This window comes from Phragmites australis, chromosome 4, assembly GCF_958298935.1.
Source record: "Phragmites australis chromosome 4, lpPhrAust1.1, whole genome shotgun sequence".
Classification (NCBI taxonomy): Eukaryota; Viridiplantae; Streptophyta; class Magnoliopsida; order Poales; family Poaceae; genus Phragmites; species Phragmites australis.
Genome location: NC_084924.1, coordinates 26,776,731 through 26,848,819, shown reverse-complemented (window position 1 = coordinate 26,848,819; position 72,089 = coordinate 26,776,731). Strand labels below are relative to the sequence as shown.

The following is a 72,089-nucleotide window of genomic DNA, read 5'->3' as shown; positions in this document are numbered from 1 at the left end:
TTCTATTGACTATGTTGTCATTAATCACCAAAATCACATACATGCCTTAAGAGGGCCATGATTGCTACAATCTCCCCCTTTTTGGTGATTGATGATAACACAACCAAAGTAAGAGGCAAATACTTAAAATATACCAATTGAAAACCAAAAACCAAATGTAAATGGCACAAGGCCTTACCTACTTGCTTGGATGCATGGTAAGAACAAACAATGATAGCAGTTGTAAAGGAAAGATCCTATCTTTGTTATACCTTGTTCTTACCTTCATTTTGTCCCTCTTTTGTTATGGCCGCCATGGAGAAAATTATCCCCCTATCGCCACTATATCCCTTGATCGACCCATGCAAGAGCTTTCATTTTGTCCCCCTTTTGTCAACATTAGTGTCCCTAGATATTTTGCTTCCTTGCTTGTTCTTCCCTTAGGTATGCCATCTTGCTATGGTCGCTAAAATTTCCATGACTGCTACAATCTCCCCCTTGTTCGTACCTTCATTTTGTCCTCCTTTTGTTGTGTCCGTCATGGAGATAATTCTCCCCCTATCGCCACTATCTCCCTTGATCAACCCATGCAAGAGATTTCATTTTGTCCCCATTTGGTCAACCTTGGCATCCCTACACATTTTACTTCCTCGCTTGTTCTTCCCTTAGGCATGTCATCTTACTTTGGTTGCTAAAATTCTCCCCTTTTGTCAACAATCTCAAAAAGGTTACAAACACATGTTGATTTCAAGGAAAAATGTTAGAGCAAATGGAAGAGAGTTTCATAAATCATGATCTAATAAGATGATACTACTTATAGGAATGGATATAGATCACAAGTCATGAAATTCACATAATATGGTCTAAAATCCCCATATGTGTGTGCGTATGATTAGACCCACTTGTGATGAACCACTTATAGGTATGTGACGATACTTGCACACTAAACAATATATCAAGATAGGAAGTTTAAGCCATATTATGCATAGCGGTAGCTTAAATATACAAATGATTTGACAATGATACCAATTGAAACCTTTAAACGTTGCATAGGTCTGGGGCCTTGTAGATTATTCTATTAAACTACAAAAGATACGACTTGCAACACATGTTAGTGTTGAATACTTGTGAGAGATATGCACTTGTCATTGATAACAATGGAGAATTTATCCTATAGATTGGACTCATGGCACATAAATAAAAGACTTCAAAACAAGTGCTATGAAAAGAACCTACAACTAATAAACTATGTAGGTTACTCATAGGTTAGAGAGAATACAAGCAACCTACAATATGAAAGACTTATACTAGGCATTACAAAGAAATAAAATATGCACATGCAATCCTAGACAAGGCAAATGTACTAAATGCAAAACAAAATATATGAACAAAAATCTAGTTATCATTACCTCTTAACATTTAGATAGGAGATTTGGGTATATGATGATCAATGTCTTCATCAATGCGGCCAATCTTGTATATTTGACTTCTTTGCTTCAACGTTTACTTCATCTTAAGAGTGAAGTCTCCAAATCCCCTGAGCTGACCTATGGACTTCAAGTCTTCTTTGGAACCCAAACCGATTGGGCCCCCAACATTTTGGTGATGGCTTTCTTGGGCACTCAAATGGGTTGGTTCCACCTTCAATTTTTTCTCCCAACCATGTGTGCAACCACTTTGCCATTGTCCTTCTTCTTGAGTTTGTAGTGGTTGCTCTTGGTCTTGATCTTGTAGTTGGGCTTGGTGTAGAAGTTGAAGGTCTTGTTTGAGAGGTTCATCATCATCTTCTTCTCCTTGGTCTCCTTCTTGACTTTCTTGTATTGGAATGACTTGTGGCCTTCTTGATGACACTTGAAACATGTCACGGTGGACCCCTCCGAATGCTTGTTCATCATGTTGTCACGATTATCTCGAGGAGGTTGGACATGATTCTTGCCCTTTAATCTTGCTAAGTCCTTCTTGAGCTTCTCCACTTCTTGCTTGAGCTCATCATTTTCTTGTGCAATGAGGTTATTACAAGAGTCTACAATAACATTCTCAACACATGTCTCATTGCAAAGGGGTGAGCTAGATAGATCAATCAAATCATCACAAGAAGTAGAAGCATCTACCTTAGGATTAAAATCAAAGAGAGAGAGATAAATTACTTCAAAGGGACCTTGGGATGAGATTCAATGCCCTCAAGTTTTACCTTAAGCTCTTCATGCTCCTTATTTAGCAATTCAAATTTTCTCAACAATTGTTCATAATTGGAAACAAAAGAAGCATGAATATCTTTAAGAGCATTGAATTTCTTAAGTTTGTTAGCGTGTTTCTTTAAGGCCCTTTGTTGCTCATTGATTAATTCAAGAAGTTTTTCTTGAGAGGGTGAATCCTCATTGGATTTATCATCACTTACATCGTTTTCTATACGTTTGGACATAAGGCACTTGTGTGATGATGACTTGAGTGATGACGACCTGTGTGAGGATGACCTTGAGAAAGAGTTTCTCTTAGAGGAGTGGATGGTGAAGCTCTCATCACTTAAGTTTAAATCTTCATCTTCACTAACCCATCTTCCTATACTTCCAAATGATTTGCCTCTTCCCCTTGTCTCCCTCTTGTTCTTGGTCTTCTTCTCCTTCTTAATATGATCAATTGTGTTGATCAAGTTTTTCATGGAGATTAGATGATCAATCTTAGTGTTGATCCTCTTGAGGTCCTTCTCCAATCTTGAGATGGGCTTGGCGATCTTGGGATCCACTTCTTATTCACTTGAGATGCTTTTCTCATCTTTTTTCATCACTCTCTTCATCTTCATCACCATCATCTTCACTTAAGCTTGACTCTTGCTCTTGCCTTATCATCTTATCTTTCACGTGCGGGTAAGGAGCTTTCTTGCTTATGAGAGCAAAGTTCTTGGCAACGGATGAGGATGAGCCTTCAACCTTCATGTTCATGGTCATCTCATGGGCGATGATCTTGCCAAGAACTTGGCTTGGAGTCATCTTGATAATATTGTTGTTGTCGTAGATAATGGAGACTATCAACTTGTACTTTGTAAGAAGAGCTTGGAGTATTCTTCTCACCACTTGAGCATCTCTAATTGGCGTTAAACCTAGCTCATTGATCTCTTTTACAAGAATGTTCAAACGTGAGTACATTTTATTAGCACTTTCATGTGAAAGTTGTTTAATGTCATTGAGCTGAGAGACTAGCACATGATATTTCTCATTTCACACATCCTTTGTACCTTCATGTATTTCAATGAGGCTAGTCCAAATATTATGAGCATTGGTGAGAAAATATACTTTATTACATGCATCAATTCTTACAGATGATAAAAGGATACTCTTTCCTAAAGCATCGAATTGTTTCTCCTTTTTTGTGACATGTTGTTTCATCCCTTCTTCGGTGACTCTCCAAACATCTAAACCTTTGGATTGCAAATAACAAGTCATTAGAATTTTTCAATGGGGAAATGAGTGCCGCCAAAATATAGAGTACTATCATATCCATCCCTATCTCGGACGTCACAACTCACTAGGCGGTGAAGCCTAACCGATTAGCACTATCGATGAAGCCTAACTCCATCTGACAAGATATCGGCTAGAGTCCATCTTGAGTTCAGCCAGATTGGCACAACAGTGCGATGTTGGTATGGAATGAGGCCCAGGAGAAGCCAGCTGGGGGTGGAAGGAGCTGATGACGAGCGGACAAAGACATGCGACGCGGAGAACTGGACTAGTGTACGGCCTTTGGCCCACTCGCGCACGCGGAGAGAGAGTTAGAGGGAGGGGAGAGGAGTGGGCCAACTGGGCTCGGGGCAATGGTCTGCACAAGAAAGATAAAGGAGAGGGAAGGGAGTGCAGGCCGGGCCAGATGAGAAAAGAAGAAAGAGAGAGAGACGAGAGGCTGGGCTGAGACGATGGATTCAGCGAGAGAGAGAGAGAGAGAGAGAGAGAGAGAGAGAGAGAGAGAGAGAGAGAGATGGAGATTTCTCCTTTTCCTTATTTATTTCTTTGATTATTATTTACTTATATAACCTTTATTAATTTCCACAAATCAACCAATCATAATAGCAAACAATTGGCAAACAAATTTAGGAAATTTTTAATATTGTAAGTTACTATTTGATTGATTTATTTATTTTTACATAAATTATTTCTAGGATAACCCCCTGAACTATTCCTGGTGTCCAGATTACTCCCCTAAACTATTCCTGGTGTCCAGATAACCCCTGAACTATTCCTGGTGCCCAAATTACTCCCCTGAACTATTCTTGGTGTCCAGATAACCCCCTGGACTTTAAAACCATTTATTTAACCCCCCCCCTAAAATTTAAATACCAGATCACATAACCCCATGGAGTGTTTTGCGACAGCGGTTTTGATGATGTGGCTGCCATGTCACCTGTTCTTGCCATGTGGCTACCAGGTTATCTCTCTCTCTCTCTCTCTCTCTCTATCTCTCTCTCTCTCTCCCTCTCTCTCTCTCCAGCCAAAGGAGAGGGCTCGGCGGTGGCATGACAGAGCGCGCCATGATGGAGCACAGCATGACGGAGGGTTGTGCGCACAGCGCGGGATGGTGGCGCAGCGACGCGGCATTATCTCGGCTAGCGTAGGTGTCCACAGCGATAGAAGGGAGACCAGAGAGGGGAAGCGATGCCAGAGAGGAAGGAGGCCAGTCGAGACGGCTCGGCAGCATAGGTCGGGTCAGCGCACGCAAGCATCACCTGCTGCCTGGGCAGTGCAGAGGGACGACGTGGAATAGCTGGGTGCGCAGGCGAGCATTGGAGCACGGCAGTGGGGGGGTTCGGTCGTAGGTGTGGCCGAGATAGGAAGGGAGTGGGAGCTCGAGAAGCTATGCGTGGAGTTGTAGCGCACGATGGTGAACTCACACAGAAGCTCGACAGCCGGTGGCACGACCGGAACCTGGCTGGCGGCAAGCCGAATGGCGTGGCGGCACTCGGTTGTGGTGGAAGTCAAGGCTAGCGACGGGCCAGAGCCAAGGGAGCTTGTGCTCTAGCTTCTTGGGGTCATGGTGAAACTCTTCACAGTTTTGGATGAGGAAGGTGGTGGGCGAGCTCGGCTTGCTTCTGCTATTGCTCTGGCCCAATGGGGGAAAATGGTAGCTGAGAGAGAGGGAGCAGAGGGAGCCGAGGGCGAGGGGATAAGGCGAAGCGGGCAGTGGAGATGTGGACGGGGTGGGGCTCCTCTGCGTAAGAGGGCGAGCCTGATCTCGTCGGCGGCGCAGAGCAGCATCGGCGAGAGAGGAGTAGAGAGAGATGAGAAGAGAGAGGATCCGAGAGAGAGGAGCGGCGAAAGAGACGACCCAATCAGTAAAACCACCACCACGTTAGCAAAACCGATGTTACAAACCACTCCAGTGGGTTATGTGATCCATGTTCGGGGGTTTAAATAAACGGTTTTAAAGTTCAGGGGGTTGTTTGAACACTAGGAATAGTTCAAGGGAGTAATATGGACCTTTTCCTTTAGTTTATAAGACTAGAATCTAAGGTGCAAAACTTTGTTGCAGTAGACTAGAAACACTAGAAAAGTCAGGAACATGTTTAGATATAATTTGTTGAGGGTTTAATTATTTGTTGAGCCAAATAGTTTTTAGAAACCCTAATTCACTCCCTCTTATAACATATCTATCCTTACACCACTCCATTTCCTCCTCTGCATCTTGCATGTTGTTGGCAATCATGCTAGCCAATCTATTCATTACACGTGCCTTGTTTCCAATCCTATTGTTCTTTACCATTGCCTCTTAACAATGTTCCAGTTTCTCCCACTCTCATAGAAAATTTGATTTCAGTTCATGCTTTCACCAAGGACACTTATGCTAGCGCTCAGCTTAGTCTCCACACCAATCACAAGCAAATAACAAACAGACCAGATCGCCACAGAAATTTCTTTGCAAGGGCTCGTGCATGCCATAGGCTCTCAAATTGAAATAGTTGGAGCAAACCTACAAATTAGGGCCCTTGTTTTTCGATCTCATTCATTTTGTTTTGTTTTGTTTAAAACTATGTTCTAAATGTGATGCATAAAATTCAGACCATGTTGGAGACAAATACCACATTGTCCCAAATATTTAGCATAGTAGTGTGCATGTGCAAGGATATCACATAATACTTCATTATGGGAAGCCTTTTAGCCAAAGTCATTTGCTCTTGCAAAGCAGTAGTAGTATCTGAGCAAAAATATTGGTGATATCTCGGTTGTTGAGCATAAACTTGCAAGGTCCCTTCGAAAATATTAGTCATAGTTTGAAAATATTCTGCCCTGCATCTCTTTGCTGGTCCCTTTGGCAAACAATGAATTGTATGGTGTTTGAGAATAAACTTGCTTCTGAACCTGTGGTGGTACGACAAAATAGATGCTTATTATGTTCATTCAGAAATACGGGATTTTGTTGCAGCCCAGAAGATCGTGTGCGTGAAGATGGAGGAGCTCCGAGGGCTGCTAGACATTTTTTTAGAAACACCCGTATAGCTCATAGACGTACGCAGACACTCACACCATTACATGCACACACTCACATAATGCCTACTGAAGACCGAAGATATGGAGCTTAGAGACTAACCAAGTCACCAAAGGCGTCTTGCTATCGACGGGTATGTTGCCTACCGCATAAACAAAATTCCACCTACCACTGAAAGGAGGACTGCTGGACGCTAGTCCAAGTAGACTGTCACACCCGTTCCTCCTCTCTGATCATCATCTCTCTCTCTTTATCTTTGACCTCTCTCTCTGCCATGTGGACCTTGCCTCTCACCTTCTTCCTCCCATCTCATGACGTCCCCTTTCCTTGTATAGCCCCCCTCCCACGGTTTGAACCGTCATCCCCGAACTCAAGTTATGGAAGGGAATCCCAATAGATGGAAACCGACGCCGTGTTGAAGACCGCAATCAAGGTAGGACCTATTGGAAGGTGGACGGGAGAAAAGGAAACCGAAGCCCTAATAGCCACCGCCACATTAAGACCCGACCCACCAAATCGAATCCTCCCCTCCCAACGATAAAATTCGCGATTGACCCTCGGTTGAGCTCCTCTTTGCATCACCGCACCCGCACCCAAGCACCTCGTCGCCCAAGCGCCACCGCTTCGAGCTTTTATCGCCGCCGAAGTCCAACATTGGAGCTCACCATCACTGCACTTTCCCGAGCTGTTCTGCCGCTGATGAGGCGTCAAACAGGTTTGCCTGCTGCAGCTCGTGCTTCCCTACCACTCATCATCGTTGTCCAGCCACCGTAGTGACGATCTGAGCTCCTCCTGCCATCCTCCGTCGTTGAAGAGCCACCACTGTTCTCCCTGACGCACAATACCTCATCAATCGTGCTCACCAGCAACATCTTGTCGTGCTCCACTGTAGCAAACATGACCCTCTTGGGCATGTATGTGATTTTGGTGATAATGACAACATAGTCAATAGGACTAACATGTTCGTCAAGTATATGCTTTAGTAGGTCTCACGGATGCAACAAAAGAGAAGTCATCGAAACCGGAACAATGAGTGTTATGAGTTGGACTTGTCCCATGAATTTTTATGTCATCAAATGGGATGGATTTCTGTACAATCTTGTAGAGCTCTTCACAAGCTTTCCATAGAGTCCAAGTTCATCAAAATCAAAGTTCGGAGCGGAAAATTATGCCCAAAATACGAATTACTAGTCGGCTAAAAATATGCACGTCGAATAATCTGGTATTCACAAAAAAAAAAAATACTCCGGCATTCAAAAAAAATTGCAGCAAAGTCTAATACACGCCGGATGTTCCGGCGTTCACAAATGAACATGCCAGACCATTTTTTGCAGAAAAGTTGCAAATGGCTCGGTTGGCATCGTATGCATGCCAGATGTTCCGGCGTTCATATGAGGACATCACGTTGGACCTTCCGGCATTCATAATGAGTTTGAGTGGGTTTCCAACAGCTAGTTCATAGATGATATACACACCGGATGGTCCGGTGAGTACAATATGTTTACACCAGATCATCTGACGTTTACAAAAAATTTGAGTCGTTGGAGCAACGACTAGTTCGCAGGTTTGAGGATATAAATACCCCCACCACTCAATCATTTGAAGGTGTTGGAGTCCAGATAAGCTCAAATATACTGAGAAGACATCCAAGCCACCAAAGTGCTTAAAGTGATCATCCAAGGTAATTAAGTACATGATTAGAGAGTGATTAGTGCTAATAGGCCTAGAGAGAGTTGTGTCTAGGTATTGCTTCATAGAGAGGGGATCAAGGAGTGATCCTAGCTTGTACCAAGTGGTACGTCGACACCTTCACTACTACAGAACCAGCTATAAGTAGCGCCTCATCACTGCTAGTTATACAAGAAAACCGATAGTGAAAGTGTATCACTGCCAGTTCTTAACCTCCCGTGCTCGAATCATGGTAAAATTGCTAACAACCGACACTGATACGGACTATCAATGCCGGTTTGTAATAAAAACCGGCACTGATGCCTAGCCTAGACACAAAATTTCAATGGAATACGATTTTGGCTCACCCCTCTCGCGTCCGCTCGGATCGGTCTCTACCTTATCCTCACACGCATGCGCTCAGTCTCTCCCCTCACGTGCTCAGTCTCTCCCCCATCTCTCCCTCTTCTCTCTGACCACCCTCCCGATCCAAATCTCCCCGTGTCCGTTGGGTTCCAGAGCCGGGGATGCCAAGGCCTTGGAGATCCTATCCCCAGACCACGCCTCCTACACCCGTCTCCTGGTGTCGCGTCCAGCGGGATCCAAATCCAGGACCTTGTCCACGCTAAAGCGCGTAGCGTCGCCGTCATCGGCATCCCACCAATCGGCTTCGTCCTCTCACAGCACACCTTAACAGGCGGCCTCGAGCTTAGATGCTCTCGATCTGGCCCCTCGCCGACACAATCGACCTGATTGTTGCCCAGGTTAGTTGATCATCTTGATCTGCTCAAGTTCTGGCTCTCCATGCGCAACTTGTGCCCTCGAGCACCTCTCTCTCCGGAGTTGATGGGTGTGATTTTGTTCGGTGTGGGGTTTTGCAGGGATCTTCGCATCGCCGGCGGCGCTCATGTTCAACTGCGTCAACAAGGATGGCGGAAGGATCCATGGTGGAGTGGTGTGATTGAATCGATTCATTGGGCTAATGTTGAATCAGTTTGTGTGATGTTGAATCATTTTTTGTGATGTTCAATCAGTTTGTGTGATTAAATCTATTCATTATGTGATGTTGAATCAGGCAACGACGATGGGAGCGGCATCTGAGCCGGCTCAGATTCCGCTCCCGCCACCGCCAATTCTCTTTTTTTTATTATCTGGAAATGGTAATAGTGTCAAGTGGGCAACCAGCACTGATAGTCTCCGACTACCAGTGCCACTTATAGAGTGCTGGTTCTAAAACCAGCACTGATGAGGTTTTGGAACAGGCACTGATGAGGTGTATTGGTGTATTGCTTGGAGTCTTGGTGACTCGCAGACATCTTGGGCTTTGATGGCTCAAGCATGTTAATCCTCCAACTTCGTGCGGAGCGGCGATAAGACTCTTGTACAGGGACACGGAGACCCTTGCCATGTAGGCTCAAGCTCCGAAGTGAAGACAGCGGTAAGTGACTGGAAGAGATGCTTGTGGTGAGGTCTTACCTTGGTGGCTTGGTGGCTCTACCCACTTGAGGCCTTGGTGGCTCAAGGGTCATGACCGGGTGCCGTCTAGGAGCTATAGCTTAGGTGACGTTTATGCCATCGATACCACGGGATAAAATTCCTTGTGCTGAGTTTGCTCTCTCTACCATATTTACTTTTCGCATTTACTTCTTACAATCTATCATTGCATATTTACCTTCATAGAATAGTTTGATAGGATTGGCTATAGGTTGCAAACCTTTCAACGGTAGAGTAGACACACTAGATAAACCTAGAGCACATTTAGATAGAAATTGATATATGTTTATCTTGTGAAGTTTTTGGAGTTGAATAGTTTTTAAGTTTCCTAATTCACCCACCCTCTTAGGACATCACCAATCCCTTCAATTGGTATAAGAGTCTCGTGCTCTTGATAGGTTTAACCACCTAGAGTTGTGACGCCTGGAGTTGGGATGGATATCAGTAGGGCTCCACTTTTTGATGCACTAACTTCCCCCGTTGAAAAACTCTAATGATTTATCATTTGCAAGCTCAAGATTTAGTTCTTTGGAGGGTTACCGAAGATGGGATGAGATAGCATCTCATCAAACAAGGAGAGGCAATTCGATGCTATGACGAAGAGTATCCTTTTATCATTTTTATGCACTGATGCTTTTAATCGTGTTTATTCTCTCACCAATGCACATGATATTTGGACTAATCTCATTAAAATACATGAAGGATGTGTGCAATGAAAAATAGCATGTGCCAATCTCTAAGCTCACTAGTATAAAACAACTTGCCCATAAAAGTGCTAATGACATGTACTCACGTTTGAATATTCTTGTCAATGAGATAAATAGGCTAGGTTTGACACAAATTGGAGACGATTAAGTGGTGAGAAGGATACTTCAAGCTCTTCTTCTAAAGTACAAGTTGATAGTCTCCATCATCTACAACAAGAATGACATCAAGAAGATGACTCCAAGCCAAGTAATCGGTAAGATCAACGCCCATGAGATGACAATAAACATGGGGGGTGGAAGCTTCTTCCTCATCCGATACTAAAAACATTGCGCTCACAAGCAAGCAAGCACCATGCTCACACATGAAAGCGAAGATGATACAAGAGCAAGAGTAAAGCTCCAGCTAAAATGATGGTGGTGAAAATGAAGAGAGCGATGAAGAAGATGAGCAAAGATCCTCAAGTAATGAAGAGATTGATCCTAAGGTTGACAAGCTCATCTCACAAGTGGAGAAGAATATCAAGAGGATTTATGCCAAGATTGATCATCGAATCTCCATAAAAGACTTGGTCAACACAATTGATCATATCAAGAAGGAGAAGAAGATCAAGAACAAAAGGGAGACAAGGGAAAGAGGCAAAGCATTTGTAAGCATAGAAAGATGGCTGAGTGAAGATGAAGATTCAAGATCAAGTGATGAGAGCTTCACCATCCACTCCTCCAAGGGAAGCGCTTCCTCAAAGTCATCATCACGTAAGGGCCTTATGGCCAAAGGTATGGAAAGCGATGTAAGTGATGATGAGTTCGATGAGGATTCACGCTCTCAAGAAGAACTTCTTGAATTGATCAATGAGCAACAAAGGGTCTTAAAGAAACAATCGAAAGAACTTAAGAAATTCAATTCCCTTAATGATATTCATGCTACCTTTGTGTCTAAATATAAATAATTATTAAGAAATTCAATTCCCTTAATGATATTCATGCTACCTTTGTGTCTAAATATAAATAATTATTGAGAAAATTCAAATTGATAAACAAGGAGCATGAAGAGCTTAAGGCAAAATTTGAGTGCATTGAATCTCAACCTAAGGCCCCTTTGAAGCAATCTACCTCTCTCTTTAATTTCAATCCTAAGGTAGATGCTTCCACTTCTTGTGATGAGTTAATCAATTTATCTAGCTCACCCCTTTGCAATGAGACATATGTTGAAAATATTATTGTAGAATCATCTAATGATCTCATTACACAAGAAAATGATGAGCTCAAGCAAGAACCAGAGAGGCTCAAAAAGGACTTGGCAAGATTAAATGGCAAGGGACATGTCCAACCTACTCAAGATAACCGTGATACCATAGTGAAGAAGCTTGCGAAGGGGTCAACCGTGACACAAGAAAATGATGAGCTCAAGCAAGAACCAGAGAAGACTTGGCGTACAAGATGAAGTGAAAGTTCAACCAAAGAAACCAAGTATATAAGATTGGGCACATTGATGAGGACCTAGATCATCATATACCCAAATCCTCTATCCAAAGGTAAAATAGGTAATGGTAGCTAGATTTTTTTCATGAATTTTGTTTTGCATCTAGTACCTTTGCTGTGTCTAGGATTGCATATGCATATTTCAATTTATTGCAATGCTTTGTGTAAGTTTTTCTTATGGTAAGTTGTTTGTGTTTCTCTCTAATCTATGAGCAACCTATATGGTTTATTAGTTGTAGGTTCTTTACATATCATATTTTTTCAATTGATATTCTTTATATGCCATGAGTCAAATCTATAAGATAAATTTCTCATTATTATCAATGACAAGTGCATATCTCTCACAGGTATTCAACATTTGTATACACTCATTTAGTGGGAGTATATCTTATTGGTTATGATTTTGAGACTAACATGTGTTGCAAGTGATATCTTTTATAGTCTCATGGAGTAATCTACAAGTCTCCGGAGGTATGCAATACTTATTTGTAAATTGGTATCATTAACAACTCAATTGTTCATTTAAGCTACCTCCATACATAATATGGCTTAAACTTCCTATCTTATTATATTGTCTAGTTATGCATATATTTCTCTCTTATCATATATATGCACATATATAGGAAAGTTTAAATTATATTATGTGAGTTTCATGAATTGTGATCCATATTGTTTCATTTCAATTGATATCCAGATTGCTACAAGTGGTACCATCTTGTTGGATCATGGTTTATGAAGCTCTCTCCCATGTGTTCTAATATTTTCCCTTGAGTGCAACATGTGTTTATAGTTTATTTGAATATTGTTGATAAAAGGGGAGAATTTTTTTTAACCAAAGTAAGATGCAAGTTGCAAGATGACATGTCTAGGGGAGAATAAGTAAGGAAGCAACAGGCCTAGGGATGCCAAGGCACTACTACAGAAAACCTTATCACTACCGGCTCTAAAGTGGCCATCACTGCCAATTTTAAAGTCGGCAGTGGCAACGGATAGTGATGGTCGGCGGCCTAGACACCGGCAGTAAAAGGGTTATCACTGTCGACTGAAAACTTCAGCCAGTAGTAATAGTCGGTTATCATCCCACTACATAAGCACCTGTGATAACTAAAAAACTAAAGTACTTGTTTTTCTGCCCCCGATTGATTTTTTGGGCCAGAAAAACTAATAAATAAATAAATTTTGCACCCGAGGAACCCCCATGCCAGCGCAAGTCACAAGTCACGCGAAATACGCGTGCATTCGGTTCGTAGCACTCGAACCTGAGACCTCTCAGCTCGCGCGATACATCCTTACCATCCCACTACATAAGTATATGTGATAATAGTAGCATATGTAATCCTTTGATCTCTTCTGTCTGAAACTTTAAACGATTATTTAGATATCTAAATGACTTCAAATGAAAAGGTTTTCAACTACAAAGTTGTAGATCTCGTCGAGGGCTACAATTGTCATATAAATTTTGTCCTCATCTGACTTTGTATGAAAAAATTATGAATTTTTAAAGATAAGCTATCATCCATTATCGCTGCCGGCTTGTGTTACGAACCGGCAGTGATACCCCCATCACTACCGGTTCATAACACAAGTCGGCAGTGATACCCGACAAGGCACTATTCACCCAACCAGTCACTACTCACCCGTTATCACTGCCGGTGCTTCTTATGAGCCGGCAGTGATACCCATTATCACTGTCGGCTCATAATACGAGTTGGCAGTGATACTTAACGAACTATCACTGTCAGTTCATAAGCCACATTCGCTGATTCTTCCTTCGTGACTTTTGAACCGGTAGTGATGCCTCATCACTGCCGACCCATTAGCAACCAGCAGTGATGGGCTGGCATATACGCCTGGCTTTCTAGTAGTGAGGGTGACAAAGGAAGAACTCTTGCATGGGTAGATCAAGGGAGATAGTGGCGATGGAGAAAGGAGGGGCCACAACAAAAGGTGGACTAAGTGGTAATAACATGCATCCAAGGAAAGTGGTAAGGCTATATGCATTTTAAAATTAATATCATTTATTAATGACAACATAGTCAATGGGACTAACATGTTTGGCAAGTATATGCTTTAGTAGGTCTCACGGATGCAACAAAAGAGAAGTCACCAAAGCCGGGACAATGGAAGGAATGAATTGGACTTGTCCCATGAATTTTTAGGTGATCAAATGGGATGTATTTATGTAAAATCTTGTAGATCTCTTCACAAGCTTTATATAGAGTCTGAGTTCATCAAAATTGGAGTTCGGAGTGAAAAGTTATGCTCAAAATATGAATTGCTAGTCGGCTAAAAATATGCACACTGGATATTCCGATGTTCACAAAGAAAATACTCCGGCGTTCACAAAGAATTGTAGCGAAGTCTAATACGCACCGGATGTTCCGGCATTCACAAAATGAACACGCCAGACCATTTTTTACAGAGAGGTTGCAAATGGCTCAGTTGGCATCGTATGCATGCCAAATGTTCCGATATTCATATGAGGACATCACGCTGGACCTTCCGGTGTTCATAATAAGTCTGAGTGGGTTTCCAACGGCTAGTTCATAGATGATATACACCCCAGATTGTCCAGTGAGTACAATTTGTTTACACCGGATCATCCGACGTTTACGAAAAATTTGAGCTGTTGGAGCAATGACTAGTTCACGGGGTTGAGGCTATAAATACCCTCCCACTCGATCATTTAAAGGTGCTGGAGTCCAGAGAATCTTACATACACTTAAGAAGGCATCTAAGCCACCAAAGTACTTAAAGTGATCATCTAAAAAAATTAAGCATATGATTAGAGAGTGATTAGTGCTAATAGGCATAGAGAGAGTTGTGTTTAGGTGTTACTGCCTAGAGAGGGAATCAAAGAGTAATCCTAGCTTGCACCAAGTGGTACTTTGGCACCTTAGAGTCTTGGTGACTCGCCGGCACCTTAGGTCTTGGTGGCTCAAGCTTGTTGATTCTCTGACTTGGTGTGGAGCGGCGGCAAAGCTCTTGTATGAGGACGTTGAGACCCTTGCCTTGTTGGCTCAAGCTCCGAAGTAAAGACGACGGTAAGTGACTGGAAGAGAGGCTTGTGGTGAGGCCATACCTTGGTGGCTTGGTGGCTCTACCTACTTGAGACCTTGGTGGCTCTACCCACTTGAAGCCTTGATGGCTCAAGGGTCATGACCGGGTGCCGTCCGGGAGCTATAGGTGGCTGCTCCAACGTGGACTAGGTGTGGCGTTTATGCTATCGATAGCACGGGATAAAAATTCATTGTGCCAAGTTTGCTCTCTCTACCATCTTTACATTTTCGCATTTACTTCTTGCAATCTATCCTTACATATTTACCTTTCTAGAGTAGTTTGCTAGGATTGACTATAGGTTGCAAACCTTTCAACGGTAGAGTAGACACACTAGATAAACCTAGAGCATATTTAGAGAGAAATTGATATAGGTTTATCTTGTGAAATTTTGGAGCAGAATAGTTTTTAAGTGTCCTAATTCACCCCCTCTTAGGACGTCACTGATCCCTTCATCCGCCATTCATCGTCGCCTCCCGAGCATCGCTGCCATTCCAAGCTATCTCTGACAATCTTCTACCGCCCTCGAGCTCGCTGTTGACTTGTTCTCGCTCGAGCCGAGGTAGCACCTCTATCCACCGTCCAATCGTGTCTATAGGGGTAGGATTAGATTAGATAGCGTACCTATTCGTTTTGCGATCTCGGCCATCCGTTTGTTATCGCGCGGCTTTGATTTAAATAGGTTTAGTCCGCGTCATCATTGCCTAGTTAGCAGCCACGTAGGCATAGTTGTCCGACGTGGTGTCTAGTTAGTGCAAACCGAGCCTAGTCAATGTCCCGGTCAGCTCGATGATGTCATCGTTTCGCAATAAAATCTTTTCCTTTAGAAAAATAATTTGCAAAAATAGATTAATTCTAAAAAATAGGTTTTCTATTTAGAAAAAATTCCATAAATTAGTAAATGTTTTAAAATGTTTTTAGTTCTATTTAATTTTTGTAATTAGTTTTTATTGTTAGAATAAAAGTTTTTATTTAGGAAAATAGTTTTTGAAAATCTAGATTAATTCAAATAATGTTTTAAAACTGTTTTCATAGCTAAAATAAATGCTTTCAATATATTTTGTTGCATATAAAATTATTTTTAATTCTAGAAAAATATAAATAAATTTATAAATTGTTTGAACTAGTTGTATATTGAAAACTAATTATAGAAAATCGTAAATAAATATTTAGGCCTTTTAAAAATTAGGTTTTATCCAGAAAAATAGTTTTCATCATTTTTAGCTATTTAAAAATTTGTTAACCGTAGTTTTCATATTGTGGCTGCGGTTTGGATGGTTCTTACACCTAAATATTTCTAAAATCGTGCTCTAGCTTGTTCTAGCATTTGTTTAGTGTGTTAGCTTTGTCGAATGTGTGTTCTTAGTGTTGCTTGTGTTATTTACGTGTAGAGGAGTTTGTCCCAGAGATGTTCAACAACAGCCAAGATCAAGACTTTGGTGATTTGGAGCAGCACTTGGGAGTCCTTGAACATCTTGCGTCTACTTTTATAAAGTTTTGTTTTACAAATTGCATGCGGGCCAAATGTGATATCCTATGGTAGGGTTTACTAATTTTCTCCAACATTCCTTGTAGCCGTAGTATGGTTATCATGTTTTGGGTAGATTGTGTTTAGTGTTGCTTACTCATGGGTAGCATAGGCAAATGGTGATTTTTGATTGATAATGTGAATCATGATAATAACTTTTGTAAAAATGTGAATCATGGGTCTGGGCAAGTTTGGCATGTTAATTGGCGTGTGGATGTGTTCTAGGAAAAATTGTTAGCTTTATCGGCTAATTGGTTATTACCCTATTTTAGATGATGGCGGTCTTGCCCAGACCATGATAAAGACCGGTTCGTGGAGCGATCACCCATAAAAATAGTACAATCACAAGCCTGGTATAGGATAGTCTAGCTAAGTAATTCGTTATTCTCTTAGCACGGTGAAGATCATTTGGTGATATGGGGATGGAAGGGTGTACTTCTTGGATCCGAAAGGTGCAAGAGGAGGTTTCTAGAGTGGAGGGTGTACTCCCACTGCAGTAAAACCTCAGCGGGTCGTGATGAGAGAGGCGATGGAAAAGCTTTTACAGTGGATTCCTAGCACACATCTCAGAAGTGTGTAGGATTTAACCGTCGGCCAACAGGTACTCGACAAAATAGGAAGACATGCCTTGTGGGTAAAATATACGACATCTGCAGAGTGAAAACTGATATATAAATTGTGCTCACGGTCATAAGCGGCATAGACTCCTCGCATGATTAGTTGGGTGAATTTCGGGTTGGTTTTGGGTTGGATATGGTGGATCACAGTGGTGGGAACTATGATTTGAGTTCAGCCTGGTTTATAGATGGTTGAAACCATGGTTTTGGAGCAAAGTGGTTGGAACCTTAGCTCAAGTCTTAAAAAAACTTTCACCTAATAAATAGGTTGTATTTATAAAAATTTGACTTTAAAATGACATTTATGCAAATAAATCCTTGAGTTAAGTCTATCTTGACTTTGACCACATGTTATATTTTCCCACATTTGTTGAATATTTCATATACTCATGCTTGCTCTCTCCCATCATCTTGTTGCTGCTCAGAATGTGAAAAATTCGAGGATTTCCCAAAAGATGGAGCTGAGTTCGAGGCGGATGACTTTTTAGTCGATTGCTTGTGGAGCTGGGCGCCACGCTGAGTTTTCGCTGCTTTGTAATTTTCTTTTAGAACCTTGGATCTTTGATATAATAAATTAATGTCGTAATAATGAATATTATATCTGCTACTCACTTATTATGTCACTGTATGTGTAACTTGATCATGATATATATGTAATTTATATTTGGTTTAATCTTAAAACGTAGACCAAAACTGGGATCCGCATTGAAGCGCAAGAAGTTACAATGCATTGGAGCTCTAAAAGAGGGGTCCAACAGTTTACCTACTCGCATCCTGGATTCCTGGGTTTAATTTCCGTTATGGATGTATATATGAATTTTGCTCAGTGCTCGCAAACAACGCAGGGTGACCTCCTTTCGTCTTAAAAAAAGGGGAAAACTGCAAAAAAAAACCCCCCAAAAGTCACTTGGATTTTGACTTCCCCCCACCAAAAGTTGTTTTGTTGCAAAAAGCCCCCCAAAAGTTTGCCTTTGTTGCAAAAAACCCCCTAAAAATTCAAAAAAATAAAAAAATCATTAAAAAATTCTAAAAAAAACTAGAGACAATTCTCAGACCTTCTGTGAAATTTGTTTTTAAAAATAATATTCTTTGCATCATATTTCATGGAGAGGAAGTTTGGAAAAATAAGAAAAATGTGCAGCTCATTTATTATATCACCCTGCGTTTGGGGGGTTTTTGCATTTATCCCTAAAAAAAGACTTTGGGGGGGTTGCATTTATCCCTAAAAAAAGAGGCATGACAGCGTTTCAGTCGTTCCAGCACATGCAAAATCTTCAATGCTGGTCGCCCTTCGAACTATATTAATTACTAGCTTGTTATTAATGTTGGTCCAATTAGTTAGGAATTTATTCGTACTGTCGGGAGTAAATTGGCAACTACCATGGGGATGGTCCTGCTATCGATGCAAGAGAACAGTTTATAGAGCTTGGATCACAGAAACTTGCGCGCTGTGATCTCACTCGTCACACAAGTATTGTGTAGTTTTGGACACTCGCATACACGGAAACTCAATTCTGAGCACTAGTTTATGTTGCAAGACCATTCTTCTACGAGGAGCACTGCGACATATTTGTACAACCTAATAAAGTTAGAATAATACTGTCTTGTGAATATATCCAAGATAGCAGTTTCTGCTTTCTTTCTTTTTTCTTTCGCTCGATCCAGTGACACGCGCCGCACGTGATTGACATAAAGTGGACTGATGCATCTTCACATGGGAATGAGTTGGTTCCGGGTCACTATCGCTTTAGGCGTCCACTATTAGGAATCAATTGCTCTCAACAGTAGAGCGGAGATGGCTGTCTGGGTACCTTTCTTCACTCAGTGAGTGTTGCCGGAGGGCATCCTGGAGGAGGCGGCAACGAGCTCGATGATCGAGTAATGTTGCCTTACGTCTTAGTAGGTTCCATGTCACTGTTGTTTTGGACGTCCGCTAGTAGGAATCAATTGCTCTCAATAGCAGAGTGGCGATGGCGGTTTGGTTCAACTTTCATCAATCAACGAGTCTCGCCGGAAGGCAGGCTGGAGGAGGCGACGACGAGCTCGATAATCGAGTAATGCCATCTTATGTATCAGCAGGTTCCATATCACTATTACTTTGGGTGTCCGCTATTATGAGTATATTGCTCTCAAGCAGCAATGGCAGTTTGGTGTAACTTTCATCAATCAGCGAGTGTCGCCAGAGGGCAGGCTAGAAGAGGCGGCAACGAGCTCGATAATCGAGTAATTGGAATTATTTGTATTCTAGGGCCATTCCTAGTCTCGCATCGATCTCACTCTCTGTATAAATCCTATTTACCCTTCCTAACCCTACTGTAATTGCATCTCTCTAGCCAAACCATCATCCCTCTTTTCGCGTGTAATACCCTGAAATTTAATGAAATAAAATGTTGGCCGTAGATAGTAGGGTGGACAAAATTTTGACTTTTAGATCTGTAGCTTGGTGGGACGACCAGAGACGCTAGATGCGTAGAGCTCGTCGAGACATTTTCGTTTGATTACTCACTTCTTTTATTTGGAAATCGGATCACATAGATACATGGTAACGGTGATGCGGCGGTCTGCCTTCTGGCGTCCATCCCCTCCAGTGGCCACCTTCTCGTTGGTAATCGTGTCTCCTTCCTCTTCCTTCCCCTCTGCTCAAGTTCCCCCTGGCTACATGATATTCTTGATATTTTTCCCCCAAGCAGTACCATGCATACAGATTGAGCAATTGTTTTATATTCTATAAACTGATTTTACTCATATACATTGTGTCTACTTTATAGATTGTCCCTGCACCTATGTCACATCCAAATTTTTAGATTTCGCAAATTTCTAAAAAATTTCAAGATTAGATTATAGATTAAATAATTAGATTAGGAAAAATCATATTTTCTAAATTCAAATTTGAATTTGAATTAAGGTTATTAATTGTTTATATGCATTCATGTTGGAAATAGGTATTTAGGTTTTTTTTTGGAGTTGTTGAGTTTCTCTGGTTTTCTTGGATTTTATTCTAGCTCATTTGGATTTTTATTTGAATTCATATGAGTTAAAATTTCTTTTCCAAAATACCAAAACAAAAAGCCTAAACCCTAATATATTCCAACCTTAACCTAACTCCGGCCCACCTTTTCTCCTTGGCCAGCTCGCGTTCCCTCTTCCCTTGGGCGCGGCCCGTTCTTTGCAACCCCGGCCTACCAACCCAGTAGGCCTGCCTCCCTTCCCTCTCGCAGCTGGGCTGAATCAGATCCAACCCAATCCAGCCCGGGCCACCCTAGCTCAACTCACCCCGCCGCTCTCTCCCTTCCCTCCTGGGCCGCCAGCAGGCTGATCTGTGCACCACTATGTGAGCAACGTTTGCCCGCACCCGATGGCGCCTTGGCTCTTTCCGCCTTCGCTGTGTGTCGCTGCCATGTGGGCCCACATCCTGTCGTCATCTCCCTTCTGGACTCCAACTCAGAGCCTAGCTGCACCGCCACCCTTCATTGGCGTGGGCACCACGAACTCCTAGAGCCGCGGCCTTTATATAGCAACCAAGCATGCTGTCGCATCCCGGTTCCATCCCACCGCAAACCCGCCGCCCTCGTGCCCTAATTCGCTGAATCGCTGAAACCCTAGCCGCCGTCGCCGCCGCCACCCACCATTGTTGCACCTCGGTCCACCCCACTGACTCGCTGCCTCCGCGCCAAATTTGCTATCACTGAACCATCTAGAAGCTTTGTCGTCGCCTCCAGAGTCCATCCGTGCCCTCGCACTCGCTTCCTGACCACCGGAGCGTCGCCGCCGATGAGTTTCGAGAGCCGCCACCGCCTTCTCTCGTTGCCAGCTTGTCCCATCGCTTCTCCAAGCCCCCTGACGCCCTAGGTAAGCTTGCCGAACGCATCTCTTACTCTTTCGCTGCTCGTCATCGAAATCCGAGGCCGGCGACAAGCTATTCGTTCCGCTCCAGCGGGCCTCCACCGCATCCTGAGCCCCTCCGCCGTCCAGCCTCATGTCGCTGGCCAAAATCCCGTTGGATCCAACCTTAGCCATTCGATCTGAAATCAAAAATCGAGATTAGATCTATTCTTACCTTTTCACCAACCAGTTAGAAGTTACCACTTGTCACACATAATCCCATCACCCAACCTTGCCACCCCATCCTTCCACGTCATCATATTCGCTGATGTGTCATCATTGTCAGCCTTCCACATCATCAAAAGTCAGCCCAGTCAGTAATTCATCCTTTTCCAGTGCAAAAATAATTCCAAGAATTCCAAAAATTGCATCTTTTGTAGAAAAGCTCCTGAGACTTCAAAGTCTCATATCTTCTTCATTTTTGCTCCGATTTGAGTGATTCTTGCGCTCAAATTTTTCTAAAATCATAATCTATCCCACCATGCTAGTTTCAAATAGCCATCCTCATATCTTTACAGTAGTTATTCCTTATTAACATCTAGATCCCTATAACATGAAGATATTATTTTGATTAGTAAAATTATGGTTGTCACAATGACATATAGATCTGGGACTACATGTCACTGTACCACAAACATAAGTTTATGATATTAAAATAATATATTAATTTGTAGGTCTCTCATATTAATGCTTCAGCTAGTCTTTTTTATCACTTCATGTGAAACTCTAGATCCTATCGTTTCATCTTTCCTCAAAAGAAGTCCAATCAATTATGTTCTCTTTGCCTAGCTCAGCCAAGATCCCAGTCTATTGTTCTGTTTCTTTTATGTTTGCCATTTGGAGTTTATTTGGTGTTTATTTGCTATTACTTTTATTTGTCAGTAGAATTCGTGATTAGTTGATAACGCTTAGGATCTGTTCAAGGGACTTCAAGATCAAGGTTTCGACAACACTAAGCAACATTTGGGTAAAAGGCAAGTGTACTTCTTGGTCATCTTGAACCTAGGTTTTTAAATGTTTTGTTTTACAAAATTGCATGCAATGTCCGTCAACTTGATGGGTAGTCACCTATGTTAGGGTTTACCTAATTTTCCCTTATCATTCCTTGAAGTCTAAGTGGTTTATGGTTAGGTGTCCTTTGGGTAGAATTGCTTAGTCATACCGTTGAAAATGTTGGGAAGTGTCATATACTTGACTAATGAATATATAACAATGATGGTTCATATGATGATGGTTTTGGAATAGCAACATGGAACCTTAGGCATTGAGCAAATAGGTGGTTGTGAAGGTGATCATAGATATGTTGTTGGTTTAGTCTTTGCTCAAGTAAACTATGTAAGGACCGGTTCGTAGAGCGACAACCCAAGAAGTAACATACCAACCATGATCCTTTATAGGAGAGTCTGGCTTATTAATTAGTGGATTCCAGTTTGTGTGTGCCAAACGGTAGGAGTGGATGTGTGGGGAAGGCTTTTAAGCCATAACCATTTGTCTAGTGAAAGTGGACGTGTGGGGAATGGATCTAAGATCCTGAGAACCATATGGCGTAAGAGGGGGCTTCTAGGTACGACAATTGTGTCTGTTCCGTAAAACCTGGTGGTGAAACCTTAGCGTGCATGTACATACTGGAAGAAACTTTGTAACAGCTTTGTATGATCTCTTGGCCACACACCTCAGAAGTGTGTAAGCGTCTAGCTAATGCGAGCAAAATGGAGAATTTAGTCATTTGCTTGCAGGTGATGAAATCACGTCCCGTGGGGAAAGCTGGATAATCTCTGCAGAGTGTAAAAATCTGATATATCAGCCGTGCTCACGGTCATGAGAGACTTAGATCCTCACATGATTAGAAGGTTTGGTTATGGCTCTGGTTTTGGATATGTGGTGGAATGGTTATGGTTATGCTATGGTAGTACTGGTGGTACAAGGTGGTTATGGGTTACAGGATAGTCAACCTTGGCTATTGATTTATAGTTTGTTTAATTGGGTTATATTCACTTAATAATTGCTCAATGCTTTTAAAGTTCAATTGTTTACTTTACTCATATCTATGCAAATAAACCCTTGTGTTAGCATGTCATTGTTATAAGCCTGCATATCATTATTCTCATGTATACTTGTTGAGCGCGTCATGTACTCACACTTGCTATTTTTCCTATGCCATGCGACATATCTGGTGCTGCTCAGTGAGTGAAGATGTTGAAGGTTATTAAGACGAGGTTGTGACATTTTAGGCGCGTATCTCCCGGTCAGTTGCCTACAATGTTGTTGGGCACCAATGCTTATGTTCTGCTCCGGATATCTTCATAGAAGACAATATATGCCAATTGCTGTAAAAGTTTAACGTTTATTCTATAAAAGTATTACTTTTTTATTTCATTTGTGATGTTATTATGTGTGTTGAACATCTTGGGCACATATAAGCCGTATCTGATTTTATCCGTTAAAACTGGGTCTGACAACTAGTTAGAGTTGGAGAAGACCAACCCCCACCGTCTTGGGACTCTGTACCCTCTCCAAACGGTACTTGATCTGTTCTATTTCCTTTTCTTGAAGTTGTTTATCTATATTGTTAGACTTGCATTAGTATCTATATTGTTTATTGCTGAAATGAAGTTTTTTATTTTATGGACCTCTGTGAATCCTTTGCTGAAATGAAGTTATGTTTTTATTGTTGGGTGTTCACTTTTGTTTTATATGACTTTCTTTTTAGTTTTGGAATGAATATGAGAATAAGAGATCGCATTAGGAAGAGGAGGGAGGATGATGATGATGATATGATGCTGTTTATTTTTCCTGCACTATATCTGTTGGGTTCTAGTGGAGGAGGGGAAAAGGGGTGGTGGCATCCATCAGTGCTAACAGGTGAGGAACGTGTCCGGGAGCTGCTTGAAGGGCATGTCAAGAACTATCGGGTAGCATTCAGGATGGAACCTGAAATATTCAGATCCTTAGTCAATTACCTTAGAAGGGAAAGGTTTATCCGTGATACTAGGATTAAGGTTGAGAAGTTGGGGTTCTTCTTATACATGCTTAGTCATAATTCTTCATATGAGGATCTCTAAGAAAAATTTGGGCATATTAGTGATACCTATCATCATCACATGAGGCATTTTTTCGACAAGGTTGACCCTACACTCTCCAAGCGATTTCTGAAGCCTCCCAATCCTAATCAAGTAGGATTGAAAATTGAAAGAAATCCTAGATTTTATCCCTACTTCAAGGTGCTTACTTCAACACTTCCATCCTGATCAATATCTGTTTTTTCAAATTTTAGAAAATCACATGTAGTTTTTTTTTGGGTGCATAATTGCATCGGTGCAATTGATGGCACTCATATACCCATATCCATATCATCTGACAAAGCCGCTCCATTTAGAAATAGGAAGGGCACTCTTTGCCAAAATGTGATGACAGCTTGTGATTTTGATCTGAATGCCACTTTCATATCTACTGGATGGGAGGGGTCAGCTACGGACGCTAGAGTTCTTAGATTTGTAATGAACAGCGGTTTTTAAGTACCTCTAGGGAAGTTCTATTTGGTTGATGGTGGGTATGCCAACACCCCTTCTTTCCTTGCACCATATCGTGGAGTCAAATACCATCTGAAGGAGTACGGGGCAGGTCACCGTAGACCTCGGAACTACAATATTTAACTACCGCCATACGGTATTGATGAATCATGTTGAATGGGCTTTGGGGTTGTGAAGAAGCTCTTCCCCATCCTCAAAGTTGCCACATTTCACAAAATAAAGAACCAAGTGAAGATACCCGTAGCTGCTGTTGTGTTGCACAATATTATCCGATCACTCAAGGGAGATGAGCAATGGTTAGATGACCAGTCAGATAATATTTTTCCACAAAATTTTGTCGATCTACCAGATGGTGATCAAGGCAACGATCAAGGCAACAATCTAAGAGACATGATAGCACAACAAATGTGGAATGATTACCAACGGCATAGAAATTAGTGGGTTGTAATAAGTGGTATATTTGAATATGTTTTGATGTTTTGTGGATTGTAATAACTTGAACATGTTATGAATATTGTGTTATAAATAAGTTATGATGGTTGCATCTTACATATATTTGCTCCAATACTTCTATTATGAATATTGTGTTATGCATATTTTCACAGTTAATATGCTTGGAAGAGGTTCTCCAAGGTTGACCATGCTCTTGTCTAAAGCTGCACAAAAGAAAATTTCTCCTAAAGGCCATCCTACAAAGAAGCATGGAGATTCTACAAGAGGTATGGAACTAGAGAATATAGTACTAGTTGTTTTACACATCAAATTCTATAGTTTTACAACTCTGAAATTCTACAATTGATGTTTGATCCTTGTTTTAGGTAGAAAAATCAAGAGCCTCTTGGAATCTAGTCCTAGAGAAGACTCTTGTTGAGTTGCTACAAGAGCACAACACCTCTGATTATAGGGGTCAAAATGGATGGTCGTCAGAAGCTTAGAACAAGATCGTGAAGAAATTCCATGATAGGGATAACTATGTGACTTTCACAAAGGATCAAATCCAAGAGAAGGAAAAGGAGTTGAAAAAAGAATATAGGATGCCGAAAGAGGCCAGAAAGCAAAGTGGAGCTTCATGGAACGATCAGAGGTGTGTGATTAAGGCTGAACCAGCTATATGGAACAACATAATCAATGTAAGATTATTTATTAAACATTACTTAATTTTGTTGTTAGTTATATTATGCATCCATTCAGTGTTTTACATTTATTGTGCAGTCATTTCCTAAAGCTAAGAAGTTTCACAGCAAGTCTTTTCCTCTATTTGATGCCTTGAGAGAACTTTATGATTGTTAGTTTTGCCACAAGTTATAATCTTTGTTATCAATATTCATGCTTTGCAAGAACTGTATGTTGCTTACTCTTTCTTGTACTATAACTTCCTTGTGTAGATCATACTGTTGAAGGAACCTACAACTCCACCTCTACTCAACCGCTATAGTATCCAGTTTTTACACAAGTTGAGACTGCAGATGAACTTGGTAACACCGAGGTTATGTTTCCAGACTTGAAAGAGAATTTAGCTTATCATGGACAAGATGATGCAGATGCAAGAGTGCAAACAATTGAAGATGAAGATGTAAGTGTTGAAAGGAATGAACAGAGGCCGCAAAGAAGGGTTGTTGCTGTAACAAGAAACAAAGAAGAAAAAGAACCAAAAAGGCAGAAGAAGAGTGGTAACATAGAAGGACTAATAGAGAGATACCTTGATATGAGAACCAAACAGGCTAAGGATGAAGCTACACAGTTAGCAAGAGAAAAGGAGGTTGCTCAAGGTAATGATTTTTCAATCAAGAGGTGCATATCTGTTCTCAACTCAATAGAAGTGACAAAAGAGGAAAAGGCCAAAGCATATGGTGTCATCAAGAATCCAGATAATAGAGAATTTTTTCTGAGTGCTTGTGATGAGGATCCAGAATGTGCCTTGATTTGGTTAAGAATGAAATGGAACTTGCTGTTTAGCTGACTTAATTTTATGGCCAACGCTGAAGAATATATACTTTTTCGACAATTGATGTTTTCAAACAATGCCATGTTATCTGAATGTTATTAACGTTTTTCTGAATGTTTATCTAGCTCAAGCCACTGACATCTGAGTGAACCGTATGTCATCTGCTATATACATATATGTTGTCCACCTTGTATCCTGCTACTGTGCATGAAAACGTCAGCTAAAATCCTAGCCAAAAACGAACATATTCTTCAAGAGAGGGATTAGTGGGAAGCAAGGGATTCATCCCCCACAGGGTTTGGGTGAGATAGGAGGGATCCACTCAATCCCTCCCTGGATAGCTTCCTGTTAGGGATTAAATCCCAAAGAACCGAACAAGCCCTTAGGATGGAAGAATCCCGAGCAACCTGATTGAAGAGAATATTGAAATATTAGCATACATATGTACATTAGACCCAATATCAATCCACCAATTGGTAGACTAGCTCACAAAAAAATAATAAGTAAATTACCATACTCGGTAGCTCCATCTGCAGTGTTGCCAATGATCACATTGACATACTTTGAGTTATGTCCTCTATTAACCTTTTTTCCTTTGCGGTGTTGATATTTTTTAGCCTAATGTCAAACCTCACCACACAAGAAGCAATGTTTATCATTTGTGTTCATCTTTTTTTTTCTCGAAGTTGCTGGTTTGTTTTATCTTGCCATTTTTCCCTTTAAACTTACCGTTCGAAAACTGTTACATCACATTAGCGCTGGACTATCTCTCACCTCCTTTTAGAATGTGTCGAGGAAAATATGAATTTTAATATTTTTCTTGAGCCTTTTTCCTTGCTGGACTGGCTGGCCAATTTGTTTGTTGATCCTATGCTCATGCACTAATGCATACAAGACTTGGGACTTGGTTCAGCTAGGGTAAACAATGGGGAAAAAGGAGAGAGCAGGGAGAGAGAGGTGGCAGCGGCCATTTTTGTGGCGGTGGTGGTGTGACCGCATGCCCGATCCCTTCGGGGGTTCGTGGGGTGCTGGACGACGCGGCTACATCTATTAGTAGGCCGCCTCCTTCTTCTGTGGGGGAATTTTTTTGGAAAAACTCTCCATCCTCTTGATTCTCACTGGTTTTCTCTTCCGGTTCTAGGAATCTCCTCTTGTGCTTGAGCCGAGTGAAGCTCGGGCTTTGGCTTGGTGATTTTGAGCTGATAGGGATTGGGTGGAGGAACCCTTGTGTTGGTGTTGTTCGGAGCTGCGTAAGGCTCGCCCGTACTTACAGTGGCTGTGCAGTTGAGGCGTTGTATCTCCATCTTCTCTCTCGCCGGCGGCAACTAGCAGGTGATTGGATTTCTGAGACAATAGCTGTAGAGCCGTGCCTTGCCTCGATCATTTGTGCTTTTCAGCAAGTCACGTTGTGAGTTTTCCCCTTTTTTCTGTTCTAGACAATACTGTTACATATTCATACTGAGACTGAACAATTTACTGAGTACAATTGTCTAGACCTGTGTTTATCTAGTTCTTTGATACTTGTGATAGCCCCTAGTGATTCTCATTATGTTTCTCACTATTCTGTATTTCTGTACCGAGACACGTCTCTTGTGTTGAATTTCCAGGGGCTACATGTTATTATTTTGATCACTGGATAATGTGCTGCTGTTAATTCAGAGATTGCTAACTATAGTTGATTCTGGACATAGAAATTGATTCAGCTTGTTTGCTATTGTCGGTACTCCTTTTGAATCTTGCTGTCCATTTTGTTTATATCAGTCTCGGCAGCATATTGCTAGCTCTGTTCAGTAAATGTGCTTGCTCTGATTCAGTACAACAACATAGTCTAGGATGATGTTGTTTGATTTTTAAGAACTTTGTTCAGGTTCTAATAACTAGTTCAGAATTTAGTAAATTGTCCCATCAATGATGTTTTCAATAGAATAATTAAGGTGCAGGACCTTGTTTATCCTGGGACCAATTGTCATGCATTTCCTGAGAGCACTCTTTTACATGAAAAGAACATGCTGTCCAGTTCTTATTGTTCACATGATGTCAGAAATTGTAACTTTTGAACTGCTGTAATCTCTTTTAGAGATCATGTGCAATTGCTTCTTACTGTTTTACATTTGTGTTGTTATACATAGGATGATATTCATGCTCATATTATCACTGTATTATATACAACAGTATGTACATTCTTAACGTGAGGTTTCTCCTTAATATCAAGAGAAACCATCAGATTCTCAACAGAAACCGATTTTATCCCAAAACCTGACTGCATGGGGGCAACGTCTCTGAGTTCGATCAGAGTTGGCCTTGTCTTTATTTTTTTTATTTTTTGAGCCGGCCCTTGCATAGCTTGACCTTGTCGCGTATGGGCCGGTCATTTGGCTGATGTGATCTACTAACTAATAGTTAATATACGAGAAATTAATTTTAAGTCAAGCGTCAGGCTATAAATAAATTTGCAAGGGCTCAGGCCTACTGTGCGCATACAACTGGAGCGTGCGCGTATTGCAGCCACTGTGTTTCTCTCGATGGGGTCACAGCCTAATGACAGTGTTGGCCGCCCGGTTGAGGCGAGATGGTGCGCGGTGACCGGCAGCCGGGGGTTCATGGCCAGGCACCTGGTGGCCGCGCTGCTCCGCTCCGGCGAGTGGTGTGTGCGGGTCACCGACCTTGCCCCCACCGTCATGCTCGGCTCCGGCGAGATAGAGGGGCTCCTCGGCGATGCCCTCCGTGACGGCCGCGCCGTCTATTCCTCAGCGAATGTCTGCAATCTGGACCAGCTTACCAAAGGTGCATATATACTCGGCTCTTGTCGGTGAGAGTAATTGTCATTTTAGCCAATGGCATGGCCTTATACTAACAACATAACAACAAGGAGGCAACTAAACTTGAGGCTCTACCATCTTTCATCTTCCTCGGGTCGACCCTGTACTACTCTTCTTTTCTGCCACTCCGGCAGTCTGGCCGAAGTTTTGCACATTACATTTAGAGGTGCAAGTTGAGCCGTGCTATTTTGGGGTAGCCCATGGCACGGTAGGTACAACTCAACTAACTCAACTAAAGGGTCAGTTTAACAGAGTTTTTAAACTAATTCTCAAAGTGGAATTAATAAAATTTCTACCAAATGATATTTTATTATTTTCAGCTTTCAGAGTGATTTCGTGAAAATAATTTTTTAAAATAAACTAAATACTGAAAGTTAAATAAATCAGTTTCTGCTGATTCACTTCTCCACACAGAATCACATCTTTCATAGAACTTATCTTAGAGAATCTTTTTTAGTCACGTAATCACTTTTATCAAAGAATCACTTCCTCAGAGAATTTAAATAAAAAAACTGTACTAAACATGCCCAAAATATAGCAACATGAGGACAAAAAGACCGAGCTAGCTTAGCACGAATCATGAGCCGGGCTGGGCCATGACACGAGGGGCGGCCTAACATGGAAATGTCATACGACAGGAACAGTGTGAGTTGTATAGCAAATAATTATATCATATAAAATAAAAAGAGAGCTTTAGTTGTTAATTAAGAGCAGGATTTCACTATCACAAATTCAATGATTTCTAAGATTGAAAGCTCACATTTATGGTAAACAGTGTAGATGTAGAACAATGATTCACAAGAGACTGTTTCTTATGGCCTATGATTGAATCATGCTCCGCCGGTTCTCCCTAACGAAGCAACTAGAGACGATATGTGACGACAATAACACTAGCAGTGGACTGGACCCAGGTCTCCAAAAGCATGGGCATTGCGGTCGAGTTTTTGATGAATGATCATGCGTACCTCATCGAAGGAGGTGACCGGCTGCATGAGCGCGTCAGCGAACAGGTCGGGCGAGTAGGCGGCGCTGAGCATCGGGTTCACGCAGCAGTTCTGCACGTAGTCACGGGTGCCAGCGCTCACCACGTAAATAGATGCTAAGGTGGTTTGGGCCATTAGATGCCTCCATGAATATGCCAGAAACAGGAACACGAATGCCATTAGAATTTTTTTATATATTTTTTTAAAAAAAAATTGCAAATATATGCATCTCTTCGGAAAAGTTTTAATTAATTCTAGACTCCTATCGTCTGTTGGTGTTAGGTTATATCAGACCTGTTCAAATTACATTTGGCTTAATTAATAGCGCCTATTGTCTATAAAGATAAGAACTAGCACACACTTGTTATTTGACGTGTCAAATGCTAACACTTATCTGAAAATATCTATCGCAGCTACTATTCAATTAAAACGAGAGTAATTCCGACAATCCCGATATATGCTTAACAAAACCCAAGATTACATAATATATTGTTTACAATATAGTTTAATCACAAGATATAATACAGTGCAAAGATTTACACTACTATAGAAAATACATTCACTGTCGGCTCCAAAACCACCATCATTGCCGGTTTTGGAGCCGGCAGAGGGTAATAAGTAGTGATAGTCCCCGACAATCACTGTCAGCTCAGGGATCAGCAATGAAGGGGGTTATCACTGCCGGTTGAAGTCTTTAGTCGGCAGTGATAGTCGGTCTTCGATAGACATTTTTTGGCCTGAAATTTTTTTTTCTCGACCAGACACCCCCGCGCCTACGCCGTCGCAAGTCACAAGCCATGCGTTTTTTCACGTGAAATACATGTGTTTGCACTTCATAGCACTGGAACCCGAGATCTCTCAGCTCGCACGATACCTCATTACCATCTCACCACATAAGTAATAGTGGATAACAATAACATATGCAATCATTTTGATCTCTTCTATCTAAAACTTCAAATGATTATTTAGATATCTAAATGATTCAAATAAAAAAAAATTCAACTACAAAGTTGTAGATTTCATCAAAGAATATAATTTTCATATAAAATTTGTCCCCATCCGAATTCTTATGAAAAAATTATGAATTTTTTAAAATAAGCTGTCATCCATTATCACCGGCAGTGATACTTCACAAACTATCATTGTTGACTCTAACCACAAACCAACAGTGATAATCAAGTTATTATTACTAGTCGTTGGCTTCAGCCGGTAGTGATGATGGAACCAGACATCACTGTCGGCTCAAGCCATCAACAGTATGCTCCATCACTGCTGGCCCATAAGGAACTGGTAGTGATGGACCAGTATATAAGACCAGTTTTATAGCAATGTTACCTTATACTACATACCTTATTCATCATACCAGTTTTGACTTAATATCAGGATTTTCATATGCATCGGATACTATTAACAACAAAAGATCGGTGGCGCTATTGCCCAAAAAGGCACCATCGGAATTAACTTGATTAGACCTCCTCTACTCTTGCCCATCACAACCATCGGCAAGATAGAAATATCCATACACTAATTCATCATTACATACAACAACTTAAGAGCAGCACACTGAGTACGAAGGTACTCGTAAGACTTACACAATATAGATATATACTATCCCAACTTTAAGGATAATACATTTAGTTGAATAGCAAGGAATAAGATCACAATTTAAATTAATTCAGTGAAGAATCAACATAATAACCTAAACAACTAGCATTAATCATCAATGATCCTAATCAAAAAAATAAACTTGCTCAACTCTAGATAAACATCAGCAGATACTTCACCTAAAAGCCCACATACTTTCCATCTCCCCAAACTAAACGAAATTCTACAATTGATGTCCAATGGACATTAAGTGTGCTCATGATCAAGAGCGCGACAATTCAAATAGATCTTACACCCTACAATAGAATACTTCTTTACCCACACGACACGAGATTATTCGGCTTGTACAACAAATCATGTTGCACAAGGGATACCCGTAACAACCTTTTCCAAATAATCTTTAACCCTTTGAAGCATGCGCCTAATACTACGGAGGTTACCTAGGTCTACTCCAAACAGTCTAGATATCTCTACAAGCGCGTATCGCTCACACCTTAGACGTCCGGGCCAAAGAGTCACTGCTACAAAGATTATTCGGCTCATCTTTACATATTTGGATACGTGGTAGTATAGAAAAGTGTTTAAACCAACGGCACCAACGATCCATGCTTAAATGATGCAAGCAGTCTATAGCACCCGGATCTCCTCTCCCAGACTGCCCATAACACCGCCCACATCTCGTCTCAAATTCTATGGCACCCGAATCTCCTCTCCCGAACTACGCCAAACACTGCCCACATCTCGTCTTAACCAACTTATCATCCCTTTAAAACATTAATTGAAGTCCGATAGCTCGCGAACGATGGACGTTCCACCACTCGACTTCTACCGGTGACATATACATTGCTAAGCATTCTGAACTTCTTTTAAGTTGGACACTAACATGAGTATACCCAGGTTATAAGGATAGATATCATCAATATATCAAGGTAGGGGCACATATATCAAATAGGTTCTACCCGATTCCTGACATCGACTTATTAAAATATGTATATACGACTCATAGTAATATCTAGCAAATTGACCAACAATTCATCAAAATATAGGAGAAATATGATAGATGCTAGTTTAATGCTTCCTGGTCTTCACTCACGAATTCCACTGGTTTGTTTTCGGGTTCAAACACACGACTCTCCGAAACATCAGCTTCTAAATAAAAGAACGGTACATCGCAAATGAGTATGGATGCCATGAGATAAAAGATGCTCTACAATGCATGAAAAACGTGGAGATACAATGCATCATACCATGAGTCTATAGCATCAATGTTTTCTTAATTTAGTTACCATTAATTGTTTAATATTTTTCTAAATTAACTAAGCTTAAACCAGAGCTTAATCCTAAACAAAAAATAATTATATATACACCATGAGGGTGAGTATTTTTAATGAATAAGAAAAATATATCAAGAATAAAAAAATGTTTTCACCAATTTTAGACTTACCAATAATTAATTATGAATTATTAAAGCTTCAACACACTTCATTAATTATATGGATTTCATTAAGTATTTAATGGTTGCTAATATTTTTAATATGTATATCATGATAATAAAAATCTAGAAAATTAGTTTCACTATTTGTGGATCAATACACTATTTATGGTGCATTTCACAAGTTTTCAGACAATTTTACATGAAATAATAAAGCCTTTCTCCCTTTTCTTCTTTATTCCGAATTAAATAAAGCTGCCCCCTTTTTTCCACCCACACTGCGCTAGCTACAGGCACTAAAAAGTGGGGCCACTTTATTGACCCCTGTGCAAGCTTGACCCCGGTCAAGCTTCACACAGGAAGCCATGGCCATGGTGGCGCACGGGAGCCACGGCGACCTCGCCGCCGGCGAATGGCAGCGGGTTTCGGCCGGCCTAGGACATCCATAACGAGAGCACGAGATGGGGAACCGTTCTGGGTAGTTGGCAACCGAAGGGCCCGGCCGGAGCATGGCCGGCGACGAGCGCCATGGCGCGGCGGCGCTCGATCCGCGCGGACGGCCGCGCCGGCGACGGGCCAACGATAAACTAGCGCGGGAAAAAGTGTGAGGAGGGATGTGGGAAGCTCACCGTGTGCTCGTTTATCCGGAAAGAGCTCTGCAGTGGCGGCTCGACGTGCGGCCGGATCGGCTCGCCGGAGTTGGGGAAGACGACGCGTGAAGGCTCGATTTGGCCGGGGAAGATGGGGATTCGCGCGGGAGCTACAGGGGCCAGCTGCGCACGACCCTCCTCCAAGCTGCTGGGACCTCAGCCTGGGCGGATTGGGCTCAGTGGCGTCGGATTAGAGCTCGGTCTAGGCTTCAATGGAGGTGCGCTGCTCTATCTGGTGGTCGAGAGAGAGAGCAGCGAGAGAGAAAAGTGAGGGAGAGAGAGGGTGAGTGAGGGGAGGGAGAGATAAGGCGGCGGCCGACTTGCTTATGATCAAGGAAAACGGCGTCGGTGGCCGGCCTCACTTCGTCAACAAAAACGGCGGCCGACACCCGAGCAGCTCCGTGGCAACGCGTGATCGGTCCGAAGGTGGAAGAAAGTCAAATGAACAGTGCAGTGGCGATATGAACAGTATCCGAGCTAATTTAGCTCTCTCCACCTCCCTCTACTAAAAAAATCTTACTGTACACCGAAATCTACTAACTTTTGTGAGCTCTATAATTATGTGACCTGTTTGTACTGGTTTGATCCAAAATTAAATGAAAATTCTTAAAATTTGTAATTTTTCTAACTTGCTCTACTTTTGAATGCCTCAAATAAAATCTAAAAAATCTAAAAAAAATTCACTAATATTTTTCACATGCCATACACTAATTTTAAAATTATTTCAAGCCCTAAGTTACATAGTAATTTTGTGAGTTCCTTAACAATGCATCATTTCCTATTAAACTTAACAATTTATATTTAATTTTTAATTGCATGCAAAATTTGCTCAAACAGATAAAAATGATTCTAATGATGCTCATGAATGTTTAATGACATGTTTAAGAATTTTGGGATGTTACAGGTTAAAAAATAAAAAACAATGTTGCATTCTAATACTCTCAAAATTAAAAACACTATCGAAATTATCATGAAAAATTATGATGCCATTCCGTGGTCTAGAGGATACTATCATTCTGATAAAAATATGACTTGTACAATGAAAAACAAAAAAGGCAAATTTTAGAGATCATTGCACAAGTAATTGTTTAAGTTGAAATTTTTTAAGAGGTAGGCTATAGCATCTTATACACCACATAATTTTATTAGTATTTTTCATGATAATTTTAATAGTGTTTTGAATTTTGAGAGTATGAGAATGTAATTTTTTTTATTTCTTTCCATTGGCAACATGTAGCAAAATGAGTCTAGATTTCTAATTTTTCAAAATAGACATATATATATATATATTATTTTAAAAGATATAAAAAATTCAATGCCGTTACGTACTTGGGATGTGCGTGAGCCAGTCTGGCAAACCAGTCCAACGTGCCTGTGAGCCATTCCTAGGCCTTGTTGAAAATAAGCCATGCTAGCCCAACACAACCTGCTCTGTCATTCGTGTCTTATGGGCACGATTCAAGTCCCACATTTAATTACAAGACTATGTATGATCACAATAAATCTGTATATAACTCTATTTATTTTTTATTTTGATTATAGATTCTAGCTCTAAAAGTAAAAACAAAATATCTCAATCTAAAAACTGATTCTTACAATCCATAAACCAAACTATAATACAAAATTTCACGATCCATAAAACGGTGGGAAAGAACTTGTCCACATAATCCAAATTATAACAAACCACGGCAAAAACAAACAAGATCTCAGAGATTCTGCACATAATCCAGAAGACACAATCCACTGCACATGTTGGCTATAACTCACAGTACAACCAAATATCCGAATAGAAACATTGAGACAGTTTTTGTATTACATAGACGTAACACTGCTAGTATTTCTGTTACTAACATCCAAGTATTAACAAGGGAGAAGCTTTTGGTCATTTATAATAACTTTTTGGGGGCAGACGTGGGACTAAACCAGTGCTCAACAAATTAGCCAACGATGGCACAACTTGTGATCGTGTTTGCATCTATTTTAATTGCATAAGCTAAATGATTAATAGATTTTCTTGTATCCAGCTTTTGAGGGGGTAGATGTCGTTTTCCACACAGCTGCTGCGGATCCTAGCAAGAATGACTTGCAACTTCATTACAAGGTCAACGTCGAGGGTGAGTAGAAGAACCATGCATGTTTGTCTTTCAGAGTACTCTGTTCAGTCCTAAATAGATCATATCGATGATATTTCACAAAGTTTTTTTTGTGTGTATAAATGTTGTTGAGGGTATGTGCGCTGACATGTTCCTCATTAGATGCCCTTATTAGTTGTTTACTGCTGGAGTTGGTAAAAGATGAATATGCAGTCAATAAGGGATATACTACTTCGTCGGAACATAAATTACCAGTATCCATCCTTTTCCATGTGTATAAAGCTAAGACTATCAGTAAATTCAACCCTAAGAAAGTGCTATAGTACTACTAGGATAGCTAACTGGACAATGCATCTAATCTGAAATTCATATGACTCAACTTGTTATCAATTATTAAAGTAACATGATGGGGGTTAATTTAACTCACTAATTAGCTCTTGATTTATATGTCACATGCACAGGGACGAAGAATGTGATTGATGCTTGTAAGATCTGCAAGGTTAAAAGGCTTATATACACCAGTTCCAGTGCCGTTGTATTCAATGGAGTTCATGGACTTTTCAATGTAAATGAATCAATGCCGTACCCAGATAAGGTTGAATCACAAAATTAATTGAAAACATCATTTTATACATCTTAGTGTTGACTGCTCAATTAAGACGTACTTAAAATAATCACCGAAGGATATCCCTTGCTCCTTCATACTACCTCCTGCATCTCTTTTCTTCTAGCAAATTAAAGGTTCACAAGATGAAAAAATGACAATTGATGGAGCAGTTTTTGGCATGCTAGTCTATACTAATTTTCTTTGGAAATTTATTCGACTACACAAATTTTTAAGGTATAGTCCAAATGAATTTTTCTAAACATATGTTTTGTTAATGGCAGTTTCCTGATGCTTATGCACAAACCAAGGCAGAAGCAGAGAAGTTAGTCCTGAAGGCCAATGGCACAAATGAGCTCCTAACATGTTCCATACGTCCTGCTAGCATTTTTGGCCCTGGTGACATCCTGGTGCCAACTTTGGATTGCTATGGAAGAAAGATGGTAAGGAAGTACATTTCATGTTTAATATTATAGCACTAACTGAAAAAATATTGTAATAAACATGATCACCAAATTGTTCTGCAATTTGTATACATGCTCAACATATATAGCTATGATATATTAAAAACAATTAATATTACTAAATCAATAATACATAATATGGTTATAATATTTGATATACTATATTAAAAACAATATTACTTAAAAACAATGTAGTAATATGGTTATAATATTTGACATATATCTTCAATGACGCCTACGCATCATTGTATGAATGTGCATGAAACAAGAAGTACATCCAACACTACTGAAACAAAATATTAGACCTTTCTACTTTGCAGTTTGTCCATCTTCCCTCCCATACATTAAAACCGGATATTTTACCCCCTCTGCTTTCAAAACCAGTGCAACTTTAACCCCGAGTATGTTTCTTCCTAGCGGTTTTGCCATCGTGGTGCTGATAAAAGGTGGTTTTGTCATGCCACATTGGTGAGTCAGGAAATTTGATAACGTGGGATCCCTCCCCCCTCTCTCTTCTTCCTGGATGATTTTGATGGATCCAAACAAGATAAATTATGCCAAACCAAAAGATCTACCAAAAACTAAAAACAAGAAGATAAGAACGACGAACACAGAGAGAAGAACCAAATCACCAACTCAGCAATTTACAAAACTTGATCTATATTGCATTAATGAGTTGACAAGATGTCTGTCAAAAGCATCCTACAAAAATTCCCCACAAATACCTAAAGTCCTATATGAGTTCTCTATTTTTCTCTTTTTTTTCTTTCGCCGAGGTGTCTCCAAAACACAACTGCCGAGCAGGGTTCGAAAATTCGTTGAGAATCGGTCGATATTCATGAAAATCGGCCTATTCGGTCCGCACCGAATTCAGAAGTCTACTGGTTTTCGAATTTAAATTCAAAAAATTCAAATCGAATTTGAAAAATTAAAAAAAACTCCAAAAAAAATCTAAAAAACTATAGACAATTCTAAGAACTTTTGTTAATTTTTTTTAAAAAAAATGTCATTTTCATCCTCAAATGCGAGCTGCAAGTTTGAAATTGTGTTAATAGGCCGAAAAAAGAAAAAGCCAGTGCAATAAGCCCAGATGCGATGACCTTATCCTCGGAAGTGTTATCACCATTCGGCTTTCCCCTCCCGCTGGGCACCCCGCGATCAGGATCGGTCTTGATATTTCAATGATTCGAGATGAGATTAAAAATAGGATTCCATTAAATATAAATTTTGAAATATTTATATGGTACAGTGGCTCAAAATAATAGTGTTATATTTTTTATATAAAATAAATAGCAGTTGCATGTATCATATAGAAAAAATAGTATACTTCAGTACACTTCGGAGTTCGGACGTCGCCTGCCGCAAGATGTCCCACCTCTTGGGTGTATGTACTCCTGGGTGTATGTACTCCCACCTCTCATATACCACTTTTACACGTGTGTTATACTTTTTTATCACTTTAAATATACTTCATTAGTAATTATAAGATACTATAATGCAAATCCCACGAATTTTTTTATGAAATTCCATGATTTTTTTATCATAATTTGTGTATATACTTCTTTTATGTATAAAAAAGAGTATATAGCAAAAATGAAAGGCTAATATTGAATTTTTTTTCATACAACTCATATTGAAGTATCTTAGAATTAGTATTAGAGTATACTAAAAATGATAAAAGAGTATAAATATATTTTGGGGGCCAGGGCGACCGCCCCGCTCGCCTCCTCCAGAGCCGGCCCTGCCCGCGACGCCGAAGTGCTGCGGATCCGCCGGCGCTGGCGCCGGCGCCGGAATCGAGCGAGAGACGCAAAAACCGAGCGGATCTGCCGATATGCGACCGCACCGGGGCGCATTCCGACTGAATCGGGCTGGCGTCGTCGGAGTCCGACAGCATCTGCCGCTCGTCGCTCCCGCTCTGCCGCGAGGACAACGACGACTTGTGGAAGCTCGGCGTGCCCGGCCTTGACGACGCCAACGACTTCATGCCGCTGCCACCGCCGCTGCCGCCCATGGACAGCGTCCTCGTCACATTACTGATGTTCTTCGGCGGTGGCCTAGCCACCGGCGACGCGTCCCGCTTTGCTGCCGCACCCTGCAGCCTTCCCTGGTCCTGCAAATAAAAGAAAAAACACAATGCGTTTGAGTCGCCGGAAACACGCACGCGCAGGTGTGTTGCGTGTGCACTGCATCATGCAAAGATTTGCTTCTGGGCAGCTGGTATGGTACCCGTTGCCTCTTTCTCTCATGCTCCTTCTCCTTCCTCGTGTTACTGTACTCCTCCAGCATGTCCAACAGCCCGTCCTGCATGTGCCAGTGAATATTCGAACAATTTTTTCACAATTTTTACCGAACTATTTTCGCTCAAATGCGGACGCATTTTGCCTGATTCGACCGAATTTTGCTTCTCTTGGTTTTCGGATTATGAGGTCGCATTTCGCCCCGATTTGGTCGGTAATTAGGTCGAAATTTGTTCGGCCAATTCGGTGGCATTTTGCCCGGGTCAGATTGGTTTGACCGTGCAAATTCGTCCGAATTCTCGCAGAATTATGATCGATTTTTCTGCATTTCATAAATTTTGCTAATTCGCTAGATCCCGGTTTTTGACCTCAAACGATTTTTCAAACTCTGCTGGCAGAGCCCTCTACCGAACTGTATCAATCTCTAACAAGACAAGGCCTCGCTTTTTATAATCGACTGCCCCACGAACCATGGAACAACTGACTAGGCTTCACAGCACCGTAAGATCATCTCTAACAAATATTTTAAAAATTTATTCTCTATAACACTATTATAATATTATCAAACACTATTATAATATTATCTATTTTTTCATTCCAAACAATTATTCTATTTTCTACATTTTATCATTTTTATCTCTGTTTAGATTCACGATCATCTTTTATGAATAATGCCATACAGTGATACGGCCCTCTCTCCTCCCGCATCTTTGCCGTGGCTCTCGTCTCTCCCGCTTCCTGTAACATCCAAATCGGTCTCTATTGGAGTCTGGAGCAAGGTTCCATTTACCGACCGGAGCTCGGTTACCGAGCTCCGGCGGTAACCGAAAATGCGCGATAACCGCGGTTACCGGTTAAAAATTCAAAAAAATTCGGAGAAAATTCATTCGGCAAATTTTAAATTTTTGCGAAAAAATCATGTTTTTGCCCTCTCGGTAACCGAGTGGTTTGGGTCGGTTACCGAGCGGTTTGGGTCGGTTACCGAGCGATTTTCTCGCATTTTTTATTCGGTCGGTTACCGAGCGGTTTGGGTCGGTAACCGCTCGGTTTTCTCGATTTATCGAGCGGTTTTATCGAATTTCAGCGCAGTTCAACAAAAAACCTAAAAAAAGGTTCAATCTTGTAAAATCAATAACTAATTCATCCGAGCTTCAAATCAAGTGAAACAAATTTTGTTGGCTTCCTTGTAACATGATCTACATGATAAAAGTATTTATACTCATAAAAAAGTTCAAATTTTTCTGTGAGAAATTTTATTTGTTAAACCAAGGTAAATGCATAGTTTACTCTTTGCTAATCCAAAAATCATGAAACTAATTTTGTTAGTCTTCTTACATGATCCTATATCTTTTAAAAATATATGAACTCATGAATTAGTTATTGTAACATGCATGATTGTGTAAATGTGTTGCGACTAGATTAATTCATAACTGACCCATCACACCTTAAAAATTAGTGAAACCACTTTCATTAGCTTATTTATATTATGATTTACGTATAAAAAATAATAGTAGACATGAAAAAATTAATTACAGTGATGTTTCTTAACATATTCACTTTATGCTTGTGAACTTTGTAAAAATCATAGAGAATTTAATAAAACTCTAAATAAAGTGAAATTAATTTTAAAGATTCTCTTAAAATACGTTTTATACAAGAAAATATGTGTTTGCATGTTACACTTTTCCTTAACGTGAGTTAATAATTGAGCCGCGTGCTTCAATTTTTTTCATTTTTTTCAAACTTTCTCTCTATAGAATATGATGCAAACGACATTATTTTTGAAAATTTTTTTCACAGAAGTTCTTAGAATTATGTCTAGTTTTTTTTAAGATTTGTTTTGAATTTTTTTTGAATTTTTTTATTTTTTCGAATTTTTTGAATTCAAATTTCGGTTACCGAGCGGTTTTTGAAACCGGACCGGACCGAGAAGGTCGGTAACCGCGATTTTTGAGCGGTTACCGACGGTTTTTTGAACCCTGGTCTGGAGAGCTATACGGACAGGTGGAGAAGACAAAAGAATAGCACAGTAATCGACACAACTGGATAAGGATGCTGCTGGAGACGGCCTAACCAATCATCTGATGCACTCGGCACCAAGCCAACCGCCGGGACACAAGACCCAAACAGGGCAACCGCTTGGGACTTACCTTTTTTAAATCAGCATCATTAATTCACCACATGCAAGTTGATTTGTTTATCCAAACACCTGCATTAATTGTCTTGTCCTCTTGCCATGCATGTGACCTCCACCATGCGTCACGCAAGCTCAAAGCAGCCATGCATTGCCCGAATCCGAATGCCACAACGCCTCGTGAGATGATCCTATCGTACATCTCTCATATATTTCTCATTGTACAATCTATTTACACATCACTATAGTTTGCACATCTCCTATATATATTTTAAGATATAATCATCTTCACGTATATTTTTTTCTAGCTCGAATGTCTTACGTGACATTTTAACCATATTAACCTTAGTTCTTCTATAAACTTAATCCTAATACTATCATCAACCACGTTCACCCTTAGAACACCTTCATATAAAGAAAACAACTAATTTTGAGCGAGTCTTGTCTCATATTAACCCATTGAACATATGATCCTACCGTCATTGTACTAAACACTTTGCTTTTGCATTTCACCACAAAAACCAATATGTCATCATTCATGATCCCATATTAAGCTTGAGATCTAGGACCACGATTGCAGTCGAGCTCAAGGGCTATGGTGCTGGTTGGCTATGGTCGAGGATGGGTCCCGGGTTGCGGTTGACAAAGTGGTTTATGTCGGCTGTAGTAGAGGGGACTGAGCAGGTCGGGTAGATGGGAATAATGCATAGGGAGAGAGGATGACGAGCGAGACCCGCATGGAAGTGAGAAAGAAGAGAGAGGAATGGAGTCTTTGTCAGTGAACCAATGCCACATTTGAGTACACATCATCTCAATACGGCCTTGTATGTGGTTCAGACCTACTGTGAAGTGTGAACTGGTATTCGAAGTACTAGTGGTTATTTATCCGGTTTTAAAGTACAGGGTTAAAAATAGAGCAACTGCAAAGTAAAGCGACCTGCTATGAACTTTTTTCTAAAAACATATGAAGTAAGAAACCAAAACACAGACAATCGATGAATTTTTGAAACACTATAAATAAATGCTCGACAAAATGTTATTTACTATAATTGGTATTATAGCAATATGAAATTGTGCAAGAGTAGCATTTTTATTCTGAAGCTTAAGTTATTAATCCTATATCAATCTACTCTGAAAGCAAACCATATTTCTCCTGAGGAAAAGTGGCCTATAAAAGAAAGTTTTAGGATCTATTTGTATGTGTATATAACCTACAGTATACTACTGCATGCAGTTTATTATTGGTGATGGACAGAATTGTGATGATTTTGTATATGTTGAAAATGTGGTGCATGGTCATCTCTGTGCTGAGAAGACTCTTTCTACTCAAGATGGTGCAAAGACCAGTGGAGGGAAAGTAAGTTTTTACTGTTGTATATCAAAATGTGATTTCTACGGTAAACTGTCATGACATATTTAAACTTTTTTAGGCCTACTTTATAACTAATATGGAGCCAATAAATATGTGGGACTTTCTATATATGGTTCAGGAAGAACTTGGATACAAAAGGTGCCCTTTCTCATGATGCACACTTATATCTCAGAGTATATTTACCAATTTTGTATATTTACTAGTTTTCATAGTAGTTATCCGACGTGCACCGTAATTATTGCGTTAGAAATTTGAATTAACTGCAATGGGAGTTCAAATTTGCTGCATCGCATTACATATACTTGTGTTCCTATTAAGGGTTCCTAGGCATTCGTGTAGTCAACATACTTCATAGAACATGACATTAACACTACTACAGAAACTGCCTTCAGTGTCAATTTAGAACTGCCATCAGTGCTGGTGTTTGAACTGGTATTGTGCAATTGGCAGTGATAGTTTAGGATTATCCACGCTGGTTTGCAGAACCAGCAGTGGTGATCGAGTTATCAATGTTGGTTAGTGGCTCAAACTGGCAGTGGTAGGACAATTATTAGTGTCGGTTCATGTATGAAACCGACAGTGGTAGGGTAGTTGTCAATGTCGGTTTGTGGTTGAAACCGACAGTGATGGTTAAGCTATCACTGCTGGTTCGTGGCTCAAACCGTTAGTGGTATCTGTGTTATTACTGTTGGTGCGTGGCTCTGACTGGTAGTGATAGATCCCCACCCAAAAAAGCTATATTTCCATTTCTGGCTAGTCACACCCTCTGAAATAAAATACAACACATACGATTCAACAAATAGTTTATCATTCACATATGGTTCACAACACACAATTCATCATTAATTCAAGCAACACATTTTTGGAACAAGTTCATTGTTCTGCAAGTCTTTGAAATAGTTCAAGTTACATACAAATTTATACTTATAAGAAGGTGTCGTTTGAGGAGACAGCCAATCAATATATGTATGGTATTCTGCATCAAAGCTCAAAGGGTCATGGATGGCACCCCTGTCCGAGATGACACGGCTATTGATGAGCACAGTGACCTGTTCCCGAATGGCTGAAATCTCGTGCGGTGGTAGTAGAGTTGAACTTAGCTTCAAGTGTTGTTATTAACGAAAAGAGAAAAATTAATCCGTGATTAGGTTTAGAAATTGATAAGTACACAAATAAATTGAAAATTGGTATGTAAAATTACAAACCTGAGCATCACGTAGCTCAATATTGTTTCCATCACAATAGAATTGGTGCATGTTCTTACATACATAGTACACACATATATTAGTGCCCTAGTCCTGTCTTGGACATGACAAGTTCATTCGAACGTAGAAATCCTTTTTGAATGGCATCTGTAGAGTACTTTTTTTACAATATCGCATGAATGCCCTGTGCGTGATTATAAATAGTAATTAAACTTAGATGCAATTGAATGTAACATTACTAGAGCAGTAATAAAATGACCGAGTTTACATATTTAGCAAGTCTATTATGACTTTGAATTTTTCCTTAGCGAGTCAAAGACAACGATCTTACTAATGTCCAGCTGGATGACAAGGAGGATCTAATGTAAACTGCACATATTTATAACCATAGCTGGTTAGTTGTAACACAATGTTGCACATAATGAGTAAAACGAGTAGGTAGGGAAACACATACTCAAAGTTATAGGGTAAAAGTATGAATGTCTTCAATCTTTGGTGGGCTTTGTTTGACAAGTTTCTCATTGATATGTCTCGAGTTGAGGAATGCTACTATATCAATGGCATTTTCTCTGCATGTATGTATCTCCATTCTTCATAAGAAATAAGTTAGGCACGCAATTTAATGGTGCAAGAATGTATTCCATGAATTAAACATAAGACACTTACAGAGTCTATATCCTGAGTAAAGAAACATCGAGGGCATCTTGGTGGTACAATTGGTAGAATTTCCTGATGTCTAGCAAGATTACATAGTCCGGCAAGTGGAAATGTTCCTATTTGAATCTGACGCTGAGCATCTTTTGTAGTATATCCTGGTTGGACCGCTTCATATATCAGTCATGTAAGCGCTACAATTGACATGATAGATGGCCTACCTGATTTGGGTCAAACAATGTGTTCTCCATCATGAACAACCATCTAAAAGAATGCATCACACTATTACAAAAAAGGTTATTCGTGCTCCCTTTTCACTGCCGATTCAAAAATAACTGGCAGTGATAAAGTATCACTGCCGGTTCTTAAAAAACCCGGCAGTAATAACCCATCCGACAAAAACTGGCAGTGATAATCAAGTATCACTTCTGATTCAATTAAAAACCGGTAGTGATACTTGATTATCACTGCTAGTTCTAGCTATAAATTGACAGTGATAATGGAGGCATTATTACTGTCGGTTCGTTATATTAACCAGCAATAACAATAAAATGCATCCTATATTAAGAAATTCATAATTTTTTCATACGGAGTCGGATGGAGACAAACTTTATATGAAAATTGTAGCTCTGACGAGATATACAACTTTGTAGTGATAATTTTTTTTATTTGAATCAATATAGATGCCAAAATAATAATCTAAAGACTATCAATGGAAAACCACACACTGGACCACAAAGTAAATTACCGGATGTAGTGTAACATTAGTAGGAATGATTGAAAAAGCCACACATAGGGCCATAATGTTGAATACTGCAACTTTAAAGATTTTTATCGCGGGTTTGGTAACTTGGATTGATGAAATATCTATGCAACATTGACTTTCAGATGTAGCACTATGTCTTCAAAAAAATTCTAACAAATTGGAGAAGGTCAATTTTCGAACAAAAACTTCAGAAGTCATGTCATGGGTCTTTTGAGCTTTTCGGGGGTGTGGGGGGGGGGGTCAAGAAAAGGTACAAGTGTAAACATGAGTATTTTTTTTAGGTGCGCCTCCTCGTTAGCTTAGAAAGTAGAGGTCGAATGTCAAAATCAGACTTCGTATGCAAAATTTATGGCTATTTTACCGAATAGTGCACGCACTGGAGACAAACTTTTTCATACGGACTCGGACGGAGATAAACTTTTTATGAAAATTGTAGCCTCGACGAGATGTACAACTTGTAGTTGATAACTTTTTCATTTAAAATCATCTATATGCTCAAATAATCTTCTAAATATTTGAGCAGGAAAGATCAAAAGAATAAATTACTACATAGCTATCAGGTAAGATTGTGAGGTGAGATGCTAAGGAAGTTTTGTGCGAGGGGGAGGTTGCTGGTTCGGATCCCACAAGCTGGTCGAGGGCGTAAATTTCTATATTCGCGGGTTCGACTCTCACAGAAGCCGCAGGGGGGTCGTCACAAGTCAGAAAAGCATGCGAGGGGTCGCGGGGGTTTGTTCGTCGAGTGCAAACATTTTTTTTGGTCTACAAAAAATCAAATCTGGGATCAAATATCACTGCCAGTTTGTGTTACAAATCGGTAGTGATAACTCTATTATTGTTGATTCCAAAACTGGTAGTGATACTACCGAGTATCACTGCCGGTTCCAAAACTGGCAGTGATGCTATTTTTAAACCGGCAGTGATGACCTTTTCTGTAGTAGTGTCACCATCTCCTTGTTCTTTTTACCATCTTTGGAAGATTGTGCCTGTAATGGTTCCACAGTGGCCCACTTTATGCCCTATATTGTCACACACGCGTAGTCAAACACTACCTTAGGATTAGTCTGTTTTGCTTGGTGAATGGAAAATTGCTGCTCGTCAAGTGAGATTACACTACTATCAAGACTGCCATCTAGACAACTAAAAAACAGTGCTACAGTACCAGTCACTTCCTTAGTAGACTTCTGAGGTGATGCTGGCTTTTGGGATGGTTGTGGCGCTTGATTCTCATATGGTGCTTGCTTTTGAGATGGTGTTTTCTTCGGAGATGGTGGTGGTGCAGACTTCTGAGGTGGTGTTGAGTTTTTAGATGGCGGTGTTGCTATCTTCAGACATGTTGTTTGCTTATGAGATGGTGGTGGTATAGACTTCGGAGGTGGTGCAGAGTTTTCAAATGGTGGTGTTGCTTTCTTCTGAGATGGTGGTGGGAGTGCATTCTTTTTAGTTACTGGAGGAGAAGGTGGACTTGTTCTAGGTGCATACTAAGGAGGTGCACATCTTGTAGGTGGTGGCGATAGCCGTCTAAGTGGAGAGGGTGACTTGTCAAATATTATGAGATGCTTGGACCACGTGATGAAACATGGACAACATCTCCTGGAGTTTGTACCCCTCCTCCCTAGGGATGTGCAACACTAAGCCCATGTATTTGCGATGTATCTTGTCCACTTTCACCTTGGCGTAGCCCCACGATATCGGATGGTTGTGCAAAACCTGCCCTTCCTTGCATAGCAAGCCACCTTGAGTGTGAGGTTCTTGACGACAATGTGTAGCTTGCACGGTGTCTGTTTGGTGATGTGGTCCAGAGGATAATGGCCTACACCCTCTTCCACCAATATTGCTCTGGACGTACTGCTACTTTAATGACATCAAGGCTGGTGATTGTAGCATTATTATTGGCTTGGACTCTGCTTAGGATGAGTGCCATCGCTCCTACCTTTTTCGCCCAGGGTTCTATGTGGGCATCCACTTCTCTCATCGTTTCTTCTTGTTCAACCTTCCTTCTCTTTTGACTCCTATAAGAGTCAGCATACTCTACGAATCCGGCTTTCCATGGAACCACACCAACACCTCACATGCAACCAGGGTGCTCTTTCATTCCCAGGACAGTGGTTAGTTCATCATTTTCCTTATTTGGTTGGAAAGAGCCTTGGGAAGACTGGATGTGGAGCTTTACAATCCTTTGGATCACCTCCTCTTCTCAGGGGCTTGCTAAGTGTAATGCGCCATATGACAAGAGAGTAGCCCCCTTCCCAAACAACCAGTTCTTTGATCGTTTGGTCCATGTGGCCGTCATGGGTGTGACACCACTTCTATCGAGTTATTCTTCTTGCCTCTCCCATAGTGGTATCTTCTTCAAGTACCCACTTGTGCTGAGTTTGTGTGGGTAAATGTTCTTCTCTGAGTTGGCCTTGTTTACCTGACTTGACTTCAGAGCTTCCTCCAATGTCTTGTACTGTACAAAGTCTTCCCAATGCGTTTGCAGTTTCAGGAACTTGTCAAAGTTTGGCATTAGCCCCTTCTTCACAAACACTTTTTTCAGCTTCATCTTCCAATTCTTAAACGAGACACCCATGGCTGATATCATAGCCTTCTTCACCATGGATTCGGTGTCCTTCAGGAATTCAAATGATAGTTTCAACTTTCCCCACATGATATCCTTCAGCTCCTAGGGGACCACGGTTGGGTCTCCTCGATTACCAGTCCAACTCTTATAGGAGATGGCCACTCGATCTCTAGCAATATAGCTACAACATATCTTGTACTTAGTCACATCTGCCAAAGATGCACAAGGAGCCTCGATAGATGAGAGCTTCATGATGATATGTTGACCTGTAGGCTTCTTGTTTGATCCTTGGTTAGCCACCCACCTTTGTTCGATCGTTGGACCTTTTGAAGGATCATAGTCATCAGGTTGGTTCATGTTTAGGTAGCTACTTAGGCTATGGCTTTGGCTAGAGGTCCTATCTCCATCTACCACCGTGCCCTAGTCAGAGTCGCCTTCAGGATGCTGTCGAGTCCACTGACAATGAGGAGTTAGTGTTCTCATTGTTAGCAATTTCCAATTAAGAAGAGTAAGTAGTTTTGTAGAGAAGAATGTAGTTTGATATAGATTCAGAGGCTAGTTGAAAATGGGACTAACCATCGAGGCGCTGTGAGGAAAGGGTGTAGTGATCCAAATTATGATGCCTCCAAGCAACAAGTCACCACAAATGGATGCCGCTGAGAAAAATAAAGTTCCTCTCTACTGCTTGGGCTTGGAGTAGAGGCATTCGTGTCCAATATATACAACACATATCAATGCAAGTTGGGGAAACAAACAGGTAGTGATAAAGAGCATATAACTGATGGTTTGTAGCACAAACATGCAATGATTATTCACTATCGGTTCATATCATGAACCGACAATGATATGCTCTTTGTCAATGCCAATTCCTGCCATGAACCAGTAGTGAAACATCGCTACCAAATCGTATAATATGAAATGACATTGATAATGGGTATCACTGCCAGTTTCAATAGACCCAATGATTAATTTGGCGATAGGAGGTTATGAATTGCCAGTGATACCTTATTATAGACTGACACTAATAGCTGGTCATTGATTGCTATTTTTGTAGTAGTGTAAGTATTTTATCTAATTACTAACATGAGAGCAAAGTCTAAGATGAGTGTTCATTTTCTAGGTTTATGCTCCTTGTCACCCATGCTTATATGCCACAATAGTGACTAAATACATGAAGGATTTAATGAAACCCGAGCTACAATCGTAAGTGGTGGTATTTTGTGACTCCCACACATCAATGATCTAGGAAGTCAAAGCATAGCTTGTCATTTGTCTACTTCTCATCCCATCCCACCTTGTGGTCAACTCCCTCCATGGTTCTACCCAAGATACAACTACTCACACATGGCACTAAGAGAATCAATCTATCTAAACAACAATTAAGAACCCTAGTTCATATCAAGAAGAATGACACAACTACTCACACATGGTGTGGACATCCATGATAAGATGAATAAAAATACAATACAATCATATAGATTACACAAATGAGTTATGCAAACCTAATAGATGAACACAAGATAGAATTACACAAATCATTAAATGTCAAAACACAAGATACAAGGTGAACTCGAACTCACCTGAAAATTCAAACCATGCATTTAAATTGATTATATTCATTTCTGGTTTATTGGAGTTATTGGTTCTTTGTGTGTCAATTTGAATTTGAATCTATTTCAAATTCAAATGAAATCCCTAATCTAAATGCTAAATCAATTCTAAATTCTATTCTTAAATCTACTCCCAGTCCATATTCCTCTTCGGGCTGAATCCCCGTTTTAATTTGACCCAGCCCATCTCTATCTCTCTCCCTCTCTCACACCATTTGGTTGCGGTCCAATCTGATTAGGCCACTAGCCTTCGATAGCCAACTCAATCCAATCCACCACATCCCAGCTCACTCCTCGCCAGATCTAGCGCGCATTGGCCCAAGCAAGCTTAACCCTATAAAATAGTGGCGAGGCCTATCCTTGAAGCTGGCCGCATCCCTTGACCCCACGTGCAAGAGCTCATGCCTGTGAGCACCTCGGGTTGTCATCCGCTCTAGTTTGAGTCTGAGCACCCAAAACCCTAGCTTGCTCCCTTGCCCCTATAAATGGTGCCCCATTTCCCATATCTTCTTCGCCTCCATCATTTTCTCCACTAGCCGCCACATCCCTCCACCTTGATCCTATTCTTCTTCTTCTTCTTTGCCCCTGTGACCTCACCCGTTGCTCACCGGTGCAAACCGCGGCAATTGACCATGACTGGTAGGCAGTAGAATAAGAGTAAGCTGCCAGTTGAGGAGGTCGACAGCCGAGCCTCTAGTCCGCCTCCCTCCATCTCTCTAGTGAGCTTCTTCGGCAACTAGTTGACCCATGTGCTTCACTATGCCACCCTCTAACATGGAAGCAACTTCATGCAGCTCGGTGATGGCCGCAATCCTCTCAGAGCTAGAGCCCAGGAAGATCCATGGCCATTGCTCATCTTCTTCGCTATTGACATCCCTCCTTTCCCTTCTGAATGCCAGTACAATGTTTCCAAACTCCCTTCCATCTCTCTAGAGCACTAGCTCTCTCTCTCTCTCTCTCTCTCTCTCTCTCTCTCTCTCTCTCTCTCTATTTCCTTTTAGTGCTCACGCACGTGCTCGATTCACTGCTACCACTGAACTTCACTATCGGCCATCTTCAAGTAGCCTCACGCAGCCATATCTAACATAGCAAGGCCCAGCACGGTGCGGGACCACTTAGAACCACAACTTAGGCTAGAGTAGCGCTCGCACATGCATCCTTTCCTCACCACAATGGAGCCACCTCCGGTGATGATCTGGCGCTGCTTCAATGAGCCGATGATGACATGGACCCATCAAACAAGGTCATCTTCTCTCGTAGATCATTGACACGTACATCTAGTTGAGCCCCATCATCGTTTGCACCGTTATGGTGAAATTCTAGTGTAGCACCGTTATGATAACCCTAGCTTACTTTCGTCATTAATTATAATAATGCTAGATAATGCCTTGCCATCTAGTATGCTTAGGATGGTTACTTCTCTCTTTGGAGATGGACACACGCGACCAATATTTGTTAACTTTCATGAAATTGCAATGTGTGGAATGAGGTATGATACTTCTTGGCATGTGTTTGGGAAAGGTGGGATGGTGTGATGAAAATTATGAAAACCTATTTTGGCAGCGGGGGGGGGGGGGGGGTTGGGAGCACATCTACTTGTGTGGTTTTCGTTACTATTGAAGATGCTTGCCCCGAACATGTAAGGACTGAATCATTGTACCATCATGCAAAGCCACCTTTGTACAACCACATGCCCCTGATTATGGTAAAGGACTTGGATCATACCTTCCCAACCTAACCAGAGAACCACCTGGAGGGCTAGGAGCAATGGGAGAACAAGAGAGGACTCAAGTGACCTATGTGGTGCTTGAGGTCCGATTATAGACTATTATGAGATGAAATGAAAGTCATAAGCCCCTAGGGTGTTCCATAGGTGGGAATCTGATGAAGAAATTTAGGTGTCGAGACTCGTTATGTCCGCTCCACCACTTGCAACAGTTGGAGGCTGAGCATCTCACATGGGTAAAGTTGTAGACCTTTGCAGAGTGTTAATCCATTCGGATAGCCATATCCACGGTCATGGACATGCAAAGTTGTGGCCACACCTTGGTTAGACATGGAGTGTGAATAATTCTTGATTCATGAGTGTGTGGCCCGTGTGCCCATGTTTTGGTGAAGGGCGGCTATGAGTTGTAATCTGGTTGGTATTGTGTGTCCACCAGACTAAAAGATGGGAACTGTGGAGAATGGAATAGCTTCTCCTAGGGCCCAAAACCCTTAATTTTAACTAGATATCACACTTAACAACTGCATCAAAATCTACTTTAGGTTCAAATCTATGCCTTGTAGCCTTAATCCTTGTTATTCCATTAAGCATACATCAACTCCTTAAGTAGAATTAGGACCTTCCATACTCATTCTTGCTTGCTGATCAGATGAGGAGCCAGAGTTCGACTTCACTGAAGATAGAGATGATGAGTAATAGACTATGGTTGTGTTGGCACTCAATTTGCATATGGCATTGGACCGTTATTTTAGGTTCCACTGTTGTTTGCTTGGCCGGTTGGCTATGGATGTAATGAATCTTATGGATTAAGACCTTTGTCTCTGGATCAGTAGCTGATACAAGAAGCATAGCGGAACCCAAGATCGGGGTCCGACACATATTCTACATATGTTAGAAGAGTAGTATTTCTATTTTATATTTATACATTGATTTATAAGTGTAGTACATTTGTTTGTTCATATGTTTTAATGATATCTACTTCTTGTTCATCAATTATTCATTAGAACAATCATTTTTCTATGAAATTTACCTTTTATATATATACATTGTGGACGTGGGTCTAATTGCGACCTATTGTTATATTTCTTCATTAATTTCTACTTTTGTGGTAAAAACACAATAGATTTATATTTATTTTCTGTTTATTATGGAAATTTAGTACAATAACTTATCTTAGTTACGATAAATAGTCTCGTTCATTAGCTCATGTAGTTAACAGTACTCATCCTATAACCAAATTGTATTGCTAATTAGTTGTAAGTTTATTGCAGGTCATTCAAGATAAGAATACCTTTACTTGTTATCGTGCCTGTGAGCTATGTGGTAGAGTGGGGATACAAGGTACTATACCACTTCGGAATGCGTCAACCTCAAATGATAACAGCGGCAAGGATCAAGTATTCGACACTCAATAGAACATTTAGTTGTAACAAAGCTGTTGAAGAGCTTGGTTACAGACCTGTTGTGTCACTTAAGGTTCTTAACTTCAACTCTTTTTGTGTTATCTTCATGATATTTTTTTATTGATGCAACTCATTTTTATATTAAAGGCTCACACGATTTCCTAACTTATGGTCTAGGATGGTATGAAGATAGCAGTTTACTGGTATATTCGCTTGAGAGATGCAGATTACCTTGAACAGAAAAGGTACGCATTTCAACAACTTCCACCCTTTAGCACATTATGCACCTTGAAGTAAATACTGCTCTTGACCGTACTTGATCTACACACTATAATATCATTCTCAATATTTCTAACTAATAATATAAATATTAAAATGCAACAACATAATATGATAAACCATTGAATACCAGGAAAAAACTTTTAATGATTGGAAACTTTTAATGATAAACCAAAAGAAATTTCCCAGTTTCAGTTTTGTATACAAAATTTTAATTGGAAACTTTAATGAATAATAGCCTCTCAACACCCATTCCAGCTAGTGATCAAGATATATACCTCTATCATTCAACTTTGCTATACATTGACTTAAAAAAATGCTATACACTTAAGTAGTATAAATAATTTATGAATATATATAATAACATTCACGCCTACTCCTCCTTGCACTTGCATTTGCTAAATATATTCATATACAGTAAATATAACTAAAACATTTCATTAAAGTTAACCATTTCACTAGCCTGAACATTGCTACATCACAACTATGTACTATAAAATTTTCAGATTTGTTTTTTTGGAAAAATCAAAACCTAGCTGGCTGGGTACATCGTGGAAATACTATACTTATTATACTCCGAATCTTATCATAGATGTGCAATATTAGAACTTTTGTATTGTGAGTGTACTGATTCTCATCCTTCATGTGTTAGGTTATCATGAAGACAATATTTTGTTTTGGAGATTTAAAATAATTCTTCAGAAAATTTCATGAGCAAAGGTCAAAAGTGATGATGTCTCCATAAATAAAATGCTAGTGTTTACATTCACCAAATCTCTTGAAGCAAGATCAACTGTAATGGAGTGTAATTTAGTTATGGGGAAGGATGGATTGGAAGTCCCAAATGATTCGGAATGTGCTTAAATTATATTACCTAAATGATATTATATTTTCCTTTATGTGGCTTTTATTGTATGGAATGTGAATTTGCATGTATATGAGTCTGATGTCTAGTTTTTTTATATTATAACTAGTACTAATGTCATTAATATACCAAGTAATAAAATGATGTGTCCATTTTGCATACATATTTATTTAATGCTTTGTTATATTTAGTATTACATTTACCTATTATTATTTGATAAACTAGTAAGGTGCCTCTACAATGCAATAGTTTCTCAAATCTCAAATGGTACACTCAATATAGAGATTTTGTGCCCCCTAAATTATGTTGCTCGCAAAGTTTGCTCATAAATGATTGTAGCATTTAAAAAAAAGATGAGATACGTTATTGCAAATTTGTAAGGAGATTGTAGAGAATATTATGCTCATAGATACACATGTGAATACACCTTTTTCCGGTATCTTACAACACCATTCAGTTAAAATATGTCTGTCCTTCACAAAAGAAAACCATCTATATATATGTTTGCTTTATAGTATCCATCAGACGTTTCATCAATATTGGCAATCTTGCAGTCATGTATTGGATGAAAATAGCTTGTTTAACTGCAACACCGTCAGAGCTAGCGGTAGAGGTGTGGGATATCAATCCAGCGGCGGATTCAAGTGCGTGGTCGGCTTGGCAGAAGATTGAAGCATATCAAGAATACTTAAATGCATGTATCCATGCACAGAATGGCGCAAAAGCAAAATGATATTTTTAATGTTCATCAGATTAAACTATGAATACAATGCTCACATAAACTAGAACAGAAGTAAAACTCTAGAAGACCAAGAAAAGTGACTAATGCACGAACTGTCTGCTTACTACAAATGTGATACATTCATCAAGAGTTACAACAAAGACCGACTCCACAAATGAATGGTGTACTTTTTTAATTTCATTACAGTCCGAATACCTCCTTATGATTGGAATGGTTAATACAGTTTTAAAATTAATAAAAACCAAACTATCTCTCACGGAAAAAGTAAAACCCAATCTATGAAGGGAAAAATGCAAAACCCCCTAATAGTCACTTGGATTTTGACTCCCCCCCCCTCCCCAGAAGTTATTTTATTGCAAACCCCCCCCCCCCCAAAGTAAGGCTTTGTTGCAACCCCCCCCCTCAAAAAAAATTCGAAAAAATAAAAATCTAAAAAAAACTAGAGGCAATTCTAAGACCTTCTGTGAATTTGTTTTTCAAAAATAATATCCTTTGCATCATATTTCATGGAAAGGAAGTTTGGAAAAAAAAGAAAAACGTGTAGCTCATTTATTAACTCATGTTATTTTTACTTTGTCATGTCTACCATTATTTTTCCTACACAAATCATTGTTTAAGTAAACTAATAAAAGTGGTTTCACTAATTTTGAGGGTGTTATAGATTAGTTATGAATTAATCTATCTGCAACACATTTACTTAATCCTGCACGTTACAATAACTATTTCAAGATTTCATGTATTTTTAGAAGATAGAGGATCATGTAAGAAGACTAAAAAATTAGTTTCATAATTTTTAGATTAGTAAATAATTAACTATGCATTTAACTCGAATTAATAAATGAGCTGCACATTTTTTCTCTTTTTTTTCAAACTTCCTCTCCATGAAATATGATGCAAAGGATGTTATTTTCGAAAAAAAAAAATTCACAGAAGGTCTTAGAATTGTCTCTAATTTTTTTTAGAATTTTTTGTAATTTTTTATATTTTATTTGAATTTTTGGGGAGGGGGGTTTGAAACAAAGCCAAACTTGGGGGGGGGGGGGTTGCAACAAAATAACTTTTGGAGGTGAAAGTCAAAATCCAAGTGACTTTTGGGGAGGGGGGTTTTGCATTTTTCCCATCTATGAATCCCCATGCGATGTTAAGATGTTTATCATGCATACACAATCTTTTTTCACATCCAACACTTGATAAACATCTCAGAAGGAAGATATATGTTCCATCCAGATGAGTTAATAACTCTAGATTCCATAATCTGTTACTGATATCATTCATACAGGCCCATCCTTTTCATTCACCTCTGCTGGTCCATTTGGTAAATCCAATCACTCAGATAATCAAGGAAAACAATTTTACTTGCTCATCTAAGGATTCAGAAAAATAATAAAGCATCCACCATTCACTAGAAATTTCAATGAACCTGGTTGCCGTACAATTTGCATTCACCATATCGCCCAGATATGTTGTACGAACTTGTATATCCTCAAAATTCTTTAAATTCAAAATGCTCGTTAAATGATAAGGAATTGAAGGCCCCAAATTTTATCGCTTCCTTACACATCTATGTCCCAGGTCACCAATGCATCACAAAAGCCCACCATACTAGCACATTTTAGAGGATGGCATTACCAGGACATAAAGCTTTGTGTGAAAAGGATCATGATTTTTTCACAATTGCACTTTAGTCACACTTGACCAATTGGTGTAAAAATGGAAAAAAAAGAAAAGATCTTATTACATATCTCACTGCTAAAAAACTCCTTCACTACCGACCCATAAAGGGGTTTTACTGCCGGTTTTGAAGCCGGCAGTAGGCAACGGGCAGTGCTAGTCCCCGACTATCACTGTCGGCCTGGGGACCGACAGTGAAGGGGTTATCACTACCGGCTGAAGGCTTCTGCTGGCAGTGATAGTCGACTATCACTGTCTGTTGAAGGCTTCAGCCGGCAGTGATAGTCGGGCACCGAATTAATCTTTTTGGGACTAGAAAAATTGAAAAAAAAATATTTTTTTCACTCGAGGAATCCCTATGCCCCCACGCAAGTCACAAGTCACGCGATTTTTCGTGCGAAATACGCGCGCGTGCGATTCGTGGCACTCGAACCCGGAACCTCTCAGCTCGCGCAATACATCCTTAATATCCCACCATAGAAGTACTAGTGATAACATTAGCATATGCAATCCTTTTGACATATTCTGTCTGAAACTTAAAATGATTATTTGATATCTAAATGACATCAAATGAAAAAAATTTCAACTACAAAGTTGTAGATCTCGACAAGGGCTACAATTTTGTTATAATGTTTGTCCCCATCCAACTTTGTGTAAAAAAGTTATGAATTTTTTAAAATAAACTGTCATCTACTATCACTACTGGCTCTAGCCACGAGCCGACAATGATAGTAGATTTTTACTACCGGTTCTTTTCGAATAGCCTTTTAGTACCAGTCCTTAATACGAATCGACAGTGATATTACATCACTACCGGCTTGTAAGAAATCGATAATAATGGATCGATATACAAACTTATTTCTATAGTAGTGTCTGCTCCTTCGTATCACAATCCTTGTAGTCTTCGTAGAAGCATGGAAGCATAATAAAGAATTGGCCTAGTCATTAAATCAATGTGTTAATTGGAATCCCAATCTTGATATTCGTATTGTACCTAGTACTATTCCAACAAATTCAAACGAATAAAATTAGCTGCTTATACTTTACTATTCCACCAAATGTGAAGCTGAGACTGCTTTGTCAAATTGCATCCCACATACTTGCACTGCTCTTGTGACAAGAAAGCCGTCGATGGCATATCATAAGTTCGCGCGGTCACCAGTTCTTTTCTCTGAACTATCGTCTTCCACAAGCTTCTATCTTGCCGATGAGAACCTTACAACGGTCATGTGTTTTAGAGTGCCAAAAAAGAATAAAAAGGAAACTACTATGTTTCCATACCACTTATGTATGATCATGATGGCTATCATGGATGGTGAAGACAGGCAAGGCAAGCCAACGTTGAGGTTTGGGTATTTAGAATATAAGATAATCTATTGGTGGACTAAAACTGAATGTGTTAATCTGTGAATAACTAGGATTAGTTTTTTTCTTAGGTGTTTTGACAGTCAGTACGTGCATTGCAACAAAGTCTAGCTAGTACGACAAAGAATAAATATTCAGAATCTGACATGAAGTGATCAATTGATGCACCAATTCTGTAGTCTGACTGCACGAGGATCACATGATTTGCGTGCACTCCAATCGCTTTGTAATCAATCGCAACACATTTCATCACTCTGTTTAGCTACTGCTCCCTGTTTTTATTCTGATGAAGTATTGCAATAATCAGTGATCATCCAGTGGTGCCCCAACTACGGCAGCTAGTTTCTCCCAATTTTTATTTGCAAGTACAAAATAAGTAGTTCATATTATACTTCCGAATTTATTACCAGGTTAGCAACCAGAAGTTTTTTGGATGGAACTTAGTAAACGAGAATTGGTCAGGTTTTCGATGGTTAAGCAATCAAAAGGCTAAGGTTACAGAAATAAGAAATTAGCTCAAGTTTGATCAGTCTCAGTTCGTGCCCTCAAGCGATCGGAGATATCAGTATCATGTCCCCTCCTCGTTGATTTAGGAAGTACGTGTGGGGGAAGAAGCAATACGCCCTTCCGCTTCGAATTAGGGTGGTTTATTCTTACTACTTAAAAAAAGTCATCCATACTCTCTTTCACTGCTGTAATAAAGTATCATTGTTGGTTCTTAAAAAAACCGACAGTAATAGATTATCTAGCAAAAATCGGCAGTGATAATCAAATATCACTACCAGTTCATATAATGATAATCAAGTATAACTGCGTAGTTTTTCATTATATGAACTGGTGGTGGTACTTTATTATCACTGCTGGTTGTAGCCATGAACACACAGTAATAATGGAGGTATTATCATTGCCGGTTCATTATATTAACTGATAATGATAATAAAATGCAGTTCATCTTCGAAAATTCATAACTTTTTTATACGGAGGCGGATGGAGACAAAATTTACATGAAAATTGTAGCTCTTGACGAGATCTATAACTTCGTAGTAAGGACTTTTTATTTGAAGCAATAGATACCCAAATAATTGTCTAAAGACTGTCAAAGAAAAATCAAGCACCGGACCACAAAGTAAATTGTTGGATTTGGTGTAACACTAGTAGGAATGATTGAAAATGCCACACACAGGCACAATGTTGAATACTGCAACTTCAAATATTTTTATCGTGAATTTGGTAACTTGGATTGTTGAATGCTGCATGGGTTTGTTTGTCGAGTGCAAAAATAAAATGGTCCAAAAAACATCGGATTTGAGATCGAATATTACTACCGGTTTGTAACACCAACCGACCATGATAACTATATTACTGTTGATTCTCAAATCGGCAGTGATACTATTGAGTATCACTATCACTTAATCACTGCCGGTTCCAAAACCAGCAGTGATGTCGTTTTTGAACCAGTAGTGATGACCTTTTCTATAGTAGTGTTTGAGAAGGATTCCACGACCGTGTTTAAGACGTGTGGACCAAAACAAACAAAGGACAGACATCAATTTAAATGTGGAACAACAAAATCAGCTCCGTGAGACGTCAGCTCACACTACTACAGAATAGTACATCACTGTCGGCTCCAAAACCCCCTTCACTGCCGGTTTTGTAGTCGGCAGTGGGTAACGGGCAGTGATAGTCAGGGACTATCACTACCGGCTATGTGGAACGGCAGTGAAAGTGGTTATCATTGCCGGCTGAAGGATCCGACTGGCGGTGATTCCCTGGGTATCACTGCCGGTTGGTGGTTTTAGTTGGTAGTGATTCCCAAGGCATCGCTGCCGGCTGAAAGCTTCAGCTAACAGTGTTGTGCCTCCCCCCTTCTACTCTGACCCTGTCCTCCCTCTCTGTCCTCGATATCTCTATCTTTCTCTCACTCAATACATGCATACAATGAGACATATAATGTAAATCAATAATAAAGATACCTTTATTAATACATAGTAATTCATGTCACACATATATACATAATATATCTCACAGGTCACCTCCCGAAAAGTCGGTAGAGTTGAGCCACTCCAGTATCCCTCTACCTCTCCCGCGATGAGGACCGCGTCTCCGCACGGACAATTGACGGCGTGTGTACGTGCAGGGACGCGCGGGGGGGGGGGGGTGATGGTGGTGGAGCGGAGGACCCGACTAGGCTTGATCGACCGCAGCGTTGCCTAAGCTCCAGGCTCGCCGGTGTGTCAAAGACATCGAAGTCTGACTCCTGAACGCTAGTATGTTTTGAGCATTAGGACTCCTCCGCAGTGCACTGATGGGCCACCCTCTCATCCTAGTCCTCCTAGGCACGCTTATGGGACGCTGCTTCTTGCTCCTTTGCAGCGCACAACTGATGGGCCAGCCTCTCATCCTCCTCTTGGGCGCATTGATGGGCCACGGCTTCTAGCTCCTCCTTCGCATCATCGTTGGAAGGCCATTCTGTCAAAGAGTCGTTCGGCGGTACGAACTCCAAAATACACCTTCATTAATACATAGTAATTCATGTCCTATATTAATACATAGTAATTAATTTCCTTCATTGGTGTCATTTGGCGATATATAAGCTGTTTAACCCTCTGGTAGACTTCCTCCTTATCGCATACTCTGTACTAGAAGGTACGGTGTAATATGAAGGTTTGTCACTAGTCGATGGCACGATCGGTTCATGAAACTTGCTGTTTTGGTTGATACCATGTTCCATGAATAACCCGATGATCTGTTCTTGAAGGACATTTATTTCTACAGGTTGTAACTCATTTGTGCGTAGTTTAGAGCGCCGTGTTTGAAGAATCAAAAGAATTAGTCCTTGAACACGTGTAGAAATTGAAAAGAAGACATCGATATGTTATTTCGTACATCAAGATCATTGAACCTGACAGCGTCTCCATTCGGGCTTAATCCGTGCATGAAAGTTAGAACATAAAACATGCAGAGAATTTTGCCGGGTGGCTGCCTCCTACACTTCAAGAGGAAATGATTCGCCAGTGGAATGAATTGAACCTTTTTATTCAGTAGGAAATGTAAGACATGAATATTCTGTGCGTACCGGAAAGTCAGTTTTTACATTATACTCCCTCCTGAATAAGTGAATAACATTCTTTTTGCGGTATCTTGTGTACGCCCTGTACATGAATATGAATACCAATTAAACTTAGATGTAATTGTCGGGATGATGAATGATCGAGTTTACCTGTTTAGCATGTGGATGAGGTTTGGTAAGTCGTCTGAGCTCTCTTTTGTGAGTCTAAGACAATGATCTTGCTTAAGTCTGGCTAGATGACAAGGAGGATCTAATGAAAGCTGCAAGAATATTATGTCACCACAGCAAATTAGTACTAGAATCGAGTTGGCCATAAAAGTAGAATGCCCAGGCGTGCAAGCATGTACTCATATATGTAGGGTAAGAGTATGAATTTCTTCTATTGGTGGTGAAGCAGATACTTCAATATGTAGTTCTCGGTGAAGTCTGTACTATCCCTTACAAGCGTCTCCTTCACAAGCCCATGATCGATGAATCCTACTTTATGATCAAATTGTTGTCTACATGCGCGGTTCTCCATTCTACGAAATAGAGAAGTTAGCTATGCAATTTCAAGGTACAAGATCATATAACGTGATTTATATGCATAAGTCACTTACAGAGTCCATGCTCTGACTATAGCCACGTCGAGGGCATCTTCCTTGTACAGTTTATACAAGTCCTTGAAATACACTTAGAAGGAGTCGTCCCTGTTGAGGAAATATTCATCTGTGTATCTTACGTGGAACGCCTGCAAACCCTGCTTGGATTGCTCCAAGTACCACTGATGTAATCGGCGTATTTGATTTGTAAGGTTTCTTTCTATATCTGGCTTGACCAAAGGTTTGGTCAACTCAAACGGCCATGTAACATCCAACTTTGCAATATCCGCTCCCACAGTAAGCCGTGCTAGTTCTTCTGCTGATAGTCCAGAAGTAGCCAGGAATTCCCCAATGCTTGGTGCATCCTGAACGATTGGAGCTGATTTGCTCTTGACCTGTTTCTTACTGATACGTTCATAGTCACTCGGCGGCTTAATTGAAGCTACCCCCGTCTGTTTAGATTTGGCCATATTCATGAAAAATTTCATGGTATCTTCAGGCATAACAGGCTTCGGTGGAGGTGGTGGAGGATGGAAATGAGCCGTGACACTGGCGTCCACAATCTTTTTGGTTTCCTCAGCAGTGAGTGAATAGACATCCTTGGGTTCTGCCAACTTCTTAGATGCCACTGACTTTTTAGATGATGTCGTCTGCTTGGATCTTGCAGAACCTGATCTTATTTTCCAAGCTGATGGTTGGCTTATTGATGGTGTTGGCCTCTTGAGCGGTGGACTTCTTCGAGGCAATGGCTGAGGAGGTGGACTTCTTTTGGGATATGGCTGAGGAGAGAGAGATCTTCGAGGCGACAGCGGCCCAGGGCGTAATGGAGAGTAGAGATTCTCGATAGCTGTCCCTGGTGAAAACACTATGTAGGCCTTCTCCCACGCGATGAATGTGTGCTCGTTCTCTCCTATAGTGTTCGTCCCCTCCTCTGCGGGGTAGTTCAGCTTAGCATGAAGGTACTAGTCAACTGCCTCGTCTACTTCAACCACGGTGTAGCCCTCCGGTATCGGACGTCCGTACAAATGTTCATGGGAGCCGCAGGGATAAGCCACGCCAGAAGCTACCTTGATGGTAATATTCCTAGCACCAATGTGCAGTTCACAAGGTGTTCGTGCTGTGATGAGGTCCATGGGATAAGTGATGGGGTCAGCTCCTGGTACTCCCATGGACGCAGAGCTACTCCGACGAGCATCGGGGCTGGAGCGTGCAACATTAGGAGATGTTGCAGGCCGTTCCCAATTGCTCACAATTGCCCCCCGTTCATGCATGAGAGCTTGTTGCACTGCTTGTGCTATCTTTTTGTCTGTATGTTCCCTCTCATGGTGTAGCGCTTGTTCAAGCATTTGCATCATCCTAGCTTGTTCTGCCTCTCGTTCAGCTTGGGATCTCTTTCGACTCTTGTAACTGTCGATGTCACCTGGGAATCCATACTTCCATCCCATCACCCCAACGCCTCAAGTGCGACCACCGTGCTCCATGTTTCCCAGGTCCAAGATGAGCTCATCCCTATCCCTATCTGGCTTCAAAGGATGGGCATCAAGTACAACCGGAGCTTACAAACAACAAAAGAAAATTCTCCTAAAAACAATAGATGATCTGGACAAAATTGCTGTGACAAGAGGACTATCTGACTTCGAGATTGACTTAAAGAATCAATCGAACAATCAGTTAGTTAAACTCCATGAGAAGGAACTAAATGGTACCAAAGAGCCAAAACGAAACACGTCCACCTGGGAGGAAATAATACAAAATACTTCCTTTCTTGGGCCAATGGCAAAAATTGAAAGCATCGTATCTATAGCCTTGACCAAGATGAGGGCTTAATCGAGTGTGATGAAGCCTTAAAAACATTTATAACAAAATATTATAAAGAATTATTCGGCTCACCAGAGGGCAATCACTTCACAACGTTGGAATCATGTAGAGATTTCATACCCCAGTGTCGGATGCCAAAAACGATCTCCTCATCACTCCTTTTACAGAAAAGGAAGTATGAGAGGCGGTGTTCCAAATGAAAAAAACAAAGCTTGAGGGCCTGACAGGTTCCCGGCTAAATTCTACCAGGTATTCTGGCACGTCATAAAAGATGACCTTACGATGCTTTTCCAAGATTTACATTATGGTAAACTACCCCTACGTAGACTTAATTTCGGTATAATCACGCTACCACCAAAAAACAAAGGAGCAAACAGAATCCAATTGAGAAACCAAGTTGAAATGTGCCTTGGTTTATATATGATGAGTAATTGACAAGGTTGTGAATTTGGTTTGATGATTGTTGGACATGAGTATTTATATGTACTGTAATTATGATCATGACTAACTAAAGTTGCAGAGGAAATGAAGTTGGCATATTTTTCTCAAAGTCTAGGAAAATTATACACGCCAGATGGTTTGGCGCTTGTGATTTTGAACTCACTGGATGGTCCAGTGTTCTGATGGTGTACACGTCAGAGCATTTCAACTTAGAAGAAAAAGTTGAAGTACTCGCTGGATAGTCTGGTGATGGGCACTGTGAACGCCGGAGCATTTCTTGCAGAGAGGGTGCAAGTTGGCTCTGGCGGACTTACATGAGCCAGATGGTCCGGCGATGTTGAATATGAACGCTGAAGAGATCGCCGGAGCTTTTCCTGCAGAGAGGCTACAGAATGGCTCTGGGGTGAATGCTACTCGCCGGATGGTCCGGCGATCATGTGAAGAGGACGCCAGACTATTTCTTGCAGAGAGGATCGAAAGTTGGCCGGTCTGATGGTTTGCACAAGCTGGATGGTCTGGCGGTCAGGAGTGGTACACGTCGGAACATCCGCGTTCACGTTTTCTCTGAGATGTACTTTGAATTGAGAATTATGTTTTTAATCTAACTGGAGATGGAGTTAGGATATGTGTTTGCTAGTCTAAGGTTGTGCAGGTGATGGATGCAACTTGGCAGCTGACAGTGGGATGATCAGGGCCAAGCAGGGTGCTTGGTGTTGAACAATCAAGGAAGCTGGGTGGAGTCAAGGGTGATCCTAGCTGTGTACGCGGAGGTCAAGCAATACGTAGAGGTCAAGCATTGCATGAGAAGATGGATGAAGATGGCGTGTTGTCAAAGTCAAGCGAAGGGGATGCCGGTACAAGTGACAAGGTGGCCCGAGGGATCGGGAGCGGGAGAGACATGCCAGCGGTCAAGATCGCAAGATGGAGTACATGCGTCAACATCAGGATGCTTGCTTGGGGCCGGAGCAAGCAACAATGAGTCACTTGTTGAGGAGCATGCGAGGCGGTTTCGTGGTTTGGCCTCAAAATTATGGAAGGATGAAGGGCACGTGACGTCATCGTGAAGCTTGCATCGAGGCGAAGCTAATTCGTGAAGGTGCCACGACCGTTTGATGAATGGAGGGAAAAATAGACCCAAATGCCCTGGTGATAGGTGGGAGGCCATTGAAAGAGAGGGGTATTTTGGGAACAATGAAGGTTAAGGGCTAAGCTACCTCCCTAAGCCTATAAATAGAGGGGTAGGGCTGTGTGAGAGGCTTGAGCCAGCCATTTGAGCCTTGAGAGATAGGTTTTAACGGAGAGGAAAAGAGAGCTTAGCCTTTGTAATAGGTGAGAGCATTTTATGAGGAAAATATCTTGTAATCTGTCGAAAAGAGGGATGTCCTCCGCAAGAAATGAAGAGATTGTTTCTTCCAATTCTCTTGTGCATCACCTTCTAGTCTCTTTCTATTACCTCCCTTGCTTTGTTGCGAGTTTTTCTTTTTTGGTTGTGATTTTCGTTTTTGGTTGGAGGCTGAAATTTTCCCACCTTGAGAAGTTGTTCTTTTTGTTGCTAGAGGCATAAAATTCACATTGGAATGTATACAAGAGGGTCTTAAATTCCCTTTCCTCTAAATCATCAACTCAGAGAGTTTCTTCTTCCAGTATTCTTTTATTTGGTTCTAAGTTTTTCTTCCAAAGTTGCTATCTTTTGTGGCGATGATCTATGGGATGAGTGCAAATGGGAACCTAGTGTTCATCTACACCCATGAGTGCCATGTTCTTTCTTGGAAACTTCCATAGCAACTAAGTTTCTCTCCATTTTGCTTCCGCTTGAATTTTGAGGTGCGTTGGATGATCTAAATAGGAGAAAGTCATCAATTTTGAAAGAAAATTGTGAGGCACCTATTCACCCCCTCTCTAGTCGCCATTCTCGGTCCTACAATTGGTATCAAAGATGGTTTGATCACTTGTTGACCTTAACCAGCTTTGTGGTCCATAGACGGCATGGAGAGACATGGAAAGATTCTGCTCTTGGAAGGTTGTGATTTCTCGTACTGGAATGTGCACATGGAGGTTTATCTCTTAAGCCAAGGAAGTGCAATATGGGAGATTGTGGACTCCAATTATGAGATCCCTGCTGCTCGTACTTCTTAGGTTCAAATTGAACAATATGAAGCCAACAACAAGGCTAGGAATATATTGTTCACCAGCTTAAGTCGGAATGAGTTTAATAGGGTTCAGCACCTCCGTACTGCTCAGGAGATCTGGTCGACTCTGAGTGTCTTTCATGAGGACACTAATCAGATTAATGCTAGATGCCAAAGTACATACAATCAAGAATATCAAATGTTTGTGCAAGAACCCGAAGAATCTTTAGATGCTATGTTTGCTAGATTTGATGAAATTGTTAGCAACCTTAGATCCACCGGTGTTTTGCCTTACTCTGGTCATGAGAGAGCAATCAAGCTTCCCTATGCTCTTGATCGTGGAGTATGGGAAGTGAAGATCTCGAGTATTGAAGAGTCATCCAGTTATGACACATTGACTTGTGATGAACTCTTCAGCAAGATCAAATCCACTAAGATAGCCAATGTAGCAAGAATAGGCTTAGGAAACCCCCGTCTCAGAACATGGCATTGGTTTTAAGACCTAGTGGTGGTAGTTCTGCTGGAGTTGGCTTTTCTTGTGCTAACCCTTCACCCAGTGGCTTTGCATTGTCTTCCTTGATTTCTATCACAGAGGAGCAGATGGACACACTTGCTGATGAGGATCTTGCTTTGATCGTGAAAAAGTTCACCCACTTCTACAACAATAGAAGATATTAGAGGAGAGGTAGCTCTCGGGCTTGTTATGAGTGTAGTGATACCATTCATTTTAAGGCTGATTGCCCAAATCTCAAGGAGAAGGAAGATCGCGGCCACAACCACGACAAGCACAAGAATAACAATAAGCCCTTCTTCAAGAACCATGAAAAGCTTGTCAAGAAGGCAACCAAGGTGACTTCTCAAGCTTTTGTGGTGGCAATCAGTGATGTCGACACTTCCTCAAACTCAGAGGAGAGCTCGGAGGAGGAGGAGCAGCCCATGAAGAGCAAGAGGAACAACAAGTACTTCACCGACCTCTGCTTCATGGAGGATGACAACAACAGTGCTCCTGAGCTTGACCCCTCTGAGTTATCACCTACATATGACCAGCTTTCTATTCAGGTTAATACCTTGAATGACGCTCTTGTTAGTCAGGATAGATTGCTTAAGAGAGCGGTTCGAGAAGTAAAGGAACTCAAGTCTAGGCTAAAATGTTCATCTTCTGAGCTTGAGTTGCTTAGGTCTAGGGCCAGGGATGAGGAGTGTGATAGTTGTCTTGTGGTCATGAGTAAGTTTGTCAAGCTTTAGACTTTGCATGCTCAAGTTACCAGTCGGCTTGATACTGCCGAGAAGAAGCTCTTTGAGGAGGAGTCTAGACCTACTCTCTTAGGTGCTTGCAAGAATTACCCTTTGCTCTCAAAGGATATTGATGTGAAAGTCAAGCGTATAAAGGAGCTAGAGTCTAGATTGGAAAGTGTTGAGAGTTCTAAGGATGTGCAGTCAAATTGTTCCACATGCATCGTCCTTAAGGACAAGCTCAGCTGGGTTAGAGAGCAAGTTGAGAAGCTCATGGTCGAGAATGAGTATCTCCTTTCTCTTGTGGAGAAATGTTCAGAAGGCAAGGGCAAAATGAACTTGATTTTGGCCAAGACCAAAATATGCACAAATAAGGCGAGTTTAGCTTTGGGGTTGGGTTTTGAGATGGTTGCTTACAATGAGGATGGTAAGACTGTTTTCACCACACCTACTATCCTTGAGGCCGAGAAATCCAAGATCAATACCCCACCGCAACCCACAAAGAAGAAACCTACACCACAACTTACAAAGAGAAAGAAACTCACACCACAACCCAAGAGAGCTCCACAGCCAAAGAAGAAAGTCCTTATGAGAGAGCCTAGAGTGATCGGCAGTCCAGCTTCTGAGAGACACTACCACTACACCTATTGCCACAGAGAGGGTTACCTAGTTGGATTTTGCTTTTGCTGTAGGAGGGATGAGCGACATGAGTGGAAGTGGAATCCTCGGGACATGTGCCACCCTCCTTTTGATGTACATGAGCCTTTTTCTCGCTCTTACTAACAAGGTTTTGGTGCTTCCCAGTTTCCTCCTAGAGGTAATGCCCGACATGGATCTTACCATGATTCATATGGTTTTGGTTCACGTGTAAGAGGCTTTGAGTTGTAGCGCTTTGGCGGATCACGTTTTTCCTATCGTGACACTCGCCCTCAGTGCACTAGTGTTGATTTGCATGCACTTGCTTCTACTACTTCAGGGCGAATGACCCAGTACTGGATTCCCAAGTGGTTTTTGTCCAACCCTAGTACTGAATCATCCGCCTATTATTCTTCTCATATGTAGGTGGCAGGCGGAGGCCTAGAGAACAAGTGGCTCATCGACTTCGGTTGTTCACATCATATGACCGGAGATGTATCATGGTTCTCCAGCCTCACCCCAACAAAGCGACATGAGTACTCACTTTCGGGGATGATTGGAAAGGAAGAGTGAAAGCTAAAGGTATGGTAGAGGTGAATGAGAGTTTCACTCTCAAAGATGTGGCTTTGGTGGAGCATCTGGGATACAATTTGCTTTCTGTATCTCAGTTGTTGGATGGGGACTTGGAAGTGTGTTTCAAACATGATACTTCTCGAGTTCTTGATTCTTCGGGGGCTTTGATTTGTCAGATTTCCAGAGTTAGGAGAGTTTTTGGAGCTGATTTCTCTGAGTCTCTTGGTTGTTCTCATTGTTTGATTGCTTAATCCTCTTCTGAGATTTGTATGTGACATAGGAGACTAGAGCACATGAGTTTTGATTTGCTTTCTTGTTTGAGTGCCCTAGGCTTGATTCGAGGATTACCCAAGCTCAAGTTTGAGAAGAGTTTTGTTTGTGCTCCTTGTCAGCATGACAACATGGTTGCCACCTCTCACCCACCAGTCAATCTAGTGATGACTGAATGACCGAGAGAACTTCTCAGTATGGGCACTATTGGTCCTTCCCAGATTCGTTTGGCGTGTGGGAAGTGGTATGTACTTGTCATTGTTGATGACTACCCTCGCTACTCTTGGGTGTTCTTTCTTGTGAGCAAGGATGAAGTATTCTCACACTATCGAAGCTTAGCTTTGAGATTATTCAAGGAACTCCCTGGTGCGTTGAAAGCTATTCGCAGTGATAGTGGCACCGAGTTCAAGAACTATCTCTTTGATGCTTTCTGCCTTGAACATGGCATTGAGCATCAATTTTCTGCCCCACGTGTTCGTCAACAGAATGGAGTGGTTGAAAAGAAGAATCGCACTTTGGTGGAGATGGCTAGGATGATGCTCGATGAGCATAGGACTCCTAGAAAGTTTTGGGTTGAGCCCATTAGCACTGCTTGATAAATCTCCAATCGAATTTTCTTGTGCTCGATCTTAAATTTGACTTCTTATGAGTTGCGATTTGGGAGGAAGTCGAATGTTTCTCACTTGAGAGTTTTTGGCTGTTGGTGCTTCATCCTAAAGCGTTGCAATCTTGACAAGTTCGATTTGCACTCTTCCGATGGGATTTTCTTGGGATATTCTCTGCATGGTCATTCTTGCAGGGTTTATAATCTTGACACTAACACCATCATGGAATCTTGTGATGTGACTTTTGATGAATCAACCCCGTGTGCTAGTTCTGCTTTCAAGTGTGTAGGTGAATAAGAGATTGGCAAAAGCATCTTTGTAGATGGCTACCTTCCAGCTCTCGGTGATGATGAAGATGATCCACTACTTCCTTCCATCGCACATGCTCCCGAGCCGACTTCTGCTTCTTCTACATCGGTAGAGGGTCCTGCACGCTCTACTTCCACTTCAGCTGCTTTCGAGACTGCACCAGCTACGTTTGATCGGGAGGTCTCACAACGCGAGGCCCCTCGACACATTCAACGGATACATCTACCTCAATAGATGATCGGAACCTTGGTGAGAGGGTAACAAGATCCAAATCTGCTCATCATGCTCATTTTACTGATTCTTTATTCATTGCTTCTTTTGAGCCCCATGATGTTGGACGCACTCTTTCTAATTCAAATTGGGTCAATGCCATGCATGAAGAACTAGAAAACTTTGAGAGAAACCAAGTTTGGGTACTTGTAGACCCCCCCCCCCCCAATGTTCACACCATATGCACCAAATGGGTTTTCAAAAACAAACAGGGGGAGGATGGGTCTGTAGTGAGAAACAAGGCTAGACTTGTGGCTCAAGGTTTCACTCAAATAAAGGGGATAGACTTTGGAGAGACCTTTGCACCGGTAGCTAGACTAGAAGCTATTAGGATCCTCCTTGCATTTTCGGCATCCCAAGGTTTCAAGTTGTACCAAATGGATGTCAAAAGTGCATTCCTAAATAGGTTAAGAGAGTAAGAGGTCTATGTCAAGTAACCCCCCGGCTTTGAGCACCCTAAATACCCACATAGATTATAAAAGCTTCAGAAAGCTTTGTATGGGCTTAAGCAGGCACCTAGGGCTTGGTATCATAGGCTTAAGTCCTTTTTGTTAGAGCATGAGTATGTGATGGGTTCGATTAATAATACATTGTTCACTCTCCTACATGACAATGATTTCTTACTTGTTCAGATATACGTGGATGATATTATTTTTTGTAGCTCTTTTCATGCTCTTGTGGCTAAGTTTGCAGAAACTATGAGTGAGGAATTTAAGATGTCAATGCTGGGCGAGCTCAACTTCTTCCTTGGACTGCAAATCAAGCAATGCAAGCAAGGTACATTCGTCCACCAAACGAAGTACACCAAGGATTTGCTGAAGAAATTTGACATGAGCGATGCGAAGCCCTTGGCGACACTGATGGCTACCTCAACTGTGGTTGATCAGGATGAAGATGGAGAGGAGGTAGACCATCACGAGCACTAGAGCATGATTGGCTCCCTCCTGTACCTGACGGCGACAAGACCCAACATCCACTTCGCCATCTGCGTGTGTGCCTACTTTCAAGCGTCACCAAGGACATCTCATCGCCAAGTGGTGAAGCGCATATTGAGGTATCTCAAACACACCCTTGAGTATGGTCTTTGGTTTGCTGCATCTTCTTCTCTCTCTCTTCGTGGTTTTTCGGATGCGGATTTTGCTGATTGTAGAATTGACAGGAAAAGTACCTTCAGTACTTGTAATTTCTTGGGTACTTCTCTTGTGTATTAATCTTCTCGCAAATAGTCTAGTGTTGCGCAGTCAACAGCTGAAGCTGAATATGTTGCTACCGCTAGCTGTTGTTCTCAGATTTTGTGGATGGTTGCAACCTTGAGGGATTTTGGGTTAGACTTCAAGAATGTGCCACTTTTGTGTGACAAGACTAGTGCCATCAGCTTAGCCAATAACCCAATCCAATACTTCAGAACCAAACACATAGATGTAAGATTCCACTTCTTACGAGATCAAAATGAGAAGGGATATATTGACTTTAGATACATAGAAACCCAACACCACCTTGCTGACATCTTTACCAAGCCTCTTGATGCAACCAGATTTGCTTATTTGAGGGGATAGCTTGGTGTGTACCATCCCTATGGCATTGTGTGAAGGGGGGGGGGGGGGGTTGCAGCTGTACTCTATCTTAATTTTATTGCATTTGCATTGCATCTCATCTTGTAAGATAATTATAGTATTTGAGCTTTGACTTGTATTTCTTTAGTATTTTTAGTTGCTAGACTTGAATTTGGACTAAGTTGAGTAGTTGTGTGGAGAAATCCTTTAAACTTAAACTCCTCTTGATGCTTTGACATGAATCATTCCAAGAAAGCTAGATTTCCTAAAGATGAAACTTGGCAATTCTTGATCACCATGTTCGTAATTGCTTTGGCTTAGTCAATGCTTGTGTTAAGACTAGATTGATGAATATCTTGCTCTAGGCTTCCTAGTTCAAGATAGTGGATTGGGGAACATTGCACTATATTTTCTATTTTTGTTAGATGTTTAGCTCATGATAGAACCTTAGGAGAACATGTGTTCCTTGTGTCATAAAGACATTATTTGACTTGATCTAAGTGAAAACTTGATAACTTGTGCAATTTGAATACTTTTGAGCAAGCAAGTTTCTTGTGCTAAAATATGATCCAATACAGTTGTCTTGATGCTTCATGTGGTTTGCCAAAGAAGTAAGCCCATGATTTCTAAAGTCAACTTGAGAATAACATGAATCACAAAGAAATATGTCAAAATGATCAATTTTGTTTTAACCACTTGATCTAACTAAGTCTTGGTTTCATACATGAGCGTTTGCAAAGCCTACTGTCGTGAATACTTGCTTGCCTAGTTCAAGATTGAAGTTTGCTAGTTCTTAATGCTTGTATTGCCTCGGCATGAGTGGATGCTTATATGGTGGTCACCTTTAACATGATTCGGCTACTTGAACTTAAATGCGCCAACAATTCTTCAGGATTAGCTTGTAAAGCTTCATGCTCTTATGTCAATGTCTCATTTTGAGCTTTTATGCGATTGTGAGCTCCACATTCTATTCTCCATAGCCCTTTGATATTTCCAGCT

The 72,089-nt window shown here is 40.8% G+C and overlaps 1 protein-coding gene, 1 long non-coding RNA gene and 1 pseudogene across 4 annotated transcripts; 2 read left to right on the top strand and 1 right to left on the bottom strand.

The window, feature by feature from the left end:
- Window positions 1-25,113: 25,113 nt before the first annotated feature.
- LOC133914693 (uncharacterized) lies at window positions 25,114-26,717 on the top strand (annotated as a pseudogene).
- Window positions 26,718-28,840: 2,123 nt separating this feature from the next.
- On the top strand, window positions 28,841-54,511 carry LOC133915968 (3beta-hydroxysteroid-dehydrogenase/decarboxylase-like). 3 transcript variants are annotated; one of them, XM_062359411.1, is made up of 9 exons: window positions 28,841-29,141; window positions 35,871-35,960; window positions 36,401-36,504; window positions 36,828-36,986; window positions 42,616-42,738; window positions 42,812-42,891; window positions 52,549-52,753; window positions 52,858-52,925; window positions 54,379-54,511. In XM_062359411.1, the coding sequence occupies exons 1-9, from the start codon at window positions 28,880-28,882 to the stop codon at window positions 54,494-54,496; spliced, it is 1,209 nt and encodes a 402-aa protein (XP_062215395.1). In that variant the 5' UTR covers window positions 28,841-28,879; the 3' UTR covers window positions 54,497-54,511. The 3 variants fall into 3 exon arrangements, with proteins under 3 accessions (XP_062215395.1, XP_062215394.1, XP_062215396.1); XM_062359410.1 differs by having other exon boundaries at window positions 36,401-36,534; XM_062359412.1 differs by lacking the exon at window positions 54,379-54,511 and adding an exon at window positions 53,612-53,858 and having other exon boundaries at window positions 36,401-36,534.
- On the bottom strand, window positions 29,852-34,128 carry LOC133915969 (uncharacterized). The gene is made up of 2 exons (XR_009909430.1): window positions 33,826-34,128; window positions 29,852-30,301 (listed from the first exon to the last, which is right to left on the bottom strand). It is a non-coding gene; the product is annotated as an uncharacterized LOC133915969 (long non-coding RNA).
- Window positions 54,512-72,089: the final 17,578 nt, after the last annotated feature.

Coding starts and splice junctions, on each gene's coding strand:
- LOC133915968 (XM_062359410.1), top strand. CDS start 28,880: ATGGGGTCACAGCCTAATGACAGTGTTGGCCGCCCGGTTGAGGCGAGA. Junction 35,961..36,400: donor TTACAAGGTCAACGTCGAGG/GTGAGTAGAAGA, acceptor TCACATGCACAG/GGACGAAGAATGTGATTGAT. Junction 52,926..54,378: donor GATTACCTTGAACAGAAAAG/GTACGCATTTCA, acceptor GCAATCTTGCAG/TCATGTATTGGATGAAAATA.